Genomic DNA, 60,948 nt, shown 5'->3' with positions numbered 1-60,948 from the left:
AGAAGCACTCTGCTAATGTGTGGACTCTGACCAGCAACATCCAGCAGGACCCAGACAGCATTTTCTATCTCCCAGCTGGAGTTTTTGTTTGTCTGTGTCTGGAGAGTCAGATTTTTGTTGAGCTTCACACTTGCAGACCTAAGTCAGTTTGCAGAGATCCCTCCCACCCATGTCCTAGATTTCTTATCTGAAACAGTAATATTTCAGTGACTGCTGCTTGTACCACAGGTTAATACACGCTACTGATCCCTGATAGGAGAATCATCAATTTTGCCAGCAAAGAAGCCTGGTGGATGTTTGTTTACAGTCTGATGATGGGACATCATGCTCTGCATCTTTAAAGTTTGTCTCTTGATTATTATTCATACCCAGTAATGTGAAGTATGCTCATATCTACTATAACTGAACCAACCTGGTGCTCTTCATTTATGGAGGCTGTTGAGTCTGAATGTTGGATGTTGTGTATCTCGTGTTCTCTGGGCTTTGTTGTCCTCAGTCTTTTTGCAGGATCAGAAAACAAAACCAGGAGGCGCGTAAATGTTTCTTCTCCATGATGTTTCTTCAAATGTTTCTTCTGGATGATGATAAGACTGTGACACAGGATGCCACCTTTGGTCTTGTGATGAAGCAAAGCTCAGGAAGAAGTGGGATTAAATGGTACCCACATGTGTGCTGCTGAGAAGGATGTACAGGGGCACCTGCAGCCAAATCCAAGCTTCAGCTTAGTTGTAGTTGCAGAATGCTATAGGACTGAGACATCTAAGGCATCAAATGTTTGATTAAACGGATGAAAAAGAGAAGTTTCTTCCCTATAATTATCACTTCTTAAAATCTGTAGCAACTTCAAGTCTGTCAGCGTGCTGAGCATGCTCAGAATGTGACAATATATTTTTGTTCAATATTTAATTTCTTTCAGTTGCAATTGTTAAATGAAAAAAAATATATTCTTATAATTTAGCAAATGAATTTATCAAAAAAAAAAAAAAATACATATATCTGTATTAGTTTTAATAAATTAATTTGACACCTGTATTGAAAATACCATATTGTATTCATACAGAATCAGTATGGTATCATTGTTTGTCTGTTCACTGATTGTTGAAACTAAGAGCTACTTTGATCTGTTTAGATCTAAAGTATCCAAAGTTGAGCTCTGATGTTTCTTCACCCCTGTGTGTGTGATATGTGATTTCCTACATGCTGGCAGAGCAGCAGTTTGTGCTCACAGATGGTGACGGTGTGGAGAGACGGTGGTGTTTCCTCAGAAGAACCAGCAGAGTCACTTGCTGACTGATGTTCGTCTGCACTGCACAGAGGAAATCAACTGACCGAGGTTTGTCCAGTGACGTGTTTATGAAATGTATATTTGTTTTATGCTTACAGATATGTTTTTCATGACAGAGGCTCTGCAGAGGTTAGACAAAGCAGAGAAAACATGTGCTTTACATTTTACTGTGATTTATTGAGATATTTGTTGCCTGATGTTCAGCAGGAATGGAGAAATAGAATCAAAGGGAGATGTTTTTGATGTTTTTGTAATGATGTAAGTAAATCTTCAATATTATTTATTTGCTTGGTTATATTAGGAGTGTTTCTGAGTGAGGGGGAGAGGAGTCATCATCCAGGTAAAGTGACGTAGATCAGTGGATACACTTGTCTCCCCTTTAAAGGAGACGATCCAAGTCATCCTTAAATGTTAGTGCTTTCAAATACACAAACATTTTTAAAGGACAAAAATGAACATCCAACTTTGACTGTAACACAAAATAAATCTTTGCATGTGTGTTTTCAAACTCTCAGATGGGCAGCATATCAGTCTTGGACTGTGTAACCTGCCGGAGCAGCACTGAATGACCACCGCACATAAGCATGTTCCTGCAGCATTCAGCATCTGATCCTTCATCTGTGTGCTTCTGCTTTTGGTAAGTAGAGTTACCCAACTCCAGTAACTCTAAACACATGCCATCCATTTCTGACGGCCTGGTTACTTCCTGTCAGTTACTTTAGAAACCATGTGGTCACCTGACCTAACACTGTTTCTTCTTCTTCCCCTTAATGTTCAAGTGTCACATGTCAAACAGCTGGAGAGGAAACTACACCAGTGTACTGGGATGTTTCACCAACACGTGCCAGATGCTGTTCCTTCATGGTGACATCACCAGAGACAGCCCCACCCACCTCAGGACCTCGCCATTGATCATGATGATTATAATGATGACAGCGAGCGGAACTAAGACTGTAAAAATCCACGACCAGAATGTTTCTTTCTAATTATGAATGAATAGTGAGAGCCTCTTTCTGTGTTTTGTCTGTTTTGGTTGTTTTTTTTTTTTTTACCTCATTTGTTACTAACAAAGTTCACAAACTCACACAGTTTACATTCTGTATGTTTCCATCTTTACCAGCCACACTCTAACTGCATTTAAGAAAATAATCCTTAGAAATCGACGTTTTTCTCTTTTGTAATTGATGATAATTCAGTGAATATACTGCGCTGCTTCTTTCTATTGCGTCACACATTGCTTTAAGTTTTTCAGTGTCCAGTTATTTTTTACTGCTGTTTGAATTCTCTGAATGTTTGACCCTGTAGACTGTTTGATGGACTGCTTGTCTTCCTGTTTGCAGAGGTGTGGACTCGAGTCACATGACTTGGACTCGAGTCAGACTCGAGTCATTAATTTTATGACTTTAGACTTGACTTGAAATAATGTTCTAAGACTTGTGACTTGACTTGGACTTTTACACCAATGACTTGGGACTTGAATTGGACTTGAACCGGTTTACTTGAAAAGACTTGATATTTTACCCCAAATATAAAATTTAACATGCATATTATATAGAGATTGAAAATGTGACGTCATTCACGGGTAGAACCGCAAAGGATTCTGGGAACTCGTGGCAAGCGGTACTAGCGCACGCAGGCTTTCAATTGAAACCAGTCACACAGAAACACAAAAATGTCAAGAAGCTGTTGTGTTATTAACTGCAATAGCTGGTCGCATGACAGCCACGGGAAGCCGACGGGTAAAGAGATCGGTTGTTATCGGATTACGTCGTTGAAGAGAAATTGTTCGAGCCATGTTTCCGAAGTAACAAAGATGCGACTGGATTGCAGCCATTCAAAGACCAATTATAACGTCCCAGAACCCTCCAGCTCACAGGTTAGTCTGCTCCAAGCATTTCCACAAAGGTCAGTCTGCTGTTGTAGTTAATGCAAAGTAGCTAGCCGGTCGTCACGGCAAAGCTACGAGAGCGTCTCTCAGCATGGGCCCGAAAAAAGTTCTGTCAGCCGAGGAAGGAGACGATATTAAGAAGTCGCTGGAGTTTATGACAGAGGAGATTTCTACTGTCAAACTGCAGCAGAAAGCCATCCTGGACCTGGTCGAGGAAGTTAAGGCTCTCCGCATCCAGAACGCCGAGAAGGATCGGCGGCTGGCATACCTGGAGAACAGAGTGGCGGATTTGGAGCAGTACACCCGGATGAACGATGTTATCATCACGGGGCTTCGCATCAAACCCCGGTCATACGCCCGGGCGGTCGCCACTGACAATGTAGGAGGGCCAGGAGAGGAAGATGTCAACTCCACGGAGCATCAAGTGGTTACCTTTCTACGGTCCAAAGGTGTGGAAGTGGATTATAACAACATTGAGGCTTGCCACCCTCTACCCCGAAAAAATGACAGTAACAAACCAGCCATCATTGTGAGATTTGCAAACAGAAAACAGCACTGTTAAAACAAGGAAGGAAACTGAAAGGATCCGATGTCTTCATGAACGAACATCTGATAAAAAGAAATGCGGACATTGCCAGGAAAGCACGTTACTTGAAGAAACAGGGAAAAATTCAAAATACATGGACCACCAACTGCAAAGTATTCATTAAACTCAATGGAACACCGGAACAAGCCAAAGTGTTGGTCATCAGAAATATGGAAGAGCTGGACAAATACTGAGGTCAACTTACTCTGGAGGTATGAATACACATGTGACGTGACACACAACACAACACATGGCACAGTCCAAAAGAACTTCATCTGCATCCGGCAACAATATCAACATGACTCATTGGAATTCTCTTTATGATAATCTGGAACTGAGAACATTTCGATACACAGACCATAATGTTCTAGACTTAGAAAAGGATATAGACCCGGAAAATAATTTCTTCTACAACATCAGCTGTAACTGCTGCTACTTCACTGATGAACAGTTTAAGCACACCATCAACACGGAAAATAAATTATCAATAATCCATTTTAATAGCAGAAGTCTGTATGCCAACTTCAACAATATAAAGGAATATCTAAATGAGTTGACAAATCCATTTGGAATTATTGCCATTTCTGAAACATGGATCAATGCGGAGAAAGGAATGGACTTTGGACTGGAGGGATATGAAGTGAATTTTGTAAATAGAAGGAACAAGAGTGGAGGGGGAGTAGCTGTGTATGTGGATAAAAACCTAAACTACAAGGTGGTAGAAAGTATGACAACTGTAATTGATAATTTACTAGAATGTATAACAATTGAAATTTATAAGGAAAAAGAAAAAAATGTAATAATTAGCTGTATATATAGAACACCTGGCTCTAGTATTCAAGTATTTAATGACTTCATAGAGGAAATATTCTCTAAAACAAATCAAAAAGTTATGTTTATCTGTGGTGATTTTAATATTGACCTGTTGAATCCAAAAAAGCATAAAATGACCGACGAATTCCTAAACACTATGTACAGTTTGAGTTTACATCCTAAAATAACCAGGCCTAGCAGAATTACACCACATTGTGCCACCTTACTTGACAATATTTTCACTAACAATATGGAAAACAACATTGTGAGCGGAATATTAATTAATGACATCAGTGATCACCTACCAGTTTTTGCAGTTTATGACACTAATTATAAGAAAAATCAGCATGAAGAACAACTGAGATACAGACGTGTAAGGACAGAAGAAACTATGACTGCATTTAAGAACGATCTATTAAATCAGGACTGGGACAAGGTGTACAAAGAAGCTGATATTGATATTGCATATGGCATATTTTTAAGAATATTCATGGAGTTGTACGATAAAAACTGTCCAACAATAAAATACAACAGAAAGCACAAATATTCAGATAGACCATGGCTCACTAAGGGTTTACAAAATGCATGTAAAAAGAAAAATACACTCTATAGGGAATACCTAAAACAAAGAACAAAAGAAGCTGAAAATAAATATAAAAAATACAAAAATAAGTTGACCAATATTATACGTGTATGTAGAAAGGAGTATTATAGTAAAATATTGAACAACAATAAACATAATATGAAAGGAATATGGGATGTTTTAAACGGTATCATTAAAAATAATTCTGGACAACAAAGTTATCCACAATACTTTATCGATAATGGCAATATTATGGAAAACACTGCTGATAAGGTCAACAGCTTTAATCATTATTTTGTAAATATTGGACCAAAACTGGCAGAACAAATTCCTGAGTCACTGCCATCAGTAGAATGTAGTGAAAACCTGATTGATAGGAACCCTAACTCAATGTTCCTCACATCAGTGGAGGAAAAAGAAATAATTGACATTGTACACATGTGTAAATATAAAACATCCACTGATTGTAATGATATTGACATGAAAATCGTCAAGAAGGTCATTGAAGGAATTGTAGGACCTCTAACATATATTTGCAACTTATCATTTCAGACGGGAAAAGTGCCAAACAAAATGAAAATAGCTAAAGTTGTGCCGCTGTATAAAACCGGGGATAGACGCCACTTCACAAATTACAGGCCTGTTTCTTTACTACCACAATTCTCCAAAATCCTAGAAAACCTGTTTAATAAACGATTAGACAAATTCTTAGATAAATATAAATTACTCTCTGACAGTCAATATGGATTCAGATCAAAAAGATCAACATCTCTGGCATTAATCGAATCAATTGAGGAGATTACGAATGCTATAGATCAGAAACAGTATGCAGCTGGAGTATTTCTGGATCTCAAGAAAGCATTCGACACAATCAATCATGACATATTAATTAATAAATTGGAACGGTATGGGATTAGGGGGGTTGTACTGCAATGGGTGAAAAATTATTTAAGTGACCGGAAACAATTTGTGAAGCTGGGTGTCCATTCCTCATCATGCTTGGACATTGCTTGTGGTGTTCCACAAGGCTCTGTACTGGGTCCAAAATTATTTATTATTTATATAAATGATATTTGTAAGGCATCTGATATATTAAAATTAGTATTATTTGCAGATGACACAAATATTTTTTGTTCTGGGGGGAATCTAAAGGAGCTGCTGGATACAATTACTTCAGAAATGTGCAAAATTAAAAAATGGTTTAACAGGAACAAACTATCGCTGAATCTAAGTAAAACTAAAATTATCTTATTTGGGAATTCCCTTAGAAATGCACAAGTGCAGATTCATGTAGATGGTGTGGAAATTGAAAGAGTACTTGAACATAAGTTTCTTGGTGTGATTATAGATGATAAATTAAACTGGAAGTCTCATATAAATCATATACATAACAAAATTTCAAGAAGTGTCTCAATCTTGAGTAAAGTAAAACACATTCTGGACCACAAATCACTCCACATTCTCTATTGTTCCCTGATTGCACCGTATTTGAATTACTGTGCAGAGGTTTGGGGCAATACTTACAAATGTTCGCTATCATCAATCTTTATATTACAAAAAAGGGCCATAAGGATAATCCATAAAACTGGTTACAGAGATCATACAAATCCACTATTCTTAAAATCAAAAATTCTAAAATTCACAGATCTGGTTCATTTTCTCACAGCACAAATTATATATAAAGCAATAAATAACCTGCTTCCTGACAATATTCTAAAAATGTTTTCTAAAAGGGAACGGGGATACAATTTGAGGGGGGAATTAAATTTAAAACATCCTCGTATCCGTACAACATTAAAAAGTTTTTGCATCTCTGTGTGTGGAGTGAAGCTGTGGAACAGACTAAGTAAAGATATGAAGCAATGTCCAAGCATGGCGCAGTTTAAAAAGCGGTTTAAGGATATGGTTTTTACAGGGTACAGGGAAAAGGTAGAGATTTGATAGGGTGTTCTTGTCTAATATTTTCATGTGTGTGCGCATGCACGGGTTTGTTGGTATGGGTATATATGTATGTGTATATGTATGTATGTATGTATGTATGTATGTATGTATATATATATATGTGTATATGTATATGTATGTGTATATATATATATATATGTATATATATGTGTATGTGTGTGTATGTATGTGTGTATGTATGTATATATATATATATATATATATATATATATATATATATATATATATATATATATATATATATATATGTATATGTATATATATATATATGAAACCTGGATCCCCCGTAGCAGGTTACCAAGATTACGTGAAGTACCCTCAGAAGGTCTGCTAGATGATGTTAATGCAGCACTACGGGCAATACCTACAACCACGATTACCGACACTAACAAGCTGATCTACAATACGGCAGCAGTGATCAGTGAGATGCTTGGCTACAAGTTGAACAGCCACAAGGGGCAGTACCCTCCATGGAGAAGGAGGCTAGAGGGCAAGATCAAAGTAGCACGGAGGGAGGTTAGCCAACTAACGGAGTTGCAGAAAGGTGCGACAAATAAGGTGCCTAAGAAATACGGCAAGCTGTCCATACCTGAGGCCTTGGAAACTGCCAAGCAAAGACTCACAGCCTTGGCCAGCCGCTTGAGGAGGTACACCAGAGAGATCGAAGGCAGGAGAATAAACCAGCTGTTCTCCACAGAACCAGCAAAGGTGTACTCTCAGTGGCAAGGGAACAATAAGAGAACAGCACCACCAAGGCTGGAGACGGAGCAATACTGGAAGAGCATATGGGAGAAGGACGCAACCCATAACGGCAATGCTCAGTGGCTGGAGGATCTGAGGGCAGACCACAGCGACCTCCCTGAACAGGGTCCAGTAACCATCACAGTGGCAGATATCCAAGAAAGGGTCTCCAGTATGAAGAGTTGGACAGCACCAGGGCCCGACATGGTTCACGCCTACTGGCTAAAGAAGCTGACTGCACTCCACGAGCGTCTGGCAGCACAAATGAACCAGCTGCTAGTTAACGAGAGACACCCGGAATGGCTAACTGAAGGCCGGACGGTCCTGATCCCCAAGGACCCCAAGAAGGGACCGGTCCCCTCCAACTACCGACCAATAACCTGCCTCAGTACTACATGGAAGCTCCTGTCAGGCATCATATCGGCTAAGATGAACAGGCACATGGGTCAATACATGAGCGGGACACAGAAAGGAATTGGCAAGAATACCAGAGGCGCAAAACACCAGCTACTGGTAGACAGAACAATCAGCCGAGACTGCAAGACCAGACTGACCAACCTGTGCACTGCCTGGATTGATTACAAGAAGGCCTATGACTCAATGCCCCACAGCTGGATACTGGAATGCCTAGAATTGTACAAGATCAATGGGACCCTAAGAACCTTCATCAGGAACTCAATGGGGATGTGGCGTACAACACTAGAGGCCAACTCCAAGCCCATAGCACAAGTCACCATCAAGTGCGGGATCTACCAGGGAGATGCTCTGTCCCCACTGCTGTTCTGCATAGGCCTGAACCCCCTCAGTGAGATCATTAACAAGACTGGCTACGGATACCGACTATGGAACGGAGCAGTTGTCAGCCACCTCCTGTACATGGATGACATCAAGCTGTATGCCAAGAGTGAACGAGACATCGATTCACTGATCCACACTACCAGGCTATACAGCAATGACATTGGAATGTCGTTCGGACTGGAGAAGTGTAGTCGGATGGTATCAAAGAGAGGGAAGGTAGTCAGAACTGAGGGGATTGAACTACCAGAAGGCAACATTGCAGACATAGAGGACAGTTACAAGTACCTGGGGATCCCGCAGGCGAATGGGAACCATGAAGAGGCCGCTAGAAAAGCTGCAACCACCAAGTACCTGCAGAGGGTCAGGCAAGTCCTGAGGAGTCAGCTGAATGGTAAGAACAAGATCCGGGCCATCAACACGTACGCCCTGCCCGTGATCAGGTACCCTGCTGGGGTAATAGGCTGGCCAAAGGAGGAGATAGAAGCCACTGACATAAAGACAAGAAAGCTCCTTACCATGCATGGAGGGTTTCACCCCAAGTCCAGCACCCTGAGGCTGTACGCTAAGCGGAAGGAAGGGGGCCGGGGACTGGTGAGTGTCAGCACCACAGTCCAGGATGAGACAACGAACATCCAAGAATACATTGGGAAGATGGCCCCAACTGACCGAGTGCTCAGTGAATACCTCAGGCAACAGAAACCCAAGAAAGAGGAGGGAGACGAGGAACCATCATGGAAGGACAGGCCCTTGCACGGTATGTACCACCGGCAGATAGAGGAGGTGGCTGATATCCAGAAATCCTACCAGTGGCTGGACAAAGCTGGACTGAAAGACAGCACAGAGGCACTAATCATGGCAGCACAAGAACAAGCTCTGAGCACAAGATCCATAGAGGCTGGGGTCTATCACACCAGGCAAGACCCCAGGTGCAGGCTGTGTAAAGATGCCCCAGAGACAATCCAGCACATAACAGCAGGGTGCAAGATGCTAGCAGGCAAGGCATACATGGAACGCCATAACCAAGTGGCCGGCATAGTGTACAGGAACATCTGTGCCGAGTATAACCTGGAAGTCCCGAGGTCAAAATGGGAGATGCCCCCAAGGGTGGTGGAGAATGACCGAGCTAAGATCCTGTGGGACTTCCAGATACAGACGGACAAAATGGTGGTGGCTAACCAACCGGACATAGTGGTGGTAGACAAACAGAAGAAGACGGCCGTAGTGATCGATGTAGCGGTTCCGAATGACAGCAATATCAGGAAGAAGGAACACGAGAAGCTGGAGAAATACCAAGGGCTCAGAGAAGAGCTCGAGAGGATGTGGAGGGTGAAGGTAACGGTGGTCCCCGTGGTAATCGGAGCACTAGGTGCGGTGACTCCCAAGCTAGGCGAGTGGCTCCAGCAGATCCCGGGAACAACATCGGAGATCTCTGTCCAGAAGAGCGCAGTCCTGGGAACAGCTAAGATACTGCGCAGGACCCTCAAGCTCCCAGGCCTCTGGTAGAGGACCCGAGCTTGAAGGATAAAACCGCCCGCATGGGCGTGCTGGGTGTTTTTTTTTTTTTTTATTAAATATATATAAAATTGTAGGTTGTGTATCCTTCAGGTGTTAATGGGGTTATTGAAAATGTGTATATGTGCGTATGTGTGTATATACGTAGGTATGGATAGATAGAAACATATATGTGTATATATTAAAAAAAAAAAAAAAAAAAAAATTACACATAACATATAATGTAATTACAAGGAGGTATTTCTGTAGTCTATTGATACTAGATAGTGGAAAAGGGGTGGGATTAAATAAGCTTATGCTTCTTCCTGCTCCTTTTTGAACATGGACGTTATTTGGAGTTGTGGTTGCTCGTTTTCCTTTTGTTTGCTTTGTTCATTTGTCTCTTTTAATTCTATTTTTTTTTTAATACTTTTTCAACATGTTCAAAATAAAGATTCAATCAATCAATCAAACATAATTGGTGATATAGGTTACAAGCAAGTCTGGCGCTGAACAGAAATTGTCGCGCTATGCTCCTTTATTTATTGTGCATAAATAGTGAATTGTCCTGACAGAATATTGTGTTTCGCTTCTGTTATTATGGTACATTGACAAAAACATATACTTTTATTCACAGGGTAAAACAGTTGTTTTGTATCACTAATTGTCCAGTGCGATTACAGCATACAATATTATTGTCACTGCTACATTTCTGTGATGCTACCAGAAATTATTTCCACTGCTAATTAACTACCGTTGAGCTCAAAGGTCCTATTAATAAACGGTTAAGGAATGTGTATTTATGACGACGATTTGTGAGACTGGTAAACTTATGATACGTACGATGGTCTTTACTTTCTACACGGTGCATTTCAAGGTCCTGCACCCATCCGTCGGTAAACTGTACCTGGGCTTGTTGCAGTGACCGGAAGTTACTAAACTTCATGAGTGTATGCACTCACTCCAAGAAGCGTATAATTATAAATATGCATATAAATATGCTACGATGAGATAGCTGACTTCATCTAACTAGCAAATGTTTTCCAGGCTACGTTGGTGATGCAGTTTTTTTTTAAATTATATATTTTTTAAAATATCATTTATTTATGTATGATATTTTTGTCATGCGATTTTAAAGCCGGTCCTACAAGCGCATCCAAGAATAACATGCAGCTTATCTCAGAACTGTCGGTGAAAATTATTCTTGGAGCTAGGTTTAATTGAGCTGCATTTTAAAGAGGTGCAATTTCACAATTTGTGTATATTTTCTAAGTTCACTATTTTGTCATGTGTTGAGAAAAACACAGATTTAAAAATTACATGGTCTAATATTTACATTTAGCATATAACTGCAACATGCTTTTTTTCGGCATTGTGGTCTGTTGAGCTAGGGTTAGGGTTAGCAATTCAGACATATGTATTCAATATTAAACGTCTCTGACGTGGGCCACTGTCCACAGTGTTGGGAAATCCATACCAGGCTGGAATGAGTCAAGGTAGGTGAGCATCCACGAGAAGACACAGCAGATGCATCCTACTAATACTGACAGGACCAGGAGACTCCAGAAACCGAGCATCTTCTCTTCAGTGCCATCCTCTCCTGTCACCCTCTCTGCCCGCAGCTGAGTATGGAGTAGATAAGGGCGCAGAGAAACCCTTATTACTAATTTGTATTTTAATTCAATTTTCATGAAATATTCAAATTCAGTATTGGTCCTTTTATACTAATAACCACGTATCCACCCAGGCTCATGGTGGGGCAGGGCTCTGTCCTGGAATACTTGAGTACAAGGTAATGTACACCCTGACCAGGTATCCAGTCTGTCAGAATTGTTTTCAATATTTGGTGCAAAAACATGAGTGACAACAAAAATCCAACTAGGATTCTTGCATATGATGAATGAAGTCTGTCTTTGACTGTTGTCCAGCTGATCCATCAAACCCCCAGCAGGTGAACCTTATTCATGACATAACACCGCAACAATGTAAAAAATGAAACAGCAACAGTCTAAATGTAAAGTGCATTCTAAAGTCCTCTTCAATAAATCATATGCAAAGAGTCATTCAGGACTGTAAAACGTGAACTACAGAGTCTTCATCATTAAATCTCTGGTTGCTTCATTTTTCTATCCTATATCAGATATTTTAAAGGTTAGCTTAGGTAAAGTTCCATTCTCATGGTGAGGCAAAATGCTTTATGTGTGTGTGTGCGTGTCATGAACGGCTATAAAAGGCCTATAATTAAAGAACAAAGAGGGGTTTGAGTTCGAGTTGCGGCGGACTGTCACTACTTGTAAGTGGAACGCAGCCTTCCTGCGGCGGACAGCTAATAACAGGAATCGGACGCGGTCCACCCAAGTCCACAGCAACCACCATAGCAACCGCCTAGCATGACCTTAAAAACATATTCTGTCTTCATAACTATCAAAAACATGAAATGATTTGCAAAGTGTGAAAGTGTTACAGCTGCAGAGAGCTATGGCGGTATCTTTGGAAGCTACACAGCTAATAATATACGATGTAACCATGGAGACAGTCAGTCACGTGAGCTAGCGGTGCATGTTTACTACAGTGAATAAGGTGATTGTGTGCACAGCATCCACACTCTGCAGAGGGTAAAGACATTACTTCAATATTGTTTTATATTGATATATATTTGCCTTCTGTTGACCATCACCTCAGGTTCACCATTACAGTTTCAGCAGACAGATGCACACTGTCTAAATATGAACACATTCAAAAACTCATGTCTCAAAAATAAGCACAGCTGTTCATGTTTGTCATTAGAGTTTTATTTGTAAGAAAATTATGAACTTCATATTGTGTATCAAATAAAAGAACATTTCACAACTCTGAGTCAACAGAAACAGGAAACAGAAATGTCTCTAATGTAGACATGTACAGTGTAGTGTAAGCATTAAAAGATCATAAAAGGAAACACTAACATTTATGTGAAACTAATTGTAATTAAAAAAAGGAACAGGAATCTGAAAACAACACTTTTTTGGTCTAAGTGATCAAAGTAGAAAACAGAACTGATGTTCAAAAACAAACCGTAGCTGCACTAATATTACACATCTCGATCGTTGTACTGAACAGACATGTTGCTTTTAAAACCACATGCAGTGTGTGACCATGACTGTTCACTGAGACCATGAACGCCACTTCGCTGAAAGCATTCTTCTTCTTCTTCTTCTTCTAAATTGGAAGCAGAAGGAGCACGAGCTGCTTTGATCTACTGAAATGAAAAAGCAGAACATCTGAGCTGAAACCATTAAGACAGGAACAAATTCAATGCAGTGTCTCAAGTGGCTTAGCCTGTTACAACTGTTGATACAAGCTAAATACGGTTAACACACAGTATCAGGGAGCTCCAGTGTGGGAACTAGTGGCTTTAGGTTTGTAGTCATTTAACTTTCATCCATTCATTCATTTAATTCAGGAGGAAGAAATGCCAGGTTGGTGCAGGCTGGTTACATGCATTTGGTCCCATGCTGTCTTGAATTAAATGACTTGGTTCACTTTATGGCTGGGCTGTATGTGGGGTTATATCATGTTATTTGGGCAGGAGTACCTGTCCCCTGTTAGACTTAGAAAGTTTCTCCATAAGTAGAGTTTCTAACTCTTATAGCACATCTGTGGCTGACAGCTTTTTGGTGGCTCTTTTTACCCCACACTGGTTGTGAGTGTGTAAATAGCCCCACTAGTTCTTTTGGGTTGCAGTTAACTTGGGAGGAAGAGGTGGGTATGCCATGACTAGATGAATAACAATTATCTGGGATACATAAATTTCATAATGCATGCATATATCTCTATAAACCTGCCTGAGGGCTGCCATTTTTACATTCAGTTATTTCTTTGTTGAATCTAAATAATGAATGTGTTACAGTTAAAGTGGCACTGATCAGTGTAAATGGCTCATTGGGACACAGAAACCTTTAAATTAAACCCTATCACCTGATATCGAGTGTCAAACAATATCAAAGCTGTAAAAGATGTTTACAGTCAGAATTTATAAAACTATGATTGTAAATAAATTCAAACAAGTGAGCTTTTCTCTTTGTGCTGAACATCAACACTGTGATTTCTTAGACTGTAAGCTTTACTTTAGTGCAACCAGTTGTAGAAGCTGCCACTCCAAATGTCTTTTGATAACAAGAAAAAAATACCTTTTCAGTACACGGCCTGAAGTTCTTCTCCGACATCTTCTGCAATCAGCTTTGTCTGCTGGTTTGAAGACAATAAACCACAAAAAGATGATTTAGTCACTTTGTCTGTGTCATGCAGCTCGAATGTGTCGTGTAACGATGTTGAATAGCTGTCGTTATCCCTCTGCTGTGTCAGTAGGATTGTACTGTACAGCATCTCATTGATATGTGAGGAATGCTAATGTAACACGATAACAGACTTACATCATTAAAATATAAAGTGCAGGAGATATTTAGATATTTTTATATTTATATTACATTTTATAGCTTTTTTTTTTTTTTTTTTTTTACCTTTTATTGTTCATTTTATTTTCACTTACTGAATACAGGACACACTTGACTGGGGGAAAGAAGGGTAGAAAGAAAGAGGGAAAGAGAAACAGCTGAGAAGAGGGACGGGGGAGAAGGGCAAAAGACAAAAACCAACAGAATGAGCAGAAAAAAAAAGAAGAAAAAAAAATGCATATATCGATCACCTGGGTCACCTGCTGAGAAAGAAAAAAGAAAACAAGCAGAAGAGAACAAGAGTAATAGAATAAACAACATCACAATGATATATGGGAATATGACAGTAAATACTAAATATTAAACATTATTGTGCAGCACATAAGATCAACAGAACACAGTGTGCTTTGAGGTAGGAGCCAAAAAGGGTGTAGTTTGTGGGTGTGATCACCCGTGTGTACACCTGTGAGCATGGACGCGCTTGTTTTTTTTTTTTTTTTTTTTTTTTTTAAAGGTTCCTTCATGTAATGATCTGCTAGAGGGTGTGGGGGGGCCACAGCCCCGTCCTCCAGGGCATGAAGCAGGTATGGAGGAGATCAAAACTCCAGACATCCAGAGGCCCCCAGAACACAAGAGACCAAGGAAGACCAACAGAGGGGCAGCCGCGCCACTGTCCCAGTAAGAGCTGAGGAGAGTCCCAGATGAGGGCTCACTCAGCAGCCGCAGAGCAGAAGCCAGGGGGAGTTGCAGTGACGCGCCCTTGAGCTCCGCCGGCAGCCAGTCGTGCCTGAGTGACCGAGCCCCAGGCCGAGAGGCCGGGGGCACCCCACCTCCGAAGTGGCCCGAGCGAGCCCCAGGCTCCAGGCCCCGATAAGCGGCCGCCAAGGAGTGAGCCGGTGTGTACCTGGACGCCCATCCCCGGACACAAAGAACCACCAACGCACCGATGTCTGAGGGAGTCCGCCACTGGCAGGGGAAGTGGTGGTAGGGGGAGATAGGTCTCCAAACCTTGGAGGGCCTAAGATGTCCCCAGAGAGGTGGCGCCTGACACCCAACCTGACATATAGACACAGAAATACAGGCACACACATATACAAACATCCATTCCCACCCTCATGCTCTCATATGCACTCACTCCACACTCAACCAACGTGGAGACAGACATAAAGAGACGCTGTACACACGATCACACTCCCCAAGCGTACTCTACAAACTGGGTCTAGGTACCCTTGCCCCTGGAGGGGGGAACTGCGCCCAGACCCAGGTGGTGTTACCCTTTTCCCTGCGGTGGGGGGAGGCAGACCGCCCCGACTCCACAGCAGCAGGGATATTTATATTACATTTTACATTTTATAGCTGACGGATATTACTAAATAGACAGAATTTACTAAATAGCTGGATGAATATGAAAAAATATGTCTATAATAACAAATGACCATGAGAGCCAGTAGAATTAATTCAACTGGACACTCAAAAGACGTCCTTAAATGCTCTTTAAGTGGCAGAACAAACGAACAAACAGTTAATCACTTACTTGAGATGAAATCTAATCAGCTACTTTGAAAACAGCTAAGTGGTTCCTCCTTTAACAGGATGACGGCTCAGGGGTAAGGCCATCATGCAGTCCAGCAACCTTTATGGTTCTGCTTTGATTCACCAGGAACTATTAGGGAAACCTTCCAGCGCCTCCTGTGAAAGACACAGGCATAAACACACAAACATTTATTAACATGTTCCACAGTGTTCCAGTTTGATTTTCTCATCCTGTGGACAACAACGTACATGGATGCAGGTTTATTGTTAACTTTTGTAAGGTTTATTTAATGAACATATCCAGCTGCAGCTCCACTGTGATCCTGAACTGGATAAGCACTTAAGAAAATGTGTCAATAAATGGACAAACATCAACTTACTATATTTATCCAAACAGACAGGACCAATAATGCTTCACTGAGTTAGAGACTTTAACAGACTCTTCTATGTAAGAATGTCTCGTGCTGATAGACCTGCAAACTTGACAACAAAGGTTTTTCAGACTACATGTAGCTGTCCTCTATGTCAGCTCACACATTTACATTTATGTCACACTTATTTCTGCTTTCCCATTTTATAATTATTACTTACATTTTGATTAGATACCTTGAGTTTGTAAATGATCAGATTACATAATTGGAATACAATGTATCCAATTCAGGGTTGCGGGAGGATGAAGCCTATCCCAGCTGATACAGGACAAAGACAGGCTGCCAGTTTATCGCAGGGCTAACACAATATGTGTAACAGAAAATCCACTTAAATGTTTGATATTTCTTATAATAATCATAATTATGACTATTATTTAAAGGTTTCTTTATAAATACATTTTGATTTTTTATAACCCCTAAAATATAAACCTGAGCTGTTTCAGATTCTGACCTCTGACCTCACTGGAGCTCCCTCTTGGAAGTACATCTGCTTCTTGTCTACCCCCAGTGTTGACCGCCTGCCCTTGATATCACGTACTGTACCTGAGGAACAAAAAAGGACAAACACTTGCCTTCATTTAAGAAGTACATTCATACAGAGGTAATCTATGGAAACACACTAGTTCAACCTTTGGGAGGAATCAGTTCCTGTGAAACATTTCTGTAAATGAACATCATGTGGAGAATGAATGAAATGAGTTCTTCAGGTGACTCAGCAGTCCCACACTGACAAATGAAATCTAGTTAAACTATTAAGCATATTTGCTCTTCTGAAATCTGTGTTAAACAACAACAAACATAAATTAGTAACAAAAATACAGCTGAGTAGAGGCTTTACAAACCACCAGCAGCCATAATGCTAAATTTTAATCTTCAAATGTTTCTGAGCCGTCTTCAACCTGCTTTCAACACATTAAAGTCCCACAGTCAATGCAGCCTGACTCAATCCTAAATGTTCAGCACACAGAGACACAGAGGTGCCGTTTAAAGTTTAGTGTTAACCTGAGTCACTGATCATTTGCAGTATTACAGAGTCTGGCAGTCTGCTTCTAGCTGACTCTCAGGTGTGACAGGTGTGCCAGCAGGAAAGAGTAATAATAGCCTGCATCCTGAGGTTTTTCATGCAGGATTAAAGGAGCCAGGCTTTGTTCACACAGCTAGGATTGTATTTTACACTGACCCTGGGTCAGTTAAAGCAATGGCGACAGGGAATAGGTAGCTCGAGGACATTCAATAAAAATCAGGTATAATTATAGAATTATGAAAACAGTGTGAAATATGTAACGATTTACTTCTCCTTCACTATATGAGAATATTTTTCTTGGCAATACGAACAGCTGTACCTTGAATTTTTCAGTATGTAATCCAGCCACACATAAACCAGCGTAGTAAAAGTCTAAAGCCTGCTGGTATTATGAAGTAGTGTTTCTCAGTTTTGCGGCTACTGCAGTAAAGAGTTTGTAAAGGCTGCAACAGAGTATTCTGAGGAAAAAAGTATGTGATTTAAAATACAGGCACAATTTTTGTTTATTGAGGATATCAGTAAGCGACGTTAGTGATGGTGTTCCTCTCTCCTGGTGAGAAAATGATGTGCAGTAGCTGTAATGTCAGCAGTGCCTCTGTTTCCCTTATATGTCTTGTTTATTTCTGTCTGAACAGCATTTCCTGCCCATGTGATGGTGGATTTCCTGTTAACAATCCCTACACCCATTTCAAATAAAGCTCCAACTATAGTTGAAATGTTGCTGGTCTGAGAAAAAGAATCACTGGCTGCTATTTTAAGAAGAGAAAAACATGTTTAAATGAATTTTATCACTATGGTGCAATCAGGCACTTTCCGGAAAGCACAGATTTCTTTTCCATTGACTGCCTCCGTTGTTCAGTTTCTGTGTGGAAACTAATCTATAAACAAAAATGAAAGTATACTTTTGAGATAATGTAACATTAACACACAAAAAAGAATAAACAAACAGAAAATGAATCATGATAAGCATAATCGAGGAAGAGGCCCATCTTCTTGCAAAGATAACTCTGAGGCCCACTCCACACTGAAGTTCATACCAGAAAAGCCACCAGACCATATAAGGTCAGACATATCCAGGTTGTTTGGTTAATGCAGTGATGCAGTTTGAAGTTAATGATGTGATGACGAATGCTACAGCAGATCACGAGTGGGATTAGATCCCCTTTGTAAACAACCGTCTCCCTCCCAGACACCCCACCCAGAAGATATCAAAGCCACTTTTCTGTATCTACTGTCTTTGAACATGAGCCCATCATCATCATCATCATCATCATCATCATCCTTTCAGCACCCTGCCCTCTAGTTCACCAACAATTCCCATATTAACTCCAGCTACACATACAAGAAAACCGACTTTAACCTTTGCTGATGTTAAAATTGTATTTGAACAATGAGGTTTGAGTAAATTCATTTATGTTAATAAAAGTCAAACCATTTAGCCACATAATGGTGTTTTACACTGCACCTTAAAAACCTTACAGTACTGACTGTATCCTTGTTGTTTGCTTCCAGCAGTTCTTGTAATTAGGTGTTACACTTCATTTTGGGCAGTGCTTAATGATAATGATACTTGTAGTGATAATAATTTCTTTTGGGATCAATAAAGTGTTCTGATAGTAATGGGTACCTTGAATAATTTCAATAAATGACCGATGACAGCCGTTCGTTGACCTCAGTGAATCGTTAATCCAGTTAGACACAGCTTTTCTTTGTGAGCTGGTGCATGTTACAGATAGTAATCTTTGCTCTTAGCTGACATCAGAGCCCGATGGTGTATTCTTTGATGTTTTTTGCTCATCACAAATGATTCCATCTGCTAACAACAACGAAGTCACCATCAAAATTGGTGTGCTCTGGCTTTCCTGTATCTAAAGGATTTTCTACATGTTGGTCCTCGTGATAGGCTGATTAGATAATTGAATGAATAAACAGGCGTGTGCCTTTTCCTAAGAAATTGTATGTTTGCACAGCAATGCATATACATCATAGTTAGGACCCAACAGAAACTTACAGTGACATATCAGTGAAACTTTAAATACATATACTATATACAGTGGGGCAAAAAAGTATTTAGTCAGCCAGTTCCCCCACTTAAAATGATGACAGAGGTCAGTAATTTGCACCAGAGGTACACTTCAACTGTGAGAGACAGAATGTGAAAAAAAAATCCATGAATCCACATGGTAGGATTTGTAAAGAATTTATTCGTAAATCAGGGTGGAAAATAAGTATTTGGTCACCTCAAACAAGGAAAATCTCTGGCTCTCACAGACCTGTAACGTCTTCTGTAAGAAGCTTTTCTGTCCCCCACTCGTTACCTGTATGAATGGCACCTGTTTGAACTCATCATCTGTATAAAAGACACCTGTCCACAGCCTCAAACAGTCAGACTCCAAACTCCGCCATGGCCAAGACCAAAGAGCTTTCGAAGGACACCAGGAAAAGTATTGTAGACCTGCACCAGACTGGGAAGAGTGAATCTACAATAGGCAAGCAGCTTGGTGTGAAAAAAATCAACTGTGGGAGCGATCATCAGAAAATGGAAGACATACAAGACCACTGATAATCTCCCTCGATCTGGGGCTCCACGCAAGATCTCATCCCGTGGGGTCAAAATGATCATGAGAACGGTGAGCAAAGATCTCAGAACCACACGGGGGGACCTGGTGAATGACCTGCAGAGAGCTGGGACCAAAGTAACAAAGGTCACCATCAGTAACACACTACAACGGCAGGGAATCAAATCCCGCAGTGCCAGACGTGTTCCGCTGCTGAAGCCAGTGCACGTCCAGGCCCGTCTGAAGTTTGCCAGAGAGCACATGGATGATACAGCAGAGGATTGGGAGAATGTCATGTGGTCAGATGAAACCAAAGTAGAACTTTTTGGTATAAACTCAACTCGTCGTGTTTGGAGGAAGAAGAATACTGAGTTGCATCCCAAGAACACCATACCTACTGTGAAGCATGGGGGTGGAAACATCATGCTATGGGGCTGTTTTTCTGCCAAGGGGACAGGACGACTGATCCGTGTTAAGGACAGAATGAATGGGGCCATGTATCGTGAGATTTTGAGCCAAAACCTCCTTCCATCAGTGAGAACTTTGAAGATGAAACGAGGCTGGGTCTTCCAACATGACAATGATCCAAAACACACCGCCCGGGCAACAAAGGAGTGGCTCCGTAAGAAGCATTTGAAAGTCCTGGAGTGGCCTAGCCAGTCTCCAGACCTCAACCCCATAGAAAATCTGTGGCGGGAGTTGAAAGTCCGTGTTGCTCGGCGACAGCGCCAAAACATCACTGCTCTCGAGAAGATCTGCATGGAGGAATGGGCCAAAATACCAGCTACTGTGTGTGCAAACCTGGTAAAGACCTATAGTAAACGTTTGACCTCTGTTATTGCCAACAAAGGTTATGTTACAAAGTATTGAGTTGTATTTTTGTTTTTGGCCAAATACTTATTTTCCACCCTGATTTACGAATGAATTCTTTACAAATCCTACCATGTGGATTCATGGATTTTTTTTTTTCACATTCTGTCTCTCACAGTTGAAGTGTACCTCTGGTGCAAATTACTGACCTCTGTCATCGTTTTAAGTGGGGGAACTTGCATGATCAGTGACTGACTAAATACTTTTTTGCCCCACTGTATACTATATACTAGAGTAAACTAGATATAGTATATGTATTTATTCAGATTTATTTTAGAAGCCAGCACAAGAATTATTTACCATGACCTGTTCATCCCCTTTAGAACTCTACTTACAGCCATTAAAACATCAGCGTCTTTTGATCTCACTTTCTCATTAGCCCCCTCCCTTTGGTCGGTTGTTTGTGGTTAATTTCCTGTCACAGAGGAAGTGCCTCACCCAGCTGCCTGGCTCTTTATTGGCTCAAGCTCTGATGAACAGTGATTTTTGGGGGTGAGACAAAGTGACATGAGCACTCAGCCAGCACAGAAGATAGGCAGAGGGACTGGAATTTGGAGATTGAGACATGGGCACAAGAACTGGCTGAGGGGGTAGTGGTGCTTACAAAGTACTCATTCATACAGAGACAGATGAGTGCTGGACAGATTCACTGCAAGGGAGGAAATGGCTGCGTGTTGCAAGAGGTAAGTAAGCACAAAATGCAGACAAAGCAACTAAATGAGATTCAATAGAGCATGTTGGAAGAGCATATTCTCTGTTTTCTATTTTATTTTGTGTTTAAAGTGACTAATTACTGTAATTCTGAGTTCCATGTTTCCAATACAACTTACTGACAACATTTACTGTAATTACTGTTTTGACTGTAGTGTGCAGACTTGACTTATTCTTTTATATTTCAAAGCACTGAAGCACTTTCCTTATATGTTTTGGGGGATTTTGGCAGTTGTGACATTATTATTTATCAAGTTTTGCAGTTTAATCTCACCATTACAATCTCCTGAAGTCCTGCATGCGTTCTTGGTCTGGTCACTCCCAATCCTTGTACCAGTGTCTTGACACCAGTGACGCTGGACGGGTTTTGGGGGGGCTGTGCTAAAGACTGTTCATCATTCCTATTGCCTGTGTTTTCATAACTAGTATAATTCTCATTTTGATGTTGTTTTTTCATTAGAATTCCGTCATCGTGATAAGTACCTTCCTAAATAAAATAGACGCCAATCTTGGCGCAAACATTTTTCTGTCATGATCTTTGTATTGTTGTATGCTTACTTGGTCAAGTGGGAGCAACACACATATCACAAATAAATAGCACAAATCTTCACGTATACAGACAATGTTCAATCCAAGGCGTTGTGTGGCACTCTGAGAAAACTGCTCAGAAATAGTGGTTGTGTCTCTTGCCCTCAGAAGATAATATATGTGGGAGATATAACTATACTGTATCATAATGACTTGTTTCACGGGGTATGAAAGATTTGGTGTAACGTCAACCCTAACCCAGTTAGAGAAAGTTCTCCACTGCCTGTCCAGTGGCACAGAGAGATTATCCATGATGAATAAAAGTATGTTTGTTGACCTTTCCACCACAGCTTCAAATGTGTATATTCATTTGATATCAAAAAACATTTAAAAAAAAGATTTACAATTTAAAAAAAGGAAAAATCTGTCTAAGGATGTGGAAAGACTGAAGTGTTTCCTAAGAAATAAATGATATTTATATGACATTAAGAATCACAACAACAACAAATAAAAGACTCATCAAACCAAAATATTTTTATTCTGTGGGGATGATCACATTTGATCAAAGGTAGCTCCATAAGCAAACACGTCACCACATTCTGATGCAAATGCTCTTCAGATTAACTCATGTATGATAGTGCATGACATCACATTTTTCCAGCAATATCATGTCACATCTGGAGAGGATCTTTACTGTTTTGTGTCCTAAATTGTATTATGTTCAGAAGATTAGATGATGAATATCATGAATCTAGAATTAGAGTCAGGTCAGACTACAATCCCACACCTTTTCCCAAATTTAGTGTGCATCCTAAACGTTTCAAGCACTTGTGTTTACTTTTGTCACAGAAGAGTTATGAGAAAGCCAAACTCTTATTTATCTGTTGCCAATTTTGGTACTGCAGTGTAGCAGTGTGTGGATCCATAAAACCTCAAGGCAAAATCTTTGCAGCTTTGCTGCAGCTCACACCAGAAAAGTCAAATACAGACATCTAGTGAAGTCATGTACAAATAGCATGTGAAGAACCGCACTAGTGCAAGCTAAATTCAAAAAACTGTGTGAATAGTATTGTGGAGATCGAAATGTACACTGAGATTAAAAATGAGTGCAGTCCATACTGTGAGTAACCTACTGAAGTAGAGTTATATTGAAAGATGTGAGCCCATGGCATATTACCTTACAATCCCCATAGTAATCTCTTTAGCTTATATAGAACATCGTCATGGCTGGTATGGCAAATAGATTTAACGAACTCTTTTGTAATATTACTCACCATAAACTGCCAAAAAAGCATTCTGTTCACCTGGATTAGCGTTTTCAGTGGGAGAAATGTTTCTTCGCTCATCAAAGAGACTTCTTCAGTCTCAGCTGACTGCAGGTTCATAAAGTACTTACTTCAAAACCATGTTCTTATACACACAGACACTCACACTTGCTTCATTGAACATATACTCATACACTCCTGTACCACATGAGACCACCTCAACATACAGACTGGAGCAGGAAGCAAATCAGAAACCTTCCAATAAGTGGAAGACATCGACTTCCTCATTCTGCAGCAAGAAAACAGAAACATACAGATTGAACTCAAAAAATAGCTTTTACAAGCAGTCACAGATACATAGACTGATTTAGACAAATTTGAGTAATAAAAAGAGGGAGGAAAATGTCATGTCAGGAGACAGTTACTGGTGTATCTGGTGGAGAGGAGAATGAAATTGGTGGTGAGTGTGGGAAAATCAAACACTAATATCAACATCTTCTCTTGTGGACTCATAAGCAGGACTAGTTGTCCTGGAGCAGCTGGTGACAGTCTAGAAAGGCTCTGTACAACAATGGTGCTCAAGCAGTGTTGTCTGCAACAAGTGATAGAAAGAAACAGAGGAAAACTGACAGTGACAGCAACAGTATGGACAGAGGAAGGAAGAGGAGGAAGAATGGTGTTGAGTGTTGAATCAGAAAGCAAAGGAAGAGGAGTGGTACACAGCTAACTTACTGTGGTGGTGAGATCTGAGAAAGAGGGGTATGTGAAAAGATGGACCCAACAAAATTAACTGGAATTATCAGAGGACAATTGGGAGACGTAAAAATGCACGTTCTGAGTTATGGAAATTTACTAATAGGCAGTAAATCTGAAATGGGGGTAAAGAAGGTTAAAAAATGTAAAAAGAGAGTAACTGGTGGAAAATCTACAAGTGAGAAACAAGTGAAGTAAATGAAGAAAATGCTTGGGAGAACATATAAAAAAAAGGGACTGCAGCTATGCTTTGAGGAGCAGGAACTATAATTTTGATATGACAAAACTGCTTATATGTACAGAGAATTTGCACCAAAGCCCATTAAATGTTTTAGCTCTTAAGAATTCAGACAGCTGTATGTAAAAGGAATCACAGGTGAGCTCATTGTGGAGGGGACAATAGAAGTGGCAAGTGTGCAGCAGGAGTTCCTCCAGAATCCTGCAGCCACAGAGGAAGCCACAATATAGCATTGTGGGGTTGCAAAGCAGTGAAAAGAGAGACAAAAGTACAGAAAATTAGAATTAAATTTACAAAAAAATTAAATAAAACTAGTGATAAATGCAACATATTGAATAAAACTGAAAGAATATAAATAATAGTGAACGCTGCGGACCACCACTTCAGGATGACAGATTTAAAATGGGAGGAAATAAATGACAAACTTAAGATTCAGTCAAGCCGAGAAGCAATATGTATCAGATACTGTAATACTATTAACTACACTCATTCTCCAATGGAATGCCAGAAGTTTCAATGCTAAGAGCCAGAAATTCAAGCAATTTATTTGAGATATGAAAGAAAAGTCCAAGATAATCCATATCCAGGCATCCTGGGTTAAATCTAATTCGGAATTCGTTCTATTTAACTATGCAACAGTTTACAGGGACAGAGAAGAAGGAGAAGGAGGAGGCTGTGCCACGCTTCTTAAGCAAGGCATCCCATATACAATACTCATATAGAATAGGGGAGTGCAAATGAGCAAGGATATGTTGTTAGAAATTGGGCTGAAAGACTATGTGATAATAAATTATTATAAGCCATGTGGACGGCTGTAGCTCAGGTGGTGGTGAGTATCCTTGGGCAAGATACTAACCCTAACATGTTGATCATCTCCAAATGTGTGTGGATGTTAATTAGGAAGCATTTAGAAACAGTAGAAAAAACTGCTGTTGTGAATGGGTGAATTGTCTAAAGCCCTTTGCGTGCTTAAGATAAAGTAGAAAAGCACTTTATAAGTACCAGTCCATTTACCAAAATGTTGAAAAAAAAATAATCCAGAGAAACAACAAAAACATGTCATGGTGGGGTTTACGTTCATATTTTACATTAAAAATGGTTAACCCACCTTGTCTATGGTCACTTTGCAGCACAGCTGTGTGACTCTATGGTTTTCATTTTGGAACACTGCATTAACACCCAATAATCCACCACAATGAATATGAGGAAGAGAGGAGAAGATTAGTGACTTTATTTAAGAACAGCAAACAAAGCATTAAACTGTGGAATCTGTTAGTACACGGAAAGTAGGCAATCTTTAATTTGATTATGTTTGAACAACGGGATTAATGGTGGTGGCAGTAATGCACCTGTAAGTTGGGTGTGCCTACCGCATTTAAACTAGTAGTAGTTGAAGAAGAGGTGGAATCAAAAGGATCAGTGATGATTTATCAGTGTACACAGGTGAAATGGTTTCAATATTGTTAGCAGTCCACTGGATTGAAGAAACAAAACCACTAAGATCTGTGATATGTTCAGACTCGAACTCTTCACTGGCCAGTCTGCAAGACAGTCACTCAGAATGCAGACCTGGCATTCTGATAGAGATCCAGCAAACATTGTTCAGAATTGTTATGATGGGGCTTATGGTCACATTCTTATGGGTACCAGCGCATCATGGAGATAAAGGAAATGAAATGGCAGATAGGACAGCAAAAGTCGCAACAAGGAGACCGATAGTAGATATGGTTATTAGTGTGAGTAGGACGGAGCTCAAGAGTAGAATACGATACAAAATGATCGAAAGGTTGGCAGAAGCAATGGGAGGAAGAGAGGAAAGGGCGATGGTTTTATAGAATCCAAAGGAAGGTGGGGGAAATGAGAAGTACAGGCTGAAACAGGAGAGAGGAGACGATTATATCTCGACTGAGATTTGGACACACTGGTTTAAATACCACATTGTTTTTAATAGGTAAACACTGTACAGGGGAGTGTGACTGCAGTAGGGAACAGGAAACAATAGAACATGTTTTCTTGAATTGTCAGAGGTATGATATTGAATGCAGACAACTGATCAAAAAGCTGGACGATATGGAAGTGCAGTTGGACTTGATTGTTTTGTTTCGCACGACCTCTGTAAGTGAAAGTTATCGGGCTGCATTTTGGTTTTTAAGGCAGGCCCATTTGTTCGAGAGGCTTTGAATTTTTTTTTTTTTTTAAACTTTTCATTTTTTTGTCATTTCGGTCCACACTCCACACCAGTTGGTGGCGGTAATGCGCTATTTTGCTGTTTGCCAACCGCCAGTAAACCCTATACAGAAGAAGAAGAAGAAGACGTGGAAGCGGCAGAAGAAGACGATTACCACGGAGTTCAATGTAGCTGCGCAAGAAAACGGCAAAAACATTCTAAACCTCAATTCGGGTCTACTTCGACACGTCGAGACACACCTCGAGGTACAAAGTTTTTATTGTATATATAAGTTTGTCTCAGTCTAGCATGTATTTACCTTTCGTAAAAGTTAGTGAAATATTCTTTGAACTCGAGTCATCAATACCGCGGAAAAGTTCTGTCCCTGGTCGGTCGGGCGATTACTGTTCTTAATTCACGTATTCTTTGATTAAAATGAATTGAGCTAAAGTTTTTAAACGATATTAAAGAGTACCTTGGCAGAGGTATCTCATAGATGAGGGTCGTCGTAAATTTTGTTTTTTTGGAGGGGGGTTATAAAAAGTGTGTAAGGCGGTGTTTTGTTAGGTGGTGTAAGGAATGAATGGAATGGAACTATTAGAATCACTTGTTTGTTTCTGTTTCTCTTTCAAGCTGTTTCGAACCTGTTAACAACAACAGAGAGTTCGCAAAAGAATCGATTGGGCGGAACGTAGAGAACGTATACACAATCGAACGTCACTTGAATATTATCTAGAAAAAAAATTCTTTAATTGAAACATGTAAATAAGCAGTCAATTCTATAGCTCCATGGGGTTTTTCCATGTCATTTTTGTCTCTTATGTTGAGCAAATTTGTTCCTTAGGGAAAAAAAACAAAAAAAAAAACTGAGTTACTAGCATAAGAAAGTACATGAGTATACATATTATAAGGAACAGCTCTTTATACTACCATCAAATAAGGAAAAGCACTGGGGGATAACTTCGCAATACGTCAGAATCAGAGAAACGTTACTAATTCCAGAGAGAATTTGTGCAGCACACATACATACAGTGCAGTGAAGTATGTTTAGTCTGGTTCAGTTTGTGTTGGTCTAACCCAAGTTGATGAACTAAACACTCTCATAGCACCAGAAATTAAAATAAAGCAAAAAAAAAAAACATGCATAACGACAGTCGATTGTAAGTGCTAGTTTCAATCATTGGATCATGAAGTCAGTTCCATGATAACTAGACGAAAATCAGCCACAATAAACAATTTGCTGATCAACTCTGTGGATAGATCAAGTTCACCAGGGAGGATATGAAAAATGGCAGACTGGCTTTGTTGGTCTGCAAAATTTTCCTCAGTAATGGAGGACATTTGAAAGTCACTGTGTATTTTAAACATATGGATTAGTATTTAAGGTTTGTTTTAGTTATATTATTAGTTGTATTATTATTACATTTTTGCATCTTGGAGCAAAGGAAAGGAGATTTAAAGATTAAAATATCAGAATTTCCTAATGCAGGACATTATCCAGTCATTTGATTTAAACTGCTGGACTGTCTTAAAGACATAAAGACCTGGATGGCCTCTAACTTTCTGCTTCTTAATTCAGATAAAACTGAGGTTGTTGTACTCTGCCCTGAAAATCTTAGAAATATGGTATCTAACCAGATTCTTACTCTGGATGGCATTACCTTGGCCTCCAGTAACACTGTGAGGAACCTTGGAGTCATTTTTGACCAGGACATGTCCTTCAATGCACATATTAAACAAATATGTAAGACTGCTTTCTTCCATTTGCACAACATCTCTAAAATGAGAAATATCCTGTCTCAGAGTGATGCTGAAAAACTAGTTCATGCATTTATTACTTCCAGGCTGCACTAATGTAATTCATTATTATCAGGATGTCCTAAAAACTCCCTTCAGTTAATCCAAAATGCTGCAGCAAGAGTCCTGACAGGGACTAGAAAGGGAGAGCAGATTTTACCTGTATTGGCTTCCCTTCATTGGCTCCCTGTTAAATCCAGAATTCAAAATCCTGCTCCTCACATACAAGGTCGTAAATAATCAGGCCCCATCTTAGAAACCCAAATCAGAAAAAGTTGGGACAGTATGGAAAATGCAAAAAAAGAAAGAAAGAAAGGAGTGATTTCTAAATTTGACTTATATGTCATTGCAGACAATATGAACACAAAATATTTCATGTTTTGTCTGGTCAACTTTATTTCATTTGTAAATAGACATCCTTTGCTGTCATTCAGACCTGCAACATATTCCGTAAAAGGTTGGGATAGGAGCAATGTAGTGCTAGCAATCAGGTGAATTTGTTAAATAATGACGTGATTTGAAACACGTGATGTCAACAGGTGATTGTAATTATGATTTGGTACAAAAAATTAAAAATTGTCTTTACATATTTCAATAATTTTCAAAAAAATTAATGTTCCTCAAATAAAGATAGAAAGAGATTTGGATAGTTTAACTTCAACAGTGCATAAGATAATTAAAAGATTGAAATTCCATCAATGTATTATTGTAGGGTCTACCTTAGAATATAAAGTGCCTTGAGGTAGGGCTGGGCGATATGGCCTAAAATCCATATCACGGTATAATTTGAAGCATGTGCGGTAACGATATATATATCGCGATATATTATTTTCTTTTGTATAACGTATTCTACACACTAAGGCACGCTTAAAATCCTTTAATTCTCTCAAAAATCGACAGTGTGCCTGGTTCTGGGTGTGCTTACTGACCTCAAACAGATTTTATGTGGTACACGGCTCTCAAAAATCTGTCAAAAATGTTTGTCGGAGCATTACGGTTACCGTAGTCAGGAGCCTCGCGGAGTAATCTGGGTCCAAAACTCCATCTGCTTTCAGGTCCCAAAGTCAAACGAACACTGCAGCATCACTGAGAGTTAAAAACTGTCTAAATTCTTTCATCTTTAATAAAATGATCAGCGTTGCTGCTTTACCAGGTGCAACAATTAAGTTTAACATCCAGGCATCCATGAAAACAGAATTTATTCAATTCAACGGAGTTAGAAGTTAGCTAGCTAGTTTCCACCTAAACATGATGTGCCATGTTCTGACTGAGAGATATCTGAAAAAATTAAAACGTACAGCTCTGCTATCACTTCCAACATAAATGAAGACAGAAAACTAAACAGCAGTGACGTTTGTAGGGTTACTGAAGTTGGACTAGCTGGTATATAGTGATGTCCTAAGTCACAGGTGTCGAACTCCAGGCCTCGAGGGCCGGTGTCCTGCATGTTTTAGATGTGTCCTTGATCCAACACAGCTGATTTAAGATAAGATAAGATAACCTTTATTAGTCCCACACGTGGGAAATTTGTTTTGTCACAGCAGGAAGTGGACAGTGCAAAAGTTATGACGCAAAAATTAGAATACAATAAGAATAAATACAGTACACAGCTGTACAGAATAGAATAAAATAATATACTATATACAGTAGAATAAAATAGAATAAAAATATACAATAAGATAAAAAATAGAATACGAATGCTATATACAACTGAGTAAAAATACAACGATGCCAGAAAAGATTATTGCACTTAGTGTTATTGCACATGTGTGGATGTGTGTGTTTGTTCAGTTAAAGTTTAATGGCTTTAATTTAAATGGCTAAATTATCACCAACATGTCTTGAAGTTCTCCAGAAGCCTGTTAAAGAACTAATAATTTGATTCAGGTGTGTTGAAACAGGGTGATATCTAAAACCTGCGGGACACCGGCCCTCGAGGCCTGGAGTTCGACACCCCTGTCCTAAGTGATTGCTAGCAAAACAGCTACATTGGCATAACATTAGCACAGTGAAGCTGAAGGATGAACGCTAACCTTTTTCCACTCAATAAAAGATAACGTGAGGGTTTCTGGTGGTTAGGGACAAATGCAATTGCATAACAGGATGCTATAAACGGACTAAACTTCAGTCAGGAAAACTACTGAGATAATCCATCCACAATACGAGGTTGGTCATTAATATACTGCAACAACATGGGAATAGAGCGGCTGCGAGAGAATTCGGCATTAGTGAATCAATGATAGGGAAGTGGAGGAAGCACAGTTTTTGGCTTTCCTCATATTCCAAAAGTGCTTCATCTTTTTGCTATTACTGTTGCCCAGCACAATTTGCAGATGATGTTGTTTGCAGCTGCTGCAATGCTTTCGACCAAAACAGGTGCAGCTTGATGATGACACCATCAACATGTGCTATTGCGGTAGAGCGGTATAGTAAAAATCTCTACCGTTGGTCAAATTTATATCGTTTCTATCATTTACCGTTTATACCGCCCACCCCTACCTTGAGGCGACTGTTGTTGTGATTTGGTGCTGTATAAATGCAGTTGAATTGAACTATTTCACACAGGGCCATGTAGGTTTGGATTTTTTTTTCCCCTTAACCCTTTAGAGCCGGTCGGAGCGGGCACGCTTTGTTTTGTGTAACTATTTTTAAATCCCGGTAGCTCTGCAACCACGTAAGCTAGCGCAATAATTTTTTTTGCATATGAAACTGGAGGAGTTGTACTTACATCTTATGCCATCAGCTTGTCCTAGGTCACGGTTTCCTTCCACATAAAGCTTTGCAAAAACTGTATAAAAAGCACTTGCAGCAACAAAAACATAATATTACGGAAACACGCTTTGCCGATCCGTCAGCGCGAACTTTTGAATGTCCGCCATTACCTGCCCGAAACCGGAAGTGATGTCATTTTCGCGGAAATGTAGTTTTTTTTTTTTTTTTTTTACCATCAGGGCCTCAGGGTCTATACTGGTGTTTTTAAAAGTTATCTTTGACTTTATGACTTTCTGTGTCGTTTCTGGGATGCTTAGGACTCATATTGCACTGCTGGAAATAGTTTATTTTGATGCATATGCTGCTTTTTTGCAAATTTGTAGTATAATATTTATTTTCGTTTTTCCTGCAGTATATAAAAATTGGTGTATTCAAAAATAAAACTATGAAGACACTCAAAATAAATTTCCTGTGGTAGGAAACTATTTTGTGCAACTTTTTTGTATTTACAGTTTTGAGGGATAAGCCTCTTAAATTTCTCTAACTAGAAATATATGTTAAAAAAGCAAAAACGATTTTCAATTTTTTTGTAGTTTATTGCACGGTTTTGCAATTTATGTAATTACTATGCACTTAATGAATACATATTATTAAAATCTGGGCTATAATTGCTGTATTGATGTATAGCAACTTGAAATGCTCCCAAAAATGGCACCACACGATGTAAAAATATACTATAAGCTCTGGCGGACTTGGTTCTATGGTAGGTCTTAAAGGGTTAATAATAAACACCTTCATTTAGAAACTGCATTTTATGTTTACTTGTATCATCTTTTTCTAATATTTAAATTTGTTTGATGAAACATTTAAGTGTGACAAACATGCATAAAAAGAGGAAATTAGGGGGTCAAACACTTTTTCACTCTATTGTAGCTTATTTTTTGAGGATTTTATAACATGACTTAAGTTTTTTTTTTCTTCTGTAAACTGCAGTGATGTCAGACTCTGAAGGACGCCGCTCATCTGTGTCCTCCATCTCTTTGATTGAGATTAAGAGTGAGACTCATTTAGTGCTCCAAGCTTTTCTACATCGCTCCCTTTTAATTCCTCTGAAAGAGAGGCCTGGGAGGGTAGGAGGGGCCTACAACGATCACCACAAGTACAGGTAATATAACTCACTACTATTCTATTTTTTGCTTGTTTGTCTTTGTGTTTGTATCTTTTTTTAAAAAATTGTAGCTCAAGACACAACATTCTGGATAATAACTCACTGACTTGTGCCGTTTGTGACCTTTACCAGTGAGTAGCAATGATTAAAGGGTAGATAGTTTTAGGACTTACTACATTTTAATCAATCTAAAGGTTTAAGTAAGTAATTATTTTAAATATAGTAATTGAATATTTGCAATATTATTTATGTGACCATTTATTTTTAATGAATTGTCTTGTTTTCCCATGCTAGTTCCAACCCAAAACCAAAAACAAAGGATGAGCGGAATCCTCAGGTTGTCACTTCAGGAGATGAAAAAAAGACTGGATTCAAAGACCTCATAAAGCAACTGCCACATCGTAACAGCACACAACGTCCTGCCAAAGACCCTGAAGGCTCATTGGGCAGGAAGAGCAAAGCAAAACCTGCACACCTCAAAGACAAAAGCGAAGTAAGTGTGTTGTATTGTTTTGAGCTGGAACACATGAAAGACCATGAGTGATGTTGGACACAAACCTGTAGTGTAGTGTCTACATGGTATTGTTATACATTAGTACTATGATACATTAAGACCATGGAGGCTAGAAAAGAGTACTAAATGGGAAAAATTTATAATTTTCACTTCAGTGTCTGAGACTGGTTCTTTTTTTTTTTTTTTTTTTTTTCCTTTTTTCTCATCATAATTATCAGTACTTAACTAAAATTTAATAGTTTAAATACTTCAACTGTTTCCACAGGATGACACCTCCTGTACATCAGAAGAGGATGAAAGTGAAAAGAAACTAAAGAAAAAGCTCAGCCAAAAAAACATCAAACAGAAGCTCTCCAAGATCTTCAGTTTAAGGTTACAGAAGGATAAGGACAAACAGGAGCGTCCGTCTCATCCGCAGCGACCTGACACATTACCAATTAACAAAAAACCGGAGCCTACACCAAATGTCATCTCTCCCAGTAAGCTCTCTGACTGTTACATTTTCCAAAAGAAGAAATATCAGTCATATTTAATCACCTGGACACACAAAATTCGCTCGTCTTGTGTACATTTGTAATATTAAAGATGTATAAAAATTGCATAAATGTATTCATCTAAATGTAATTTTCACCTGTTGTGTGGTGAACTATTCATGCCGATTGATGTCAGCAATACTTCCTGACCATTTAATTTAGTAGGGCAAGGAATTTTTTTCCATTACAGCACCTTTTCATCTGACTTTTACTCAGGAACCTCTTCTCACTTTTTGCTAAAGAATTTTATTTGATGATCTTGTTGACAAAGATAATCTACATAAGGTTCTTGCACTCAAAGGAGGTAACTTCTATGGTACAACTTTTATTTTGATATTAATATTTAAGATCATGGGGGACTTAAATGGCAACTAAAAATGGATGAGATTGACATTTTTTTTTTTTTTTTTTTTAGTTGAATGAACTGAGTGAGGTGGGAGAGATAAGATTTAAATTATTTTGAAGGGTATCTCAGTGAGTCGAATAGAAGCTAGCCTGAGAAGGAGAATGCTGCAATGAGCTATAGTGCCAAAGGCAGCACTCACACTGAGGAGGAAGACAGTGGTTAATAAACCAGAGTCAGCCATTGCTTTCTTGGAAGATACTAGTGAACATAGTTCTCCTGCAATAACTCAAATTAAACACTTGACTGCATTTGAGTGGCAAAAGTCTTTTTATTGTTCATGGATATTTCATATACATTTGTCCATACAGATCACCCTCCTGAGTTCTACAGTAATGTGGCAGAGAAGCTGGAAAAGATTGCCCAGAAGTCTACCAGTATAAAGAGAAATAGTCCCAAAACACAGCCACCAACAGGTAATTGCATGCACAGCCACGCATATACATTAATTCACTTTAAAATGGTATATTGACCCAAACTAGAATTCACAGAACGGTAAAGTAACTAATAAATGTAAGTAAAATGTATTTATAAAGCAGATTTACCGTGTTTTCACACTTACAAGGTCCTATAGGGTAGCAACTAACCACAAAATGAACATAAATTTTTCATGTTCTTCAATAGTGCAGAGCACCTTCTTTGTGTTTTACTTTGCTACCACCCCAGATGCATCAAAACGTTAAAAATGACAACAACCACCAGAGGACAGGAGGGGATGCATGAGTTAGACATGCAGCAAATGAGACATTAGTTTGTTAGCAAGGGAATATTAACAGGGACAAAGGTGGGTTTTGAGTCTAGACTCAGAAGCAAAGATGTGGGTCTCCTCCTCCTCCTCCCCCCCCCCCCCCCCCATTTCAGGTGATAAGATCATTCAATACACATGGAGCAGTGACCACAAAGGCCGCATCACCTTTTTGTTTGAGGCATCAACTTGTATGTAAAGATCTGTAAAGAGCTTTGATACTACAAAAGATCTGAGACGTATAGGAGCTAAATCAGTGATATAAGCTGACCCCTGCCCATTAAGAGTCTTAAAAATAATGAGTAAGCTCTTAAATGAATTCTAATGTGGCAAGGACAAGACTGTAATGATGTGCCAGTCAGCAGTCTTGCTGAAAGGACAAAAGATTTCAAAGAGGTGATGACGCTTAGCTGGTTTTTGACAACGGAGCAAATTTGTTTGTCAGAGTAAAGCTCTGAGTCACAAAGTTATATTTTGCAAGAGATGTAAAATATAGGATACAATAATCTAACACGCTGGCAAAGGAGCTTGTATGGAGATTTGGATGGACAAAAGATGATGAAAATCTGTTTCGTTCTTGTTCAACTGGACGAAATTGTTAGTCTTCCAGCCTTTTAATATATATTTTAGTGGAAGATATAACTCAAAGTCATCAGTGTACAAATGAAAGGAGATGTTATCTTCTAATAATATTACCAAGTGGAAGCAGATCCAAACAGAAGAAGATTGATCCTGAGATGAACAGTTACTGAAAAACTCTTCTTCTTAAGCTCTACATTGGCTCATTGATAAGAGCCAATGTAGAGCTGCACCCTTAATGCCAAGCCAGTCTGCAAGGGGTGGCAAAAAATTTTTTATCCACAGAATAAAATGCATCACTGAGGTCCTGCAGACTCGGGGCTGCAATATCACTTTAATCTAATGTGACTGGTAAACTACTGGTCACTGTCAGCAAAACTGTTTCTGTACTATGAAAGGCTTTGATGCCCATCTAAAATGCTCCAGAAAGGCAGCACTTGTGACATGGTAGTTTAGAGCAAGGATAATGGTTTTTGGTCAGTTTGCATCCAAGTTTTGTTTGTTTAAGTATTTTTATTTTATTTATTTATTTGACCTGGACTACAGCATGCTTAAAATATGCAGCAATATTTTCCAAGGTTAGGCGTATTGTTAGGTATTAATTATAACTTGGAAACTAGGACTGAGTGTATCAAATTAGTTACCTATGCTGTAACACAGGAAGCATCATAGAAGGGGCTCATGTGAAATGTTACATGAAAAAGTATTTGCCCCTTGCCTGATTTTGTTTTTTTGCATATGATTGTGTCCAAAAAATAAATATAAAATATAGTCATTTATTTATTATTTCATTTATGGGGAAAAAGCTGCCCAAATCTCCTTGGCACTATTTGAAACCTCCCCCCTTGTCAACTCATGAATTAACTGTGATTAACCACGTTTTTGGAAATGGTGAGTTTAATTTCACTAGCCACACCCAGAACTTACTCATCACTGCCAGACCTGAAATAGAACCTGATAAGATAAAACCAGCACATCATTCCACAATAAAAAGAAACTCAAGAACAAATGACTTGAACTTGGTTCAGGTCACTAACATCAGAATAGGTATATCTATAATCCAGTTTTGAGTTCCCTCCCAGACGCCTTAACGCCCACTCACATCCTGGGCCATCTGACCTCAGGAAATCGCATGTTAAGGTGGGGCTAGGTTTCACAATGAGCTCACCTGAAAACCCTGGCTGATTGGGACCCACACCCGTTTTCACACCTTCGCTCAGGCGATTAGAGGATCATCAGGGGGTCCTTTTGTCCCTCTTTGAGGGGATACTCCCATTGGGTTTAAATCTGGGACTCTCCGCCATTTAACCTTAGAACTGAAGAAGCTTCTCGGATGAGAGGTGAAACGTCTTCAAGCAACTTAAAGAAGTCCAGATGCTTTTCTTTGCAAGCTCCTTTGACTACGGTGACCTGGATGACTGAGAACCTTCACAGACATCAGAATAGGTTACAAAGCCATTTCTAAGGCTTTGGGACTCTGGACTGTCTCTCAGCTAAAGAAATCTTACTGAATTGGTTGAAGGTGACTGATAACACCGGAAAAACACTTGAGCAACTGGTGATTGATTAAAAAAAATTGATAGATCAGAAATACATGCAGTACATTATGTGAAGTTAGAAAAACTGATCAAGAACTATAATATCTTCATCTTCAGTAAAGCTGATGTTTCTTTCTCAGCAGTATGTGATAAAGAAACAATAGTGCAGGAACTTGTCAAGGTGCTCTCTTCGGAAGGAGACTCTATCAATACTGTGGTAAGTAGTGGTTCATTATACTGTCTGTAAAGGTCCTTTATTCATTTGTCAAATGTTTTGGGAATAATAATAATAATAATAATAATTACAATAAATTAATCAATTCAGGTAAACATAAAGCTGAAGACGGTGTAAATTTTCCTCATGTGTTTGCGTGCGCACTCAAAGCAAATGTGCATCATTTAACAGATCCAATCGGACCGTTTTCTTCGCTCCAGTTTGACCCGTCTTTCATATGCATCGTTTTCCAAACTCCTGGATGCTGTGAGCAGCAGTCATGTAGCTGAAACTCTTTCTCAGCAACCAACAGCCAGTCCTACACTGCAACGGATGGCTGTCAGCATGGAAGTATCACGGCGAATAGTGACAGCCACGGGAACTCAGCGGATGCAAGGCTATGCAGAGTGCTACATGGAGAACTTCGCCCCATGGCTGAAAAGCAATGGAGGATGGGTAAGTGATTTCATTTTTGCATTGACTGTGATTATGTTTTTTACAGACGGGCCTCGGCTGTTATGAACTCTAATTTTTCCTCTGTATAATTAATCATACAGACTTTTTCATCTGCAGGAGAATGCAGTAACTTTGGATGCGCATCTAGAATATGACTGAGCAGTTTTGTTTTTTTTGGTTTTTTTTCAACTAAACACCAACTGCTGGACCTGACGGGAAAGTGAAGAGGAATAGAGAAACCTTCTCTGCTTTAATATGTGACTTACTTTTTCTTCCATGGCCTTATGTAAACACTCAGTAATTCTTGAAGCCTTTTGAATTCTGCTGACATTAGAAAGACTCTCCAGGTTTTTGATTTGCACAAGTCATTTGTTGTTACTAATATAGATTATTTTATAAAAAAAAAAGGCCTGTCAGTTAAATTGAGAATACCTCTAACATCAGTTTTCTGTTCTGTAGTGACTGGGCAATTTTTGCCTTCTTCCTTTCTGTTCAGTGAATTGGTAAAAACTCCTACTTGTTTCTGTGTCCTTAAGACTGAGTCTAAACACTTTATTTGTATTAAAAAAAAAACTGTAAATACCACCAGCCACCCAGTACCCTTTTAAGATTGAATCTCACTGAAAAATCTAATTAACAATCACCCTTATAGTTTAGTTTCACAACTATCCAGTGAGCTAAAGCAGACCAAGATTTTATGTCTTCTTTAGTCAATTTCCAAATATTTACATTTGCATTTTATTCTAAAGTTTGATTTGTTAGTTCCTGCACTGCATGCCTTACTACTGGTATTGTTCTTTCTGTGGATCTAATTTACATGGGATCACAAGATGTGGATTTGTGTATGTTAGCAAAAGCTATATAGAGAGGGTATAATGTTTAGAGATTAGTGACTGATATTTCTATTGCTATCGTTTGATTGACAGGTCTTTAATCCACAAAAGGTAAACACTAAAGTTTTTGATTTTTTTGTTTTTGCTATTTTTCCAGTTTTTTTAATTGAGTTGGAACAGTCTGTGTTTTTGCATGATCCAAAGTGTTTTTGTGTGTCTATTTTCTATTTGAGTAGGAGCATTTAAACGCCTCCTGTCTGTAAGTTATGAGGAGAGATTCTACATGTTTGAATTGCACTAGGTGTAATAGGGACTGTCCCTTTTTGTTGTTGTTTTTTGTTTGTTTGGTTTGGTTTCACACCAAGATGATCCTGGGTTCAAACCCACCAGGAGGAGCCTTTCTGTGTGGAGCATATTGTCCCTGTGCTCATCTGTTCACTCCAGGCAATCTGGGCTTCCTTAGCCACAGTTGTAAATCTGTCTCTCTATATAACTTGTGTGTGTGTGTGTGTGTAATATTTTATTATTTTTATTGTAAATAATAACCGTTTCCTGTTGAAAGTGGACAAATTCCTTAAGGATGTAAGTATTAACATGAATGGACATAATGTAATATTCAACCTAAAACCTTAGTAAAGCCACAGTCTTTACACTGTATGTATGTAATTGTGAGTTTACCTTTTATGTTTTTATTGATTTTTTTTTTTTTTTTTTTTTTTTTTTTTTTTGCAAAGGCACTTTACATTATTTTGACATGAAACATCCATCTCTGTTCTCTTAAGGTTTTAATAGTTCACTGTTTTTGTTAATTAATTACACCAATTTACAAGCAAAACACTGATATATGCCACACAGGGGATATAATGTCTAAAGGATAAATTACTGGTTTTATGTGAAGTCCTTTCTGTGTGGAGTTTGCATCTTCTCCTCCTGTTTGCGTGGGTTGTTCTCTCCGGGTACTTCGGCTTCCTCCCACAGTCCAAAGACACGGAGCGACCAAGCGAGAGGGAACAGATGGATGGAGTTGAAACTGAGCTGCACGTCTTACAGGGAATCACCTGAATCAAGTCTTCATGTACTTTATCTTACTTTCTGCTAGTCTCACAAAGCTTACTCAGTTTGTTACTCAAACTTTTGTCAAATAGGACATTTTTTATTTATTTATTTTTACTGTTTTTCATTTTTAGGTGAACTTACTCTAATGTTAAGACATTGGAGTCATGTTGAGTATGTTGAGACTAATGTCTCAACATACTCAAATTCTTGTGCATGTTGTGACCTTTAAGCAGGGTGGATATCAGTGATCCTCACATCTAATAAATTTTACCAGTACTACCCTTGCCTGCATCTGTACTTTAAATTTTGCCCTGTATCAGTTAGAATATATAGGCTATAAAGGAATACCAAGAGTTACATTCTGAGTGACTATGAGGATATTTGAAAATTGTTGCGGTAAAATAAGTGAAGCAGATGTATATCCAGTATGCCTACATTTTACAGGCTAGAAATTTAGAATTAAACGTCAAATAAAAATCTATTTTCCAGGGTCCATGTGTCAAATATATTTTCTGCTACTACCGTGCTGGACTAAATACACAAACTGAACCAGCAGTTTGTGTATTTAGCCCCTTGCAGCAGTTCGTGCTTACAGCCATACCACCCTGAGCACGCCCGATCTCATCTGGGCTTGGAAGCTAAGCAGTGTTGGGCTTGGTTAATACTTGGATGGGAGACTGCCTGGGAATACCAGGTGCTCTAAGCTTACTAATCTAAGATACTAACCTCCACTTGGTCTCCAATGCATCCATTGGAGTATGAGTTAAAGCACTGACAAAGGTTGGTGCTGGTGTGTATGGGTGAATGCGGTGTGTTGTATAGAGCGCTTTGAGTACTTCAAGACAGTAGAAAAGCGCTATATAAGAAGTCCATTAAGAGTGCTCCTCTGTGCTTTTTTTTTACATCTTAGATAAATGACATCCAAAGGCTAAAAATATAGTATATACTAAATAAATATTTGTCAAATTGTATCTACAATGAAGGAAATGATAGTCATTACTAGGTTAATTAATATATCCCAGTTAACATGTCTTTGTACAGCGCGGTGTGGAAGAACTAAGTAAATCGGTGTTAACAGTAATTGCCATGTAATAATGTAATGACTGAAAATCTGAACCAAAATTAATCAGTGGAATGTTCCAGGCTGGATTATGGATTTTAGAAATTCAGTTCATGAGTTTGATAGGCGTCACGTGACATCTGTTGAACAGCTTTTCTGCAGTTAGTCCAAGTGTTTCTCGACCGAAAGAATTTGACAATACATGAGCATGGAGAACACCAGGGCCAAAATCTGACAAAACAAGAGGAGACGTACAGGTCATTAATTAACAAGTCATTAACGCTACATATGACAGGAACTACACAGAAATACACCAACTATGCACTCAGACTCCAGGTGGACTAGGATGTATAACAAGAACTACTTGTCTGCACTGTCCTCAGCTGCCCATGTTCACATCCACAGTGTATAAGCGAATGCAAGTGATTTCGACCAGTTAAAAGCAATCAGCATGAATAACTGAATCAAGAAATTCAGACTAAACACAAGTATTCCTAATAGCTGATATATGATCTAAGATTTTGGAATCTATACCACCTTTCATTGTAAATGTACAAATAACTGAGCTACAGCTTACAACACATAATTACCAAAAGATACGTTATTTCAAGTTTTATGAGCCTAAAGGGTAGGCAAACAGTTACTAAGTTTAAATGTACATTTTGTTTATGGACAGTATGTATGTATAGTATATAGAAAACATTAATATTGTCTACCTGCACAACACCAATACACACTCCAAACACCAGGACAGAGGTGATGTTTTTTATCAGCCACTTTCTTGCTTTCTGGTAGCATGGCTGCAAACGACATGGGGAAACAGTTGAGGCAGAGTAGTTATAGATAGAAAGAAAAGCGAAGAAGAATGCCAGGGCTATATTCCAGTATGCAGGTTTAGCTAGCAGCTCTGAGTTCCTAAACCCTGAGATGTGTGAAACTCCTGTTTTCTGCTCCAGAGAGTTAACGTCAACTCTGAGTCAGTTATCAGGGTAAAAGACACTATGTTAGATGCAAATTTGTCCACAGATTAGAATTCGGTCATTAAATATCAAACAACATGTTGGAAAGAATGGTGGCTGAATTCAGAAACATATTGTCCACTTAAAAATCACCTAAATAGTCTCAGTTATTTGACCAGATCAACCAGAAGATATCACAGGCTCTGTTATGGATCAGAACCTATGCTGCCATTTGAACCGCAAGTCAAATCCAAACCGTGATCCGTTTTTAATTAAGGCAAGATCAGGCACAAATTCTGTTCAGCTCCAGGTAGACCCTGGCTATTGTAAGGTAGACCCTACAATGATACATACAGAGGAAAAACCCAGCAATCAATTTGGCGACAGTGGGAAGGAAAAACTCCATTATAACAGGAAGAAACCTCCAACAGAACCAGGCTCATGCTCTGTGTTGGTACAGGCCATTGAAGATGATAACAGTGGGTGGATTATATTCTTAAATGTAAACAGTTTCTATGCCGTATGTTAAAACAAGATCTAGAGTGTCATTAAAGTGGTGGGTGGGTTCTTTTACATTTTTAGAGAAGCCAGTTGAGTTTTCAATTACTTGAAAACTTTGAAGAACCTGCTATTCTTCCTGCAGAGGTCCAAGGGATCTTCCAGCAATTGTGATGCTTTTTTCTGGAGAATTGCTTAGGGTGATTTCATATCTTTTGATCTTGAATCTGGAACCTAAGCTGGAGCAGAGCTGGTTAGATCTACCGCATTATAGTGATCTACCCTGGTAAGAAGTGAACCAACTTTGTAGTTGACCACAGAAAACCATGGGCCAACCCTAAAGTTACCCAGATAAGCCAAAATCTTGCTTCATAGCCTCAGGTTTAGTTCACAGAGTCTGTTACCCTGGTAACTGACTCAGAGTTGAAGTCTACACAATTCCTGAAACATAAATCTTGTAGTTACCAAACTAAGATTTGTTAGCAAATTCTGCTCTGAAAAATGCAAAGACTTTAGTATGCAGTTGCCCAAGCAGTATGTGTGACACATACATTCATTGATCTGTAGGAAAATTCTGTTTCATTTGAGAGGTTTATCCCCCCAAAAAATAAAAATTAAAAAGCAACAAACCTCAGTCCATCCTTCAACACACGTCTGTGTCCCAACTGAGCAACATGATAAGGGTAGCTTTCCCTGCAGCACGTTATACCAGTCTGTTTTGTTGGTTACGCCACAGCACTTGAACTGGAAGAGCAGATGACAGGATGCAAAGAGGACAGTAATACCAAATATTTAATCTACGTTTAACATTTGCACGTGTAAACTCATGTAGATCCTTTTGACTTGACAGTTTTCTCTTGGGTTATTAGGGTGCCTATACTCTTGTCATGTACTCTCATCACTTATTTTGAATCTGTGTTTTTTTAATGTTCATAATTTGTGGCTGTAAAGTTCATTAAACTGACAAGGTGGCACCATCACCAAGAACAGTAGTTACTTCTAGATTTTGCCAACTGCATCTTGGTCTATGGTTTTGTCAGGTTTATTTTGAATTGGGGTTGCGTTTGGACTGCACCAAGCTGGAGATGTATCGCAGACTGTGGTGCGAAATTGCTTCATGCAGTCCTTGGCAAATATGACTGTAATGTGTTGAGACTTTATTGTGTCAATACTTTAAAAATTTTAAGGCAATATTTAACAAGACTGTGCATGTGTTTGTAGCTGTTGTTGGTGATCAGTACCTTCCGCACGGACTAGAAACCTCCATGAACTTATATGTGTAGCAAGATGCAGAGTCTGCAATCTCCAGTGTGTCCAGACATGAAGCTAGTGAAACTGTAGTGTAAGTGCCTACGGTCATTTTGCAATCATTTGGTGGTTTTGGCTTGGTATTAATTTGTTCCTTCGTTTGTTTTTGTCTGTAGACAGAGCCACTGTTGTATTTTCAGTGCATATTTTTTTATTGGATGTTTTGTGATTTTTCCTTTTTGTTTATTATCTGTATGCCATTAAAATGCTGCAAGAACCCCTGTTATTGTGTCCCATGTGGCAACTAATTTCCCAGGCTACACAGTATATCCGTTATTCTGTTGAAAAGAGGATTATTGTATTTTCATGTGCTGTTCAGTAAAAATGCTCACCATTTTCTGGACATTGTCCCAGGAATTCTTAAGGCCAGGATCTGATTCATACATCTTCATATCTTCCTTTAAATCTTTTTGTGCTTTTGAATCCAGCTGACAAAAAGACAGTGAACGAAACAAGGATATACAATTAATCATAAAAAAATCAATTGTATATATATAATATATAATATAGACAGACTGGCGCGTCCATCCATCCATCCATCCATCCATCCATCCATCCATCCATCCAGATAGATAGATAGATAGATAGATAGATAGATAGATAGATAGATAGATAGATAGATAGATAGATAGATAGATAGATAGATAGATAGATAGATAGATAGATAGATATGGAGCCCATTCCAGCTGTCGCAGGGCTAAGTATCTCACAAAAGTGTGTACACCCCTTACTTTGATATAATGTAAAGTAGTCAGTTTACAGATTGTATAACAGTGTAAGTTTGCGGTCCCCTCTAAATAACTCAACACACAGCCATTATTGCCTACTTGGCGATGGCAACAAAAGTGAGTACACCCCGAGGTGAAAATGTCCAAATTGTGCCCAATTAGCCATTTTCTCTTCCTGGTGTCATGTGACTCATTAGCGTTACGAGGTCTCAGGTGCAAGCATGTCTTCAGACTTAAACCCTATTGAGCAACTGTGGCGCATCCTCAAATAGAAGGTGGAGGAGTGCAAAGTCTCTAACATCCACCAGCTCCATGATTTCATCATGGAGGAGTGGAAGAAGTTTCCAGTGGCACCTTGTGAAGCTCTAGTGAACTCCATGGCCAACAGGGTTAAGGCAGTGTTGGAAAATAATGGTGGCCACACAAAATATTGACACTTTGGGCACAGTTTGGACATTTTCAATTAGGGGTGTACTCGCTTTTGTTGCTAGTGATTTAGACATCAGTGGTTGCATGTTGAGTTTTTTTGAGGTGACAACAAATTTACACTGAGCGAGGAGGCTCTAAAAGACTGTTTTGACTCTACTGTGTGGGAGATGCTTTGTGACGACCACGGGAAGGACAGTGACAGACTTGTGACCTTCGTTACAGCCTACATTAACTTATCTAGGACCTCGTGTTGCTTCTCCAACAACAAACCATGGATTACCCAAGAAATAAAAGCTGTCCTCAAGCAGAAGAGGAGGGCTTTCAAATTTGGAGACAGGGAGGAGCTGAAAGGACTGATCAGTTCAGCTTCAGCAGAATGATGTTAAAGAAGTCTGGAGATGCCTTGGAATCATCTTGGGGCACAAAGATTAACACCTTCTGCCCATGGGGGATGCGAGGTGGGCAAATGAACTGAATTATTTCTTTAACAGGTTTGATTACCAACTGTACCCTCATACACACAATAACATGGACTGAACCACCAATTACAACCACTAGCACTTTATATAACTACTGTAGAAATTATCCACATATCTCACTGATCTAAACTACACTACTGTAAATGTTGTATAGACAATCATTCTGTACAATACAATAATTATAGTTTTACAACTGTTTATAACTGTTTATTAATACTCACAATTGTATATCTACAATCTGTATAATTTCATATTTCTGTATAGTTTTCATATTTTTAACCATATTTATATCCTGTTCATAACCTGTACATAGCTTGTACACTCACTACAGCCTGTGCATACTTATAGTTATAGCATATTCATAACATACCTTCATACCATGTACATTGTAACATACCTTTAATAGATCCATATTTTGTAATATATCTATATTATTTCCAATGCACTTTCTGGATGGATGCAAACTGCATTTCGTTGCCTTGTACTTGTGACATGAGTTGAATTCTATTCTATTCATCCAGGATGCAGTCTTCAACATCGGCTGCAGACTCACCCACCCCCCACTGATGCTGTTCCACCTTTGACACCCCAGACACTTCACACCTCCCCCACACACCCTGGTCACTACTCCCCACCCCCAACCACAGCATCCAGTACACATCCAGCACACATCTCCAGCATGTCTCTCACTCAACCACCCGGGTTAGAAGGCAAATGAGGAGGATTAAAGCCAGGAAGGAAGTGGGTCCAGATGGCATCAGGTTGTCAGGTCCTGCGCAGATCAACTGTCTGAGGTGATGGAGCGCATCTTCAACCTGAGCCTGAGGCTGGGGAGAGTTCCACAGCTCTGGAAAACCAATTGTGTGGTACCAGTGCCAAAGACTCCACGTCCAAAGGACCTCAACAGCTAAAGGCCGGTGGCTCTGACATCCCACCTGATGAAGACCCTGGAGCGGCTGGTCCTGGCTCAGCTTCAGCCCCTGGTGAACTCATCACTGGACTCACTTAAGTTTGCCTACCAGCAAGAGCTGGAGTGGATGATGCCATCATTCACCTCCTACATTGTTCCCTCTCTCACCTGGAGACCGCTGGGAGCACTGTGAGAATCATGTTCTTTGATTTCTCCAGTGCCTTTAACACCATTATTCCCACAGTCCTGAAGGACAAGCTGGAGAACTCAGGAGTGGACCATCACCTCACAACATAGATACTGGACTACCTCACCAACGGACCACACGGACCAGAACTCAGGACTGTGTGTCGGACAGGGTCTTCTGCAGAGCAGGGGCCCCACAGGGAACGGTTATGGCTCCATTCCTCTTCACCATCTACACTTCTCCCACAACTTCACCCAGTGCTTCCTGCAGAAGTTCTCTAAGGACTCTGCAATAGTTGGCCTCATCACTGATGGGGACGACAGGGAGTACAGAGAACTGACCCAAGGCTTTGTGGACTGGTGCCAGCAGATCAACACTAGAAAAACGAAGGAGCTGGTGGTAGACTTCTGCAGGCACAAACATTCTCCACTGCAACCACTGAACATCCAAGGTATGGACATTGAGGCTGTGGACAGCTACGGGTACCTTAGTTTTCATCTGAACAATAAACTGGACTGGATTCACAATTCAGATGCTCTCTACAGGAAAGGGAAGAGCAGGCTGTACCTGCTGAGGAGGCTCAGGTCTTTTGGAGTGAAGGGCCCACTCCTGAAGACCTTCTGTGACTCTGTGGTGGCCTCAGACATTTTTTTACGATGTGGTCTGCTGGGGCACCAGCATCTCTGCTGGGGATAGGAAGCGACTGATCAGGCTGATCCGGAGGGCCAGCTGTGGTCTAGGATGATCCCTGGACCCAGTGGAGGTGGTGAGTGACAGGAGAATGGTGGCTAAGCTGTCATCCCTGTTGGACAACATCTTCCACCCCATGCAGGAGACTCTAACAGCACTGATCAGCTCCTTCAGTGGCAGAGATTCCTTTCAGCAGCTGTCAGACTGTCAGAAGTATTTTATTGTATATATATATATATATATATATATATATATATATATATATATATACAATAAAATACTTCTGACATATATATATATATATATATATATATATATATATATATATATATATATATATATATATATATATATATATATATATATATATATATATAATGCTTTATGATGTTTAGAATATATTATTTTCTAAGATATTTAACTTTTAGAGAAATATCCCTTTTTTAAAAGATTTTTTTTTTAAACTAAAATATGCTGGTTTGATTCTTAGAAGTGCTAATTCCCAATTGTTCATTTTTCTTCTTCTTTTTCTTCCTAATTTAGCCTTTTCTAATGAGTCTTCTCAAATTTAACTATGGGATCGTTACATATTTTCACATTCCTTACTGTGTACATTGCACTGCAGCAACTCTGCTTCTTTTTCTTCTTTCAACTGCTCCTTTTAGTGGTCTCCAAAACAGAACATTTGCCCCCATCTCACCCTGTCTCTATGATCCTCATCTGTCCAACTAAACCTGTTCATGGCCTTGCACAACTGACACTTTTTTTTTTTTATTGTTCTGGAGCACCTCAAAATGAAAATAAAGAAAAATTAATGAAAATTTGAACCTTGTAGAGAGTGAGCTTACCTGGTCATGAAAAATGTGGATAACTAAAACGAGAGTCACTTCTGTCAGGACCAGGAGTAACAGGATCAAAAAGAACTGCAGAGACAATAAGAGCAGTTGGAGGGTGAAGCGATTCATTCAAGGGTGGCTTACCCCACTAATATGTTTTCACACTAAGATTAGAATTTCTCAACATAAGGTACCTTTATTACATGTGGATGAAGTCTTACCGTAAACAATAGACAACGCTGCTCCTTAAGCGCTCCAAGACAACCCAGAAAGCCTGTTATCATAGTAATACCACCAGCAACTAGCAGCAGATTGGCAGCTGAGAGAGACGGAAATGAAAGTGGAAGAGAGGAAAACTCTGACTGCGTGAAGGACAGCCAGACTCCAACTCCAAACAGGCCACATCCTCCTAGCTTCTCAGAAAATGTAATGTTAACACAGCCAAAATTTAGTACAGAGTGGAACACAGTGTGAGTGAATGAATGCAGCATACAACACTAAATTGGTAGAGACCACAAAGAAATCTTAAATTAAACACAAAGCCAACTTAGAAATCAAATAAAAATTCTGCAAATACTAACCCAGAAGATGAGATTAAAGACAAACATCAAATACTTGACAACACATAAACAGCCCTGTGACACTGGCATCCTGGAAAAGAGAGAGGGAAATAGGACAAAGAGAGATCTTTTAACAATATTTGTCCGATCAATTTTAGTTATTTGTTTTTTTTAGCCTTTGTGAAATATCCAGTACATTGTTTTGTTCTGAAAAACACAGTTAAATATAAATTAATAATCTTTCATGGTTTGTTGTGCTGTGCTTTGGGTGTCTTATAAAATGTTGAGGGATCTGTGTCAAAAGAGTAAGTTAAGTTTGGCACACTTTCTATGTCTAACCAACAGTGCTGAAGCCATTCAGAATACTATCCTTAAAAAGCAAAATATTTTGTGAAAGCCTGTTCCACCTCTGCTAACTTTCTATCATAGAGTTCTGCTCAGACCACTTGCACTCATCCGTCTCCCAAAAAGAAACAAAAATCTAATGCATTATTGGGGGAAAAAGCTGAAGTAAAAAGAGTTGAAGAGTGAAAGATTGTGAATGTGTATTTAAAAATCTGTTTCTTTTTCACTACACTGTCAACATACCCAGGTAGAAAAATTTGCTTAATAAATTATGAGCCCTACTCCGGCCCACCAAAAAGTACTCGAAGATCCCATCACAACATCTAAAGAACCTGCCTCATTTAAGATCAGTGTTTAGGACTCGGTTAACAGCTGGGCAAAATGTGGCCTCCACGAGAGAGTTCCTATGGCAAAAACTACTGATGGTAAAGGACCAAAAAAGGCTTGTCTCACATTTGCCAAAAAATCTCTCTCTATATATAAAATATCTTTAAATATCTGTCTTTTTAATGACTCACTTCAATTTTATTTTTCCAAATCACAACAGTTGCTTGAAGGGTCTTTGTATTGTAAGCCAAGGCCTCTACAGTAATACAGAGAACAGAGAGTATCAGATGGCCCCCTATGAGCAAGTACTTTGGCAATAGTGGGAACAGGTGAGGGGAGGAAGACAGGACAAAGGACACTCTGCAGAAGAGACCCGGAGATTAATAACTTTCCATCCATCCTCTTATCTAAGGATTATAATTTTGCTATATGGTTTTGATCATTTTGTCTACTTATCCATTCAGACAAGGCACAGGGGTGGTAGTGGGAACCTGTAACAACTGTCCGTCGATGTAACAGTTATCCATGACAAGAGAGGCGTGTTTGCCCTTCTGTCTGTGTCGTTTTAGAATGGGCAAAATTGCTTTACGTCCGTTGTTGATTTCCCTAGGAAACTAGCCGTTCATACCATAAGACATTCCTTTTAATTCACACCGTTTGCTTTTAACAAGTTCTTTAAACTGGAAATGTTCAAACTTAGCAATGATAAGATCAGGCTCTGAGACGAGACTGCATGAAGTTTCTAATCCACGTTTCGGCCGGGATTCCAGAGAAAATCAATGTCTCGCATACGTCTTGTTTACATGTCGTGAATGTGTTTTAGGGATTTATTGTCTGCGTTTAGAGTTAATAGCTTTTGTTTGTGGACTCGCGTATCTGAATGTTGGTTGTGAGTAGGTCCTCTGTATCTGTTATATTTATGTTGGTCCGGGGGATTTCTCCGTGACGTGCTGCTCAAAATATCCGTGGAGGAACCTTCGAGTTCCTCCATTCTGCGTGGTGATATCGTTAGTGGTTGTATGTTTGATTTAAATTTGCTGACAGATGTTTGTTTAAATTAAAGTCATAATTTCACTAGTTTAGAGTATAATCTGGCAGCCGGCGCAGCAGTTTTGTAAATCTCAAACCTCGCAATTTCACAGCATCACGCGCTCTTTATCTTATCTTATTTGCTCCCCTCCCCTAACTTCTACTTATGCCATAATGGCTCACCGTAGCAGGTAGTTTTGATTTGGCAGGGTTTACCACTGGATGCTTTTTCTGACGGAACCTCAGAGGGGACTTGCGTTTCTGGCTGGTATCGAGCATACCAGAGCATTGGAACACTTTTTAACAATACTTGAAAGGTTCTTGAATTTGACTTGCTTGAACCAACTTTAGTGGGAAAGTCTTCATTTATAAACACTTAGATTGTGCCATGGACTACTGACTCCACACAGGAAGTTTCCGACAGGAAGGAAGTTCCCTCCCCTACTCACTAGACCCAGTTACAATACTCAAGTTATTTTACATGCCTTTGTGAGTCACAGAGCCCAAGGCCCAGATTTGGTTTTTATTTTATAACAACACAAAATTCCGAGGAAGCCATGTTTCAGTGATTAGTGTGGGGAATGAGCTGGAAAACAGACTAACCCAAAGTTATCTGAAAAAAATATCCAGGATGCCTCAAATGTAGCTATGGTACTTAGGAATTCAAACTGTCAAAGAAATTTATATGAAGTAATATAAGATTTTTTGTTAATAAGTAGCTAATATGACATAAGCAATGACTCAAGACTATTTCTTTGTCCCTTGAGTGTTGCATGTTTACTTGTGTGTGCAAACTGAAAATTAGTAGGTCTTCTTTTATTGCTGATTTATTGTGATTTCTGATTTTAATTAATTTGTCACCACTGATCCACACCCACTGCATTATCATTATTAATAATGATATATTAAATCTTGCAACACAAATTTGCAAAATATGGGTCAAATATTTATAACAGTATCTTACATTCCTGACTGCATTTCTTACCTTTGTTTTAGCACCTGATTTTCCCGGGTCACAACAGTCTGATCAACGGATCATTAATTTGTGTGTAGGAGATTTGGGGAAATCTGCACATAATTTATTTTTGCAAGTTCACAGAACAGACATAAAAACGTGTGATGGAAGATGAAGCCCTCAAACTTAATCATAAGATTTAAATAAAAAATACAGAGAAATTATTATCTCAGATAATGAGATTTTCATTCAGTACAATTTGTTTAGTCTGCCAAAACTTATGCATATTAATAAAAGTAATACCTTCATATAAGGCACTTGACACATTATGTAATTTTTCTTGTCAGGCTAGTCCCACCCTGGCCTATTTTCAGCAAAAATGTTGCAAAGAAGTATATCCATCTGATAGAAAAAGTGGTTTCTACCAATTTTCTATTGGTAGAACACAGAAACATATCCCGTCTCTCTGTTTTTTTTTTTTTTTTTAGAGTTTAAGAGTTACCAGCTGTGTCCAAAAGCAGAATAGCTTCATGAAAGCAAAATGTTTGGCACATTTATTTTAAACATATTTTAAACATTATCAAGATCCAAAAATACAGTTCAATTTTCTCATTTATCCTCGAGCTCTTCACTCCTATCCTCAACACAGCCATCTTTATCCCTTTATGTCTTTAAATAAGTGAAAATCTTGAAGGTAAGAGGGGGAAGCAAACACCAAAATAGAGTTTTAAAATATAGGGAGGGACATACTGTATCTAACTAATACTTCTGATAGTGTAGCATTTCTGTACATACTTTACCTTAGCATGTGGTTCAAATCTTCAAAGTCTCTGGTCTTTGTGACGCTCCTGTTCCAGGCTCCTTCAGCTCCTGACTTGGATCTTTACTTGGTTTTCCTTTTCAGATGTCTTTCCTAGAGCAAACAGCCTTTTCAGTTTGTTTTCTGGATCTTCTCTTCTCTTCTCTAGACCATGTTAATGTTCATTTTTCATGCTCCTCTGTAGGACTTTAAAATTTTCATATTAAAGTTCTTTATACCGCTCTTTTGTTCCTTTTTTTCTAACAGACCTTCGTCTATGTCTGTCCTACTCTTTCACTTCCTCTCTGTTTCTCCCTTCCTCTCTCCCTGTTTCCAGATGGTTGTGGACTGCGCTCTGTGTCCCTCCCCCTTCACAGTTTATCACATTACTTACCCCTCCTCCAGGCCACAGCCTCTAAAGTCTAATGTGGCCTGCTTATTCTGTCTTTTTTTTTCTCAGTTTAAGAAATTTTTGGTCACTACACATTTAAGAACACTTAGGTACAAACACAAGCATACAAAATATCCTGAGCAAGTTGCTTTACTTCAGATAACTGCAGACATGTCTAAACATAAAGGATTTCTGACAAAAGATCCATTTTCTTTGTTTTTCGCATGTCACTCCTGAGTATTTCAGTTCCTCTGTTGCTCTTCAGGTGATATTACATATTTCTTGTTATTGTCAAGCTATGAACAGTAAATAATGTACTTGCATTTATATAGTGCTTTTCTCATCTTACTGTCTCAAACAACCCGTTCTCACTCCCAAAGCGTAACATTTTACGCTAGGTGACAAATCGTCACCATATTACGTTTTCGGCTACCCACCACGTTCCTAAATGACGACCTCGGAAAAAGAGGAAATATGAGAACCGTCTGGACTGAACCTACACATGTTCGCTCTTTTTCTTCAAATCGCTTAGAAACACGCTATTTAACATCATTAAAGTCCTGGTTACGGTCTGGAATAAGGTTATGGTTAGGGCTAGGGATAAGGTTAGGTTTAGGGCTGGAATACAGGGCTGGAACGTCTATTACCGCGGGAGCGTCATTGCACTGGATTCCAGCCATAACCCACCGCGTACCATAAGAACGCTGAAGGTCTCCTTTCGCGTTCCTCAGGAACGCCGCGGGACGTGACAAAACGTCGACATGTTACGCCTCGGGAGTGAGAACGCTCTGTCTCAAAACATACAAATCACATGTTTACCATACATTTATACAACAGTTTGTTCTATAGTCTAGCACAGAATAATAAATAAAAAAATAAATATATATGTTTTGGAATGTGGGAAAAAGCTGGAGTACCCAGAGGAAATGGACACTAGAATCCATCCAGTCCCCAGTCAAGTTATGAATCAGGACCTTCTTGCTGTGAGGTCGGGGCAATGCTAAAATCCTGAGTCTGCAGACTCAGCAAAATGAATGACATATTTACTGCAGAGATAGACATATACACAAGACCAACTAATCATCACATGATTCAGTAAAAGCACTAGCTGTTAGAATCCCTGACAATGCATTGCTTTAAATGGAGAAAATCTTGGGGGATGGCTGTTATGAGGAAAAGCAGCCCAGAAACTACCAGCGGCACACAACGTTGTGTGCCTTAACTTTTGTTCTTTTACTCAAGCTAATCTGTCATTTTTCCTTGGTTAGGTTTAGGGATTAAAGATCTAATCTAAATTATAATATTAAAATTTGGGACATATCATCAGTAGTGGACCTTGGATTCATCGGATGTTTCGGCCATTATCACTAGACACCCTAATCCTAGGAGGCCCTCCCAGGGTTGATCAGAAGTGTGTCACTGGTTTATGTTAAAATTGTCATTTCTCTTCTCCTTTCTGCTGTTTAGTTTTCTACAGTTTATTCTATCTATTCACTGCACCTGAGAAATGCTTACCTCTTTAACATTTATGGAGCCTCATTTTTTTAAAGGGACAGAAAAGGTGATAGAGAGAAGTAAGACAAGTAAGTAAGATATGCTTCCAACACCTCGCCAGATTGGGCTGTACGCTCTACCTCCCCACTGCCTCCCAGAAGAGGGAAGAAGAGCAGCGGGAAGAAGAGCAGTGGGAAGAAGAGCAGCGGGGAGAAGAGCGGAATACTTTTCTATTATTATTATTATTTCATTCCTCCTTTTAGTTTCACTACCATGAGATTAACTGCACAGTCTCCAGGAAGCTCTGAGACAGCTCTAGAGGCTTCAACAGTACACCAGGGCCGCACTGGCTTGCTGAGGATATCTTGACCACAACAAGAGCCTGTGTTGCAGCAGCTGTGCTGTTGGATAAGGCCATCTCCATCACACCAGGACCTGTGCTGCTGGCTGAGGCCATCTACATTACACTAGGGTCTGTGGTGCTGGCTTAGGCCATCTAAGATAAGATAAGATAAGATAAGACTTTATTGATCCCACAACAGGGAAATTTTTGCGTCACCTCAGCTCAGGTACAGATATCAGAAGGAAATACAAAAATACAAATAAGTACAATCAATGAAAAAAGTAAGATAATACATTATATACAATGGTAGCATACACAGTATGTGATTATGGATATGGTTGGAAATATGGAAGACATAAACTATATAGCTTAGCATAACTATTGTACCACTACTATTCCTGTTTATAGACATGTACACACACATGTACACACTAAATATACATACGTATACATATACATACATATATACCTGCACATGTCCATACACATGGAAGGTCCATTATGCATGAAGTGGTGACCGTGGATGTTCACAGTGTCCAGTGACTTATGACATCGTGATTGAGGAGTTATAGAGTCTAACTGCTGTTGGGATGAATGATCTGCGAAAGCGCTCCTTCCTGCAGCGAGGGTGTTTCAGTCTCTGACTAAAGGAGCTGCTCAGCCCACTCACATACTCATGCAGTGGGTGATGTGGGTTGTTCATGATGGATGTCAGCTTTACTAACATCCTCCCCTCACCAACCACCTCCACAGACTCCAGGGGACATCCCAGCACGGAGCTAGACCTCCGCACCAGTTTGTCAATCCTGCTCCTGTCCCTGTCCATGCATCCACTCCCCCAGCAGGCCACTGCATAGAAAAGAGCAGATGCTACCACAGTGTCATAGAATAACAGAGTCCTGCAGACTCCGAAGGACCTCAGTCTCCTCAGCAGGTGGAGTCAACTCTGGCCCTTCTTATACAGGACGTCTGTATTTGTAGTCCAGTCCAGTTTATTGTTGAGGTGAACACCCAGGTACTTATAAGAGTCCACTATCCCAATGTCTTTCCCTTGGATGTTCACCGGTGTTGTAGGGGGTGACTTCCTCCTGAAGTCTATGATCATCTCCTTTGTCTTGCCGGCGTTGATTTGGAGTACGTTGGTCTCACACCAGCCAACAAAGTCACTGATGACCCCCCTGTATTCCTGATCATTCCTGTCTGATACGCATCCAATGATGGCTGTATCATCTGAGAACTTCTGTATATGGCAATCGTCCAAATTATAACAGAAGTCTGAAGTGTAAAGGCTGAACAGGAAAGGTGAGAGAACTGTGGCCTGTGGTGCCCCCGTGCTGCAGATTACCACCTCGGACACACAGTCATGGAGCCTCACATACTGTGGTCTGTTGGTAAGGTAGTCGATGGTCCATGCAGTCAGCTGTTTGCCTACTCCGGCTCCCTCCAGCTTCCCTCTCAGTAGAGCAGGTTGGATGGTGTTGAAAGCACTGGAGAAGTCAAAAAACATGATCCTCACAGTGCTCCCCGCCTGCTCTAAGTGAGAGAGGGATCGGTGTACCAGGTAGATTCAATTCAATTCAATTCAATTTTACTTATATAGCGCCAAATCACAACAAAAGTCGCCTCAAGGTGCTTCATAGATACAGAGAAAAACCCAACAATCATATGACCCCTTATGAGCAAGCACTTTGGCAACAGTGGGAAGGAAAAACTCAGTTTTAACAGGAAGAAACCTCTGGCAGAACCAGGCTCAGGGAGGGGCGGCCATCTGCTGCGACCGGTTGGGGTGAGAGAAGGAAGACAGGATAAAAGACATGCTGTGGAAGAGAGACAGAGTGTCATGGTCTCCGCTCCTCGTCAGCTGACAGCCGTCAGGTGCTTTGTTTTTGTTTCCCTTTCTCTCTCGCCCTCTTCCATTCTCTCTTTCTCCTGCCGGGGTGGAGCTCAGTATGGGCTCCTGCCCCTGGCCCACGCACCTGGAGGTGATCAGCACATCTGTCGCTGATCATGAGAGATTGGAACCCTTCTTAAGAGGGCGAGTCTGCTCTACTCGTCGCTGGATCGTTGAGCCATCAGCGTCAGTCGTCCTGTATTTTGTAAAGTGAGTTTGTGAGCCTGTCTGAACCAGGAAACTAATGGTTTTTTTCTGCCTGTGTATAGATTGCCTCTGGACCTGTTCTTTCCCTGTGCATGGCGACTGAACAGAAGCAAGAGAGATAGAGGAAAGGAGAGGAGATGTGCGAGGGCTGAATGGAAACCTTCCCTTCCTGGACTCCTGCCTCTTTCACTCCTGGACCCTGGAACCCCGGCCCCTTTTCCCTTGACACCATTATGTGTATATATGAATTCCACTGTAGAGGAACACTGTAAATCAGTTGTTCTTAACCTTTTTGGTGGTACCGAACCCCACCAGCTTTATATGCGCATTCACTGAACCCCTCTTTAGTGAAAAATAAAATGTGATTTTTTTTACTGGTGCACAAAATGAGCCATGCATGTCATGGCGGAGGCTCTGCCGAACCCCTGAGACCGACTCACCGAACCCCTAGGGTTCGATCGAACCCAGGTTAAGAACCACTGCTGTAAATAAATGCACCTTTTGAAGACACTAGTGGTCTGCGCGTGAGTCTGATCTACGAAACCTGACACAGAGGTTAATAACAGATATGATTCAATGCAGAGAGGTCTATTAACACATAGTGAGTGAGAAAGGTGACTGGAAAGGAAAAACTCAATGCATCATGGGAATCCCCCGGCAGCCTACGTCTATTGCAGCATAACTAAGGGAGGATTCAGGGTCACCCGGTCCAGCCCTAACTATATGCTTTAGCAAAAAAGGAAAGTTTTAAGCCTAATCTTAAAAGTAGAGATAGTGTCTGTCTCCCGAATCCAAACTGGAAGCTCCTCTGTCCTCTCTGTCCAAAATGTGAACATTGGCATCCTCGAAAGAGTGTCCTTTGTCCTTAAGATGCAGATGGACTGCTGAGTCTTGTCCTGTGGAGGTGGCTCTTCTGTGTTGTGCCATGCGCTTGTGAAGTGGCTGTTTGGTCTCTCCAATGTAGAGGTCTGGGCATTCCTCGCTGCACTGTACAGCATACACCACATTGTTAAGTTTGTGTTTTGGAGTTTTGTCTTTCGAGTGAACCAGTTTTTGTCTGAGCGTGTTGCTGGGTCTGAAATGCACCGGGATGTCATGCTTGGAGAAAACTCTCCAGAGTTTTTCTGATACACCGGCTACATAGGGGATGACAATGTTGTTGCGTCTGTCTTTCTTATCCTCCCTCGCTGGTGTCTGATCTTCTTTTCTGTGCCTCTTTGCTGACTTTAAGAACGCCCATTTAGGATAGCCGCACGTTTTGAGTGCTTCCTTTACATGTGTGTGTTCCTTCTTTTTTTCCTTCAGGCTTAGAGGGAACATGTTCTGCCCGGTGGTGTAGGGTCCTAATTACTCCAAGTTTGTGTTCCAGAGGGTGATGGGAGTCAAAGAGGAGGTACTGGTCTGTGTTTCTGGGCTTCCGGTAAACTTCGATGTTGAGGTTGCCATTCTCTTCAATGTGCACGGCGCAGTCTGTTGTAACTTTATGCAGCGTTGTACCAACTGCTGGTTTGACGTGGGTTGCGGTCAAAGTCAACTTTAGATCAAGCACAGAGGACTGAGACGAGGCTATGGTGGAGGTCAGGTCTTTTTCTCAGCTCCCTTTCAATCACATACAATACCACAGTACCACCTACTGGTGGGAGGTAGTAATAGCTGCTGCTTATTACAATATACCACATCCCTCTTTTCCGAGATAAAGATACTACCTCTTAACTCCAATATTTTGTAACATAAATGCACCTTTTAAATCGTAGGAACATTAACAATATTATATTCTTGAGACATTAAGTAAAGCACACCTTAGATTGCCTATCACTTGAACAATGCAAATACATATCAGTGCAGTGTTTTGAAACAGATGAACACATGACAAATTGGATGAGACATGTCAAAATGAACATATGAAACATGACATATTTTCTCTCTTTTCCAACAAGACAGTTATCTAACTTGTACAGAACAACTCAGGTACAGGATAGAGTGACTTTAAGTTTCCCAATCACTTAGTCTCTATATCTGGCAGGGCGTATTATTGCTCGGCCACTGCGTGTGTAGCATGTGGGTGTATTGTCCATACTTGCAGGAAGAGAGTGTTGTGGGGTGTCACTTTCTGGTGGCACAACTGGCTCTTGGGCGTGAACAGACAGTTCATCTGGGTCCATGGATGTGTCCTTGAACAGACTTGGGTGTATTTTCCTCAGATGTCTCCTGTTCCTCCTGAGCACCTCACCCTCTGGTGTTTGCACAGTGTAGGAGCGTGGTTCCTCTCGCCGATGAGCTACAACAGCTCGCTCCCAACCGCGCCATGTTTGCATGTGCACAGTATCGCCTGAGGTCAAAACAGGCAGTGGTCTTGCATGCTGATCAAAGTGGTATTTCCGCTTTGACTGCAGTCCACGCACTTTATTGTGAATGTTCTGTGGGGTTGACTGTCTCAACACAGCACTGGCGCATGGCAGCGTGCTGCGGAGAACCCTTCCCATCAACATTTGTGCAGGTGACACATTCAGTCCTGTGACTGGAGTGTTCCTCAGAGATAACAGCACTAGATGTGGATCTGTTCCAGTTCGTATTGCTTTTTTAAGTGCATGCTTAACAGTCTTTATGGCTCGCTCCGCCATTCCATTTGAAGAAGGAAAACCAGGACTGGAAAAAGTTAGCTTTATCTCCCAAGATGCTGCAAACGATCTCATCTCGTAGCTGGCAAATGGAACATGATCGCTCACTATCTCTTTGGGAATCCCGTGTCTTGCAAAGACTGATTTCATCTTCTGAATCACAGAGTGTGCCGTTTTGTCAGGTAAGTTAAGAACTTCTGGGTATTTGGATAAATAGTCAACTAACAAAAGATATGGCTGACCGTTCAGTTCGAAGATGTCTGCTCCGATTTTCATCCATGGCAGCTCTGGAATCTGATGTGGAATAAGCGGCTCAGCCTGGTTCTTTGGCTGCATTTGCTGGCATTGTTCACACTTTTCAAGCATAGTCTCTATATCGTGTGACATGCCAGGCCAGTACAGTACTCTTCTTGCTCTGGCTTTTGTGCGCTGTACACCTTGGTGAGCGAAATGCAACTTCTCCAGGATCACTTGTCTGAAGCTTTGGGGTATTACAATCTTGTCCCCTATCATAATAATGTCATCGTGGATACCGATATTGTCAAGCTCTCTAAGTTTGTGCAGCTTCCCCGCTTGAAAGGGATTGATGCATCTACCACAGGTGTTTAACTGGGTTTCACTCAATGACCAGGCAGATCTTTTGTTTTCCTTTTCTTTAATCTTCTTTTCGGCCACAGTCAGCCATAGGTGAAAAACCTTTAAATACAAACCAAAAAACCAAAATACAAATTATGTTTGTTATCACACATCTGCAAATATTGTAAACAATCCCAAACACATTTTCTTTTTTAAACACATCAATGCAGTGCGCAAGCTTTGTAGTACAATATTTACTTGAGTATTTTTAAATGCTCAAATTATGTAATTCACTAGCAATTGTACATACACCTTGAGAAATACTGCTTTCTATTAAAGTGCTAAATTAAATAATCAATCTGCATTAGAACTTGAGCAATAACAATAGTATTTATAACCAGCTTCTCTTAACCATATGCAAGCATTAACAGTCTTCCATATGCAGACCAACAATAAACAATGGTGCCGCTCGTAAACAGGCAACCAACTCACGGCACAGTGCTAATGCTACGTAAGCTAGCGGCAGCCGCGATTCTTTAGCAACTCGCTTCAAAGTCTTTTACCATAGTCAGCAACCATTCCCTTACCGGCTGCCTCCCTGGCTTTGTAGATACTTCAGTTCCACACAATATTCATGTTGGCAACAACTTATTGAAAGAATTATGCTGGGCTTTTCCCGAAAGTGGCAACTTCCTGTTGCTCCCCAGTTCGCCTTCTTTTTCCTTCCCGACAGAAACCCAGACACAAGATTAGTTCCGCCCTCCAGTCTGTCACGTTTACTTTTTTTCCTCAGGGCTCTCCACCTCCTACTCGGTTTGACTTGACACCTCCCACTCGATCTTCCCTTGGAACACAGGAGATCGCCAAGTTCACAAGCAAACCGCAGTTTAACTCATCCCATTTAAGCATGACACTGACGACTTGGTCCCATTTTGCTCCTCCACAGGTAACAGAACAACTAGACGTCTGACGTCTCTATGAAGGATGGTAGCTTGAGCCACTGGAGTCGCTCCTCTTGAACTAGAGCTTAAGTCCTCCGCCCTCAAGGACTTAGCCACAGAACCACTGTAACTTGGGCATACCCGGACATTGACGTCCCTCACAATACCCTTTTTGTCTGGATTAGTGCTGACAACTATGCCCATTTTGAAGTGCCCTCTCAGCGCATTCTGATCACTTAACCAGACGACATCTCCAACAGTGACATTTCTGTGTGCAGTGTGCCACTTGCTCCTTACAAACAAATTAGGGCCAGCAAGTTGGCTCCAGGACCTCCAAAACTTGCTCACTTCTGCCTGGATTGCTTGAAGTCTCTTATAGGGGTAAACGGAAAAGTCAAACATCTTGAAGTCCCCACTTTGAGATGCTCGACCAAGCAAAAGACTGTTGGGTGTGACGTAATGAATGCAACCTTCCCGACTCTGTACTCTGGCATCAATCGGGCGCTCATTTGCAAGGTTAGCTGCCACATGAAGAGCTGTCTGGAACTCACTGTAACTTAGCCCAGACTCCCTTCTAAGACTCTGGAGTGCTCTCTTCACAATGCGCACAGCAGCCTCAGCAGCTCCATTTCTATGTGGGGAATCAGCCGGATTTACTTTCCACATCCACTCTGTTCCATTCTTTGCTGCAGTCTCCTCCAAGACAAACTTATTCTGACTTTCCAAGAATCCGTAAAGTTCCTTCAAGACAGACTTTGCTCCTACGAAATTAGTACCTGGGTCTGACCAGATCTTTCTTGGATGTCCTCTAATTGCTGTAAATCTCTGGTAAGCCATTAAGAAGCCTTCAGTCGACAAGGAATTTACTAACTCCGTGTGAATCGCTCTGCTGGCCATACAACAGAATACAACCCCCCAAACCTTTATCATGACTCTTTTCTTGATGTCATCCTTCACTTGGTAGGGTCCAAAGAGATCCACTGTTGTGAACTCAAAAGGTAAAGCAGGTTGAGTTCTTTCCGGAGGTAAGTCGCCCATTATTTGCCGGCAACTCTGTGCTTTTGCTTTCCGGCAAACCACACAACCATCCACAACTTTTTGAGCAATCCTTCTCCCTCTTATGACCCACGCTTTCTTCCTCATTCTGAGCAGGGTCCCAGCAACTCCCTCATGACTCTTATT

The 60,948-nt window shown here is 40.1% G+C and overlaps 3 protein-coding genes and 1 long non-coding RNA gene across 5 annotated transcripts in view; 2 read left to right on the top strand and 2 right to left on the bottom strand.

Moving 5' to 3' along the window:
- Nucleotides 1-1,191: 1,191 nt before the first annotated feature.
- LOC308411564 lies at nucleotides 1,192-2,908 on the top strand. Its single transcript, XR_013974408.1, has 4 exons — nucleotides 1,192-1,333; nucleotides 1,587-1,695; nucleotides 1,801-1,922; nucleotides 2,065-2,908. It is a non-coding gene; the product is annotated as an uncharacterized lncRNA (long non-coding RNA).
- Nucleotides 2,909-26,800: 23,892 nt separating this feature from the next.
- bcl2l12 (BCL2 like 12) lies at nucleotides 26,801-38,675 on the top strand. 2 transcript variants are annotated; one of them, XM_080906172.1, is made up of 8 exons: nucleotides 26,801-26,924; nucleotides 32,161-32,332; nucleotides 32,630-32,828; nucleotides 33,115-33,328; nucleotides 34,097-34,201; nucleotides 36,791-36,864; nucleotides 37,054-37,317; nucleotides 37,435-38,675. In XM_080906172.1, the coding sequence occupies exons 2-8, from the start codon at nucleotides 32,163-32,165 to the stop codon at nucleotides 37,474-37,476; spliced, it is 1,068 nt and encodes a 355-aa protein (XP_080762298.1). In that variant the 5' UTR covers nucleotides 26,801-26,924; nucleotides 32,161-32,162; the 3' UTR covers nucleotides 37,477-38,675. The 2 variants fall into 2 exon arrangements, with proteins under 2 accessions (XP_080762298.1, XP_080762297.1); XM_080906171.1 differs by having other exon boundaries at nucleotides 36,788-36,864.
- A 154-nt stretch (nucleotides 38,676-38,829) lies between these two features.
- tspan4b (tetraspanin 4b) lies at nucleotides 38,830-51,643 on the bottom strand. Its single transcript, XM_080906173.1, has 8 exons — nucleotides 51,307-51,643; nucleotides 47,872-47,941; nucleotides 47,512-47,703; nucleotides 47,303-47,377; nucleotides 43,364-43,459; nucleotides 42,354-42,467; nucleotides 40,983-41,066; nucleotides 38,830-40,497 (listed from the first exon to the last, which is right to left on the bottom strand). The coding sequence occupies exons 1-8, from the start codon at nucleotides 51,312-51,314 to the stop codon at nucleotides 40,429-40,431; spliced, it is 708 nt and encodes a 235-aa protein (XP_080762299.1). The 5' UTR covers nucleotides 51,315-51,643; the 3' UTR covers nucleotides 38,830-40,428.
- Nucleotides 51,644-58,887: 7,244 nt separating this feature from the next.
- The window catches only part of LOC308410795 (uncharacterized protein), a 4,338-nt gene continuing 2,277 nt past the window's right edge, over nucleotides 58,888-60,948 (bottom strand). The window contains exons 1-2 of the mRNA XM_080904416.1: nucleotides 59,413-60,948; nucleotides 58,888-58,945 (exon numbers count right to left, since the gene is read on the bottom strand). The exon at nucleotides 59,413-60,948 is cut by the window's right edge and continues 2,277 nt beyond it. Coding sequence (XP_080760542.1) covers nucleotides 59,713-60,948 — 1,236 coding nt within the window. The 3' untranslated portion in view covers nucleotides 58,888-58,945; nucleotides 59,413-59,712. The remainder of the gene's footprint in view (nucleotides 58,946-59,412) is intronic.

This window comes from Rhamphochromis sp. 'chilingali' (genome assembly GCF_963969265.1).
Source record: "Rhamphochromis sp. 'chilingali' genome assembly, chromosome: 15".
In the NCBI taxonomy this organism is placed as follows: Eukaryota; Metazoa; Chordata; class Actinopteri; order Cichliformes; family Cichlidae; genus Rhamphochromis; species Rhamphochromis sp. 'chilingali'.
The sequence above is the reverse complement of the archived record's forward strand: the minus strand, read 5'-3'. Positions and strand labels throughout refer to the sequence as shown.

What these genes read in the sequence shown, in the direction of transcription:
- bcl2l12 (XM_080906171.1), top strand. Translation starts at nt 32,163, where the DNA reads ATGTCAGACTCTGAAGGACGCCGCTCATCTGTGTCCTCCATCTCTTTG. An exon ending in ACCAAATGTCATCTCTCCCA is followed by an intron (nt 33,329 to 34,096) that starts GTAAGCTCTCTG and finishes TTGTCCATACAG; the next exon opens with ATCACCCTCCTGAGTTCTAC. An exon ending in GAGACTCTATCAATACTGTG is followed by an intron (nt 36,865 to 37,053) that starts GTAAGTAGTGGT and finishes ATCATTTAACAG; the next exon opens with ATCCAATCGGACCGTTTTCT.
- tspan4b (XM_080906173.1), bottom strand. An exon ending in AGCGTTGTCTATTGTTTACG is followed by an intron (nt 47,378 to 47,511) that starts GTAAGACTTCAT and finishes TTGTCTCTGCAG; the next exon opens with TTCTTTTTGATCCTGTTACT. An exon ending in TCCACATTTTTCATGACCAG is followed by an intron (nt 43,460 to 47,302) that starts GTAAGCTCACTC and finishes TCTTTTTGTCAG; the next exon opens with CTGGATTCAAAAGCACAAAA.